At 37.3% G+C, this 57,204-nt stretch overlaps 1 protein-coding gene and 1 long non-coding RNA gene across 3 annotated transcripts; both read right to left on the bottom strand.

Annotated features, from left to right (window-relative positions):
- Window positions 1-3,326: 3,326 nt before the first annotated feature.
- LOC143271944 (putative selection and upkeep of intraepithelial T-cells protein 1 homolog) lies at window positions 3,327-52,087 on the bottom strand. 2 transcript variants are annotated; one of them, XM_076564779.1, is made up of 8 exons: window positions 51,779-52,087; window positions 25,135-25,218; window positions 19,543-19,890; window positions 18,808-19,089; window positions 15,501-15,608; window positions 10,269-10,376; window positions 6,892-7,002; window positions 3,327-3,573 (listed from the first exon to the last, which is right to left on the bottom strand). In XM_076564779.1, the coding sequence occupies exons 2-8, from the start codon at window positions 25,211-25,213 to the stop codon at window positions 3,542-3,544; spliced, it is 1,068 nt and encodes a 355-aa protein (XP_076420894.1). In that variant the 5' UTR covers window positions 25,214-25,218; window positions 51,779-52,087; the 3' UTR covers window positions 3,327-3,541. The 2 variants fall into 2 exon arrangements, with proteins under 2 accessions (XP_076420894.1, XP_076420896.1); XM_076564781.1 differs by lacking the exon at window positions 10,269-10,376.
- On the bottom strand, window positions 46,351-48,948 carry LOC143271685 (uncharacterized). The gene is made up of 3 exons (XR_013048881.1): window positions 48,655-48,948; window positions 47,971-48,069; window positions 46,351-47,453 (listed from the first exon to the last, which is right to left on the bottom strand). It is a non-coding gene; the product is annotated as an uncharacterized LOC143271685 (long non-coding RNA).
- Window positions 52,088-57,204: the final 5,117 nt, after the last annotated feature.

The following is a 57,204-nucleotide window of genomic DNA, read 5'->3' as shown; positions in this document are numbered from 1 at the left end:
ATAAAAAAAAACAGGTATCTATTTGTACTATATCTAAATGCTGCAATGACATTTCCTCTGCAAAAGTAATTAGTTCACCAGTAGTCTATTGATAAAATGTCAACAAATTCTTTGTCAGAATGTAACATGAATTCTCTCTTATCCATTTATTAAAAAAGTTCTTGTTCTCCTCTGAGAACTCATGAGCTCAGTTTTACTACCCCTATTGCAATAAGAATTTATTCTTTTATTCCAATGTCCCACCTGAATCACCCTAGAAATGTTTTAAAGATTCTTGAACCTGTACCTCCAAACTTTTCCAGGTTGTACTCACAAATCACTTTCAAAGAATGCCACACAGCTCATAGACATTGTTGACACAACAATGATCTTGCTTGTCTGTTTAAATTTTCTGTTAGTGGGCTTTTCATCATTATAAAAAAATACCCAAGTTAATCAAGTTAAAGGAGAAAAACTTAGCCGGGCGGTGGTGGCGCACGCCTTTAATCCCAGCACTCGGGAGGCAGAGCCAGGCGGATCTCTGTGAGTTCGAGGCCAGCCTGGGCTACCAAGTGAGCTCCAGGAAAGGCGCAAAGCTACACAGAGAAACCCTGTCTCGAAAAAACCAAAAAAAAAAAAAAAAAAAAAGGAGAAAAACTTTTTATAGATTGTTGAAGCCCATGCTAGAGAAACAGAAAGCAGTTTGGAACTCATGGAAAACAGCCCAGCAGTTAGCATAACCATGTTGGGTGAGCCTTGGAGAGACAGAGAACAAGGACTAATATTGTGAGGACCTCCTGTTGTTATTGAGCATAGCTCTGCTTGTTGTCCTTGAGGTCACCACATTTCTCACAATCTATGAGTTGGATGAAAACTCTAAGGGGGTTTCTAGCCCCTCACTGGGCAATGTCACTGGTATTTACAATAATAGTGATTGACTTTTTCTAAGCATTGCTGCTTGAGCAGATTAATGATTCAACCACCACCATTTGAAAGAATTTAGAGATGTAGATTATTAGTAAAGTTAGGTTAAGATGTCTTTGTTAATGGCTTTGATGTAGACAATCTTAGGGAACAATTTAAAGTTAGGAAGGCACACTGTTAATTATTGAACAAGTAATTCTTTGAGATCAAGGAACAAGAACAAAGACAGCCTAGTTATTACTAGCTGATGTGCTTTTCTTGCTAAAGATGGGTTGGTGACCAAAGGTGATGATCAATTTTTTTGTATTCATTTTTACCCTTGGCTTCCTGGTGTGATTTAATAAAAAATGTTGGTGAGTGGATGTGTACTCTGAGGATCTAAAGTAGAAATAACTGATTGTTTGTATATTTAAAAGTTTAGATTTGTGATTCTTTTAAGATCTCTTGTAAGATTACTTTTTGAGGTAAATAATAAAATGATTGATCCTTTCTTTGTAACCATAAAAAGCTGCCTGTCAGTACAAAGTAACTGGCTGAAATATCCTTGGCTTTTTAAAAACTTTGTTAATCATTTTATAAAAGAATCATTGCCTTGGGGTGAAAATTCTATGGTGGGAAAATTAATACAAAGAAAAATATTTAACTACTTGTGGGCTTCTAAGAAAAACATGTTACTTGTGATCATAATGTGATTTCTTCCTGTGTAAAGATTTCAATTTGTTTCTGGAAAATATGTAACTTGTGGTTGAGAGATTTTCTTGTGTAGAAATTTTTTTTCTTAGGTGGTATAAATGGGATAAGAAAAAATAAGAAGTAGAAGGAAAACATCAAGGAAGATGGAGGAGAACATCTGGGAAGATGGAGGAGAAGGACATCAGGGAAGGAGGAGAAGGAAAACAACTGGGAAGAGGAAGGAAAACAATAGAGAAAGAACAGTAGGAGCAGCAGAAAGAGAAAAATAAAATGAATATCTAAGGTTTGATCCTCAGATAAAGTTCCCATGTATGTCTCTGCATTTGTCCACAGTTCCTTGACTCCACACCTCCTCTTCAGTATCTGATCTGCTGAGGGCTGGTTCCCTCGACAATAATAATTTCAGAGAGTTTAAATCATTGTTATCTGGATTTGTTGTTTGGGTGAGGTTAGGGTTTTCACATCCTGCCTAGGGAGAGAGAGAAAGGTATAGAGTGAGTGAGGGAGACAGAGAAAGAAAGAAGGAGGGGAAGACAAGGAAGGGAGAGGAAAAGAGGAGGAGAAAGAAGATGCAGAAGTCAGTGGTAAATGCATAGCACATATGAATATTCCTTCAGTGATTTATATCCTTCATCTAGGCTCCACCACCTGATATTTCTACCACACCCTAAAACTACAAGACAAGGAGCAATGCTGTACTGCAGGAGCTTTTAGGAGATATCATACACCAAACCATTTAATGTAAAATTCAAAGTCTAATAAATGACTCAGGGCAACAAGTATCTCTATCTTCTAGTCTTTCATCATTTGGATGTGTTGGGGTATTTGAATTGTATCTAGAAATTTTTGGAACTGTCATATTTTTTTTTAAACAGCATAACATAAATTTATAATTATGTGCCTATGAGTCATAGAGAAGACAATCCACCAGCAAGGCCCAGGGTTGGTCTTGACACTGTATAGACTGTGGTAGGAAACTCCAGGTTTCACAGCTCTTCAGCTCCATAACTGAAACTAAGAACTGGTCCTGTGAGCATCTTGTCTCCTCCTCTGTGAATAGCAGGTGTCTTAGTCCCTGTCCTATTGCTCTGAGGAGACGCCATCACTGCGGTAACTCTTATAAGAGAAAACATTTAACTGGGGGCTTGCTTACAGTTTTGAAAGCTTAGAACATTATTATCATGGTGGGACATGGCAGCAGGCATGGCAGGCGTGGTGCTGGAGCTGAGAGTTAAGTTACATCCTGAACTATTCAGAGGGCCTGATCCAGTTGGGGGCCCCTCAGCCTTTGGTTCATAGTTCATGTGTTTCCATTCATTTGGCTATTTGTTCCTGGAAGAAAACAATAAAGTCCTGGAAGAAAATAATAAAGTACTGAAAGTTTTTTTTTAATGTAGCTACTTTACTATGTTCTAGAAGAACCAAAAGTAATTTTACTTCATATCTTGGGACATTCCATTGTGCCTTTATTCATAAATCCTCTCCAGGACCTTCCCTATCTCCAGTGACTATTAATTCATTCTGTTCTATCAGACTGGCAGCAAATTTTCAGAAATAAGTGAGAACATATAGCATGTGCCTTTTTTTAGCTTAATAATTATGATCAATGAATTAAGATGCGTAATCACTACAAATATTTATTATTACTTAGAGTAATTAAACACAAATGCAATGTTTAATTGTTAATAAAAATTCTTTTTATTTTCTGAAAATTACCACCATTTGGATTATTGGTTTTTATCCTTTTTATTACTCTACCACCTGCTCTGATTTATTTCCAACTTTTAGTAGGTTACTGTTCATAGGAGCCACAAATATTTGAACTTGAATAGCCAGATACATCTTCACACCCATAATGTCAAATACTTGGTCATATTCAAAATTCTGTGATCATATAGTTATTTTCTTCTGTGATAAAATAGCACATAGTTGCACTGTAGATTCTCTATCCTTGGTGCTGTGTGTGGTCCTGTGCTCCTGTAAGAAGAATAGTTAAAGAAATATAATTTAATGGTTATTGTGATTTCACCTCTTACTAAAGGCAAGAGGTTTAGTTGAGATGGGAACACTATTGAGAATACATTAATTTCCTTTGAGATGCTGTGATATTATTGAAAAAGCATTATGAAGAAAAACATTAATTTACAAATTGGTTAACTTGAATTATCCAGTTTAAATTAATGAGAGTATAAAGTGTGCTGGGAGGATCCTTGCAAGGAAAAAAATCACTCCAGAAGATAGACTAAATTACTCTACACAGAGCATCTTTATAACTGAAATATGGATTGTAATTTTAATAAAAGATATTTTTGACTTCTGAATAAAATGGTGGATAACAAATTATCTATGAATGTTCTTATAAATAAGAAATACCAGGATGTTCTGAAGAAAAAGAGGAGGAATAAATAAAGAATTGATAGGACAGAGGAAAAGCACAGAGACACAAAAAGGGAATCCAGAATAAAAGATGGGAAAGAGGAAATAGTCCAAAACTCTAGACTCAACTCTCTCACATCAGTGAAAGACAAAGCCACACCCACAGGTTAAGTCACACATTCCTGGGGATATATGCCAATCAAAACTGCCAATCAAACTCACAAATCAAGCCAACCTTTCTCAAAGTCTTAATTCCAGTGGGGACATTTAAATTTGACAGTGAATCGCTATAATGCCTTAGAATTGGAGAAGTCCATTGCATTATTCTCCAGATCTTGGAGAGTTACAGACAAGCAGCATCTCAAGGGAGATGTTTATTGCTTCCTCTTTGTGTCTTTGTATTTTATTTTCTGTGATCACTGGTGATTCAGCAGTTGATTTTAACATATTTAAATACATTTTGTATTCCTTTTATTTGGTTTAGTTTGGCCATTGTTGTTGTTACATGATTTATTTTTTTCTCACTGAGTGATACTAGGGATTGAGCCTTCAAGAGAAGCCCCTTGTAAGAAAATCCTGAAGTAAATGGTGAGAGCTATCCAACAGATATGCAAGTCATAACAGAGTAACACAAGAAATAGAAAAAAGGCGACATTTCAGTGTCAACTGCCTAATCATAAGATGAAAATATACTAAAGCAGTTGAAATGTCAAATGAAGAATTTCGAAGTCTAGCAATAACAAAAAGAATGAACTCAAGGGGGATAAAGCATGTCATTGAGTGAAGTATGGACAAACTAGGCATAGGATGAAATTCACAGTATGAGACATAATAGAGCACATTTGGTGACAAGTAGAATGGTTCGTTCTTTGATACTTTGTCTAATCTGTTGGTCAAATCAGTTAATATATTATTTTCACAGAGTTTTGTGAAAATGAAAAATATAAATTAATAAAATATTTAAATAGCTGAATCAGCTCTGTGGTTGTTCTTCATGGGACACAGAGAAGCAATAGCTATAAACAATCTTCAGTTCCATGTAGCTGAAAGGAGAGTTCATGTTTGCTTCACTGAGAGACAGTAATACTTCCTGCCTTCAACCCTGTTGTTAATACCGTCAGGTTAACAGGTAAATGGCACTTGCACTAAAAAATATTTGCTCAGGCACTGAACTACTTTTTATCTATAATTAACCCATCCTGGTGACTGTAAAAAATGACTAGGTTGTTTTTCGTGGTGGCAGAAACTAAGCACAGATAGCACAAGTATCAAGCAAGATACAAACACTGTGATGAGATGAGAGAAGTCTGGATTCTGACCAGTATTCTAGATGTGACGTTTATGTCCCATGAGGAAATTCCAAAGGTTTTGCCCATATGTTGTGAAAGTTATACTCCCCATGCCATTCTTGATGTAAAGATATTGCCTTAACATATCTTGAGTAAAAAAAGTTCAGACGCTCAGGCAGCAATGTTCCTTTGTGTATCTGGTTCAAGAGCCTCCTTTTGGAACCTCTTTCTTTAGTGCCTCAGCTAGTAATCTGAAAGATCCGATTACTTCTGCTGTATTTTTTAATGTGAGGGAGCCTCCAACTATAGTGTTCTTCTACAAGCAGAATCAGTGCATTTCTAATCCTATGCCTTCCCTGTGTCCTCTTTCCTTTTTACTCTATAAAGTTCTGACAGAACTTTGGGTGATGAGATAATTTCCTTAACTTGAGCCACATTTCATCTGATCATTTCTCAAGTATTGTTCCATGACAAAATTGGAACAGTGTGAAGCTAGACACAATTTTCCTCGTGGCTCTTGTTATCTACTGTAGTAAATGAATAAAAGCTTGATAGGTGCTTGTGTATGGGTTTGTCTTACAGAATCACTCGATACTTAGCAGTTTTCAATAGAAGGTCTAGGGAAAGCCAAGAGAAAGTACACTGATGAAGGAGCAATACACACTGTTCTTTTCTGAGTCTAAGTTATATACTGTTTTGCTTAAGAAAAAAATCACCAGTCTGGAGAGATTGCTCAATGGTTAGGAGCACTGGTTGCTTTTCTAGAGGATCTGAGTTAGATTCTTAGCACCTTCATGACAGCATGCAGCCAACTGTAACTATAATCTTAGGGAATACAGTGCCCTCTTCTAGCCCCTGTGGACACTATCTATATACACATCATATATAGACATACATGTATGCAAAACACCCATACACATAAAGTAAAATAAAATAGATTGTCCATAGTAACTCACCAGAAATTTGTATGTTAGGGAGAAAATGTACTGTTAATAAAAAGGTATATATTGGGTTAATCATAAACAGTTTTAGATAGGTCTTAAGGTTTGTCAGATTATAGAATATTGGTAAAGTATAATAACCAAGCATTAAATTTTCTTTCCTGGGTTACTACTCTATAATCCCTTCATTTTTTTTCACTTGGAATTTACATTTGTTAAACAAAACAAGAACTTTTAACCTTGAGTACAATGCTAGCAGATGCTTCAGTGATATTCCATTGAATAAAGATTCAGAAGTATTTCTAGTTGAAACTCCTGTGAATACATATGTGCTTCTGGTAGAGTAGCTCAAACTTTGAAATCAAATATGGAGAAATTATGTAAATATGGCAAATAGGCCAGTATTTATAAGCTTTAGAGAATTTCTAGATGAAACATAGTGGGCTTCCCATGTTGACTAGGACAGTTGTCAGAAGGTGCAGTCAGATCTGAGGCTGTCATTGGCATTGAAAGCATTAACACTGGTGCCAATAGAGGCTCTAGGAATCCCAAGAAGGTTATGTGTTAGAAGTCTTTAGATAACTGTTTTCTTTATTAACCCAGGTATTAAAACACAAGGAACAGAAAGTCAACTTTCTGGATGTCTGCACATCCATCATTTGAGTTTCCACCTTCCCCATACGGTTTACCTCTTAGTATGAAGAAAATAAAAGTAATGAGCATGACCACGAACACCATCAGCATGCTCAGGATCATAGTCATGTCATCCAGCCACATACCATCCAAGTCTAATTGTGCATCTGAAACAAAGATTGGGCAAAGATACAAAAATTAGGGTATTCAAAGCATGGAAAGGAAGGCTTCATTAAGATTTCTCATAGATTCATCTTTCTGCTTCCAATTGTTCCATATTTCTGGATATATGAGGTTGGGGAAGAAATAGTTTGGGTCATATGGATGAATCTAAAAATGAGTATGTTTGGCATAATCTTGGAAGAAGCTGTGAGAAAACAGATATACATTGTCCTATTCAAAGGAGCATGACACATGCTCTAAAGGACTCATGTGTATATATTACACCTTTATCTCCTTTATGAAGTGATGAGAGGCCTCAAGGATCCAGGGTTTCTTTCTAAGGGGTATGGTGAAATAGAGTGCTCTTAGGATAAATAGACTCTCTGAACTTGATATCTTACATGTTTCAAAAGTAGTGTGCTAATGTATAGCATAAACAGCCATTAAAAGTGTATTTCCTAGGTGAAGTAGAAAACATTTTCAGATCTTCATTGTCAACATACTAGGGGTACTTGTTTCAGTACTACATAATTATGTTGATTAGAAACTACTTTCCTAAATTAACTGTAGTTATTAAGATATCTAATGGCATGATAGTTACTCTAAATAAAAGTATTCAGAAGATTCAAATTTTACATTTTTAATAATTAATAATTAATAAATCCACCGAAGAGTTGAAAGTGGGATCTAGAATAGATATTTGTATGTCTATGTTCATAGTAGCATTATATGTAGCACCTAAAAAATATAGGTATCACAAGTGCCCGTCACTGGGTGCATGGATAAGCAAAATGTCTAATATCAATACAATGGGTTTTTTCAAACTTGTGTAGGAAAGAAATTCTGCATCAGGTTATATCATGAATAAACTTTTGAAATCATCATATTGAATTAAAGAAATTAGTTCCAAAAATACAACTATTATAAGAGTCCACCTATATAAATCACTTAGTCTAATTAAGAGTATACAGGCAGAAAATAGGATGGTAGTTTCCAGGGACTGGAGGTAGGCATAGTCACTGTCAGGGAGTTACTAAAGGTTTGGGGAGACCAAAGTATTTTGAAAAATAGATGGTGATGATGTTTGAGCAGAAATAAAAATATACTAAATGTCATGGAAAGATAATGCTAAAATTATTAAGATGGTAAATTTTATGTTGTGTATATTTAATTTGAATAAAATAGGTTTTTTTCTCTTCAAGACTAATTGTTATGAAAATTCAACAGCTTCCAAAGAATGGAAAATTATTTATAAAATGTATGTTGACATACGATTTGATTCTGCCCTACAAATATAAGAATGTGTGCTCTGACCACTTCTTATCACAGAGGTACAAACAGACAGACTCATGACCTTCTGTTAAAAAAAACTTGTACCACCTCCCCATTGAAATGGTCACAATGGATGGAAGCTGCTACCCTTTTTTCTCTCTTCATCACACAAAAGTATGTGATACTGACATGAAGATAGACATAGGGGCCAGATGAATGGCTCAGAGAACCTATATATCACAGAACAAAAATAATTTTTAAGGGTATTAATATCTTTCAACAAGTAATGAAAAATATTTTCAAGAAACAGTGCAGGAAAATTGAATACCCATACATGTCCATACATAACACAATGCCCAAATGGTTTGATTATTATAAGACTTGGAGGCAAACTTAGGGGGAACATTTCGCATTTATTTTGGCATTGATTTCTTGGATTTAACATCAAGGACACAGACAACAAAAGAAACAGGAGAAAAACTGGACTGTATTCTTTTAAATTGTGTATCTAAAGGCATAACTGACAAAATAAAAAGGCAACCTATGGAATGGGTAACAAGGATTAATAGCTATTGATAAAACAGAATTTCTGAAACTCACCAGTCAAACCAATCAACACTAACTAATTATGAGCAAATGACTTGAATAAACATTTCTTCAAAAAAGATATATGAATGGACAATATGCACACAAAAATGCCCAATATCACCAGGAAAAATCCCTATAATGAGCTACTGTTCATTTGGACATCTGATACATAAATAGGTTAAGAACCATTAAACATGTACAAATAGAGGTATTATAGGATGCTGAAGTTCCTCTTTTTAGTGTACACTTTTGAAGAATTAAAATCAGAGTCTGGAAGAAATACTTGTATTCTCATGGTCACAGTAGCATTATGCATAATGTTAGTGTGAAACATGCACTACAACCTCTCAGGGCCATGTTCCATTAATATAAATACACAATTCTTTCACAAAATAGTAGAAAAGATAACAGATGCTTAATATTGTGCTAATTATTTTTAATTTCCCCATTTGAATAGTGAATGTGTTTACACTTTTGTATAACCACTAGTACCATCGATTTCCCGAATGGCTTTTTTATCTTACAAGCTGAAATTTTAATTCATCAAACAATTTCCCCTACTTGCAACTCCAGAAGTCATAACTCTATTTTAGGCCTGCATGGTGTTCACTACTAGAAGTGCCTGATATAAATGGAATGGGAGAGCATTTGTCTTTTTATGACTAACTAGTTTATCATGATGTCTTAAATGTTTGCCTATGTGTGTACATAGCAGACCATAGTGTAGGATAATTTCAAAATCCTTTCTTTCAACTTAAGGCCATTTGTGTCTTCCATCCAACTAATCAATATAAAAAGTCTTCTAATTTAAGAATTCTGCATTGTGTCTTTTAATGTATAGTTGTACTTATTTTAATTAATTACTTTATCTTGTAGATTAAAGATAAAGTAGAGGACACATTTTAAATACGTTACATTCAGCTAACCCTGAACTTTCACAATTACTATTTCAATTTTTTTTCTCAAAGAGAAGAAGAATGCATTGCGGATGTTTATATCCATCATAAAATTGAGGAAAAAATTCTGTGGTGCGGATAATTTTGAGAAGCAGGTCATCTTTTGGACATCAATTGCAAGAAATCTGTCACTTAAGACGTGTAAGGTCTATCTGATTATTATCTCCTCTAGCCTAAAGATATGGGATAAGTGAATTAACTGATTAAGTGATGATGTAAAAATAACATTACCAAACTGAAGAAAACTGTTTAGGAGCAGATATATCATCACTTTATATCTTTAAACCCATAAAACCCCAGAGGCTGGAATCCAAACACTATGTGTTCCAAAGCTTATTGTTCCTGAAATGCAAACTGATAACACTCCCTATTGGCTAAGATGTGACTGAGTATTTGGAACAAGAGAGATTTATAGAAATTTTATAGAAATATAGCATCTTCTTTACATCACATACCTCTATTTTTTCTGTACAAACAGAAGATGAGTAATATGAGTATAACAATAGAAATAATGGTTATCATCAAGGCCACAAGCAAAGGAGATCTACATATGCAGGGGTGACCTAAAGAAAAGGTGTTAAAATCACTGGTTATTTGTTGGTAGAAACATTGAATTAACAGAAAAGGGTAAGGTCTACATTTTAATGTCATCTCTCTGCATTTCAAACAGTGCTAAAGCAAAAAGTAAAAGATCAGAGAACTGTTGGACACAAGAACAAAAACAAACAAACAAAAGAAACAAAAACAAAAACAAAGAAAAAAACAGCTGATTTTAGGATGGGAATGGTCTGAGGTTGAGGACAAACATATTTATAAAAGACAGATGTTGGTCTTTCTCTCACCCATCAATCAGTGGGGTAATTAGCTATCAGGATATAATGCTCATGATTGTCATTGTCATTTTATCAGTGCCTGAAAGATGCTGGGAATAGATTAATTCTGATGACGTCTGAACTGCTTGAGACTCTATGCTGTTTGGATATAAGAATTTAATCAGGAGGACTTTAGATGATTGATGCCATTCAGGCACAGTCAGCCAGGCTTTCCAGGAGATAATCTGGGGAAAACAGAAAAACTGCGATCTGAAGGGTGCTGGATACATTTGGACAATAAGGCCACACCCATGGAGACAACAGCAACAGAGAAGTGAGAAAACGTTCTCCACTTGGCACAGGATGCTTGCCACTGGCAAACAATACAGCAGAAGTAAGAAGCCACTTCAAAAAGACTTTTGTTTATCATGGTAGCTCAGTAGCTCATGACCCTAGGTGAACTAGTCTAATTGATATAGAACTATACACTAAAACCCATAAACAGAACACCATGAAATTATAAAAACAAACAAACAAACCATGAATCAGCCCTGAATAGTATTCATTAAGCTGAAAACCTGGTGAGAGGAAATCTTTACACAGATTCCATGCAAAGTTAAGGACATTGGCAAGAACCATAGCATAAAGATGAGGCTAATGTTCACAATTGAATTCAGAAGAAATTTGCACAGGTATGACCAGATCTGAAATTCTACCTGTGAAGCATTCTGAACATAGTCCTAGGAAAGTGTTAGTAATCCAGTCAACCAAATAAAGAGGCAGCAATGAGAATAGGACTGCCCATAGCAGAGGAATTCCCAGCAGTGGGGGAAGACCATGAGCAAGTCTGGATGAAAGCCAGCATCAGGTCAATCAATTTTCAGATTCTGCTTGTTTTTGTTTAATACATCAGGGTCCTTTGAGCAGGACATCTCAGCCTTGTTCTGCTCTGCTCTTGTCAATATTATTTTTTTTCTCTTTCCCATTTTTAGTACTTTATTATTTTTGTTTGTTTTTTCTCATCCTAAAAACACAATATGGTGTGCTTTGCATTGTCTCGGTGTCTCATCTTATTGAAAGATAAGGTTGTTTTATGTGGTCTGACAGCATATTTTAACTCTGTCTCTTCATAACATTAGCCACGCAGAATATAATCAATCAACAAATGGACCTAGGAAACCAAAAAGCTTCTGTATAGCAAAGAAACCTTTCAATCATATGAAGAGGCAGCCTAGAGAATGGGAGAAAGTCTTCACCATCTATAAACCTGACAGAAAACTAGTATTTGGAATACATAAATAACAAAAAACCCACAAACACCAAGAAAACTAACTATCTAGTAAAAATGGGTTATGGAGAAATGACTCAGTTGTTAAGAACATTTGTGACTCCTGCAGAGGAGCCAGGGTTGGTTCCTAGCACCTATATAGTCAACCACAACTACCAGTCACTCTAGTTCCAAAGGGGATCTGATATTCTCTCCTGACCTCCATGGCCACCAGGTATGTACATGGTGCACATACATCCATGCAGGCAAAATAAGCATGCATATAATATAAATAAAATGTCTAAAATTTTTAAAAAGTAAATTGTGGGATTGAATAGACAGTTCTCAAAAGAAGTATATAAATGACTGGTAAATATATTTATATAGTTTGAATGAAGGTATTCTTCATAGATAAATAATGCTGTTCCCACAGTCCATAGGTTATTAAATTAAAATCCTTATGCCCATATGGGATATCTCCCTATGTGTTGCTGGTTAGGGAGGTCCCAGAACTCCTCAAAATTATACATGCTTATAGCCATGCTCTCAGTTCTTCACCAATAATAATAATAAGACACCACTACTGAGGATACCACACATTTTCATTGCAAGACACAGAGAAAGCAAGCTGAAATTGATCTGGAAGCTTCTTAAACATTGGATAGCTTTCCTAGTGTTGGAAATTGCTTTTCAGGCTGCTGGGAGGAAAAAGCCATTGGTGGTCTTACTTACCTGAGAATCCTATGGGCTACAATACCAACCTTCCAGGTAGGTTGTGGTCACCAGTGAAATAGTGGCATGACTCTTATGGTGGCAACCAACTACTTTCTGATTGGATTCTGGTCTGTTCCACAGGAAGGAACTCAGGCTTGGTAATGTAAACCTGACCAAAAGCCCAAGATTTGGAAATTCACAGACCCAAGTTGGGAACATACTCCTTTAGTTTTTGTAAATGTGGATGTTGTCAAAGTAATATTTGTATTTAAACTCATAGGGTAGTGTTGATCTCATCCTTGGTTAGAGAAAGAGAATTCTGTTTGCAGTGGGTGATGGTTAATGTAGAGACTCATAACTTGTTAAAGTGTGGATAATAAGTGACTGTTGGATGCTCAGCCATAAATAGAATACATACAATCCCACCCAGGTTTCAAGAAGCATGGCAGAAGCAGGTTTATGATTATGACAGAAGACCAGATTATGATTTTTAGACATAGTATGGCTGTTATGTTTATGAACTCATTGCAGCTGTGTTTTCCTGTGCAAGGTGGACTTGTATTTATTCTATCACTGATGTATGAGGGATTTATGAGACCTCGCCCCTCCCCCCCAGGAGCTACTGTCATTTGGTAGTTGCCAGAGAAGGGTAAATTATTTTCTTCAGTGATGTAGCAACTGTTAAGTTTCCCATGCTTCAGTAAATAACCTCTCATACAGTTAAAGTTAATGGATTACAAAACCCAATAAAACAAAACAAACAAGTAATATAAAAGTAGCTGGGGTATTTCCCGTGAAGAAGATATTCTGTAGGATTGTGAGGGATATTAAAAGAGTTAATGAGAGAGTGAAAATGTCCAAAAATTACAATATATAATCTAGTATCTTGTAAAAGGTAAATTTAAATAAAGAAGAATTTTTATTGATGAAAGGACCTTTAAAATATTTTTTAGTGCAGAACATAGTGGAAGAATTTGGCTGTGTCTTCTCTCCATGAAAGTGCTCCATAATGTATTTTCTACCTTAAGTATTATTCATTCCTCTGCTAGGGAATTATAGGCACAGTCAAACTTAATAGGTATAGTGTAAGATATGAGTATTTGTGTGACTTGTATTGTCTTTTCTCCTACCACTAGTGTCTATGCGATTTAGGTTCAATATTTAATCTTGCTATTTTAATATTTAATATGAGCAAATATGAAATTTTTACATAATTTTAATAGATAAGTATTTAGTTATATTATTTAATTAAATATATACAACACAGGTTATGAGCCTTACTAACTATAAGACTTTTCGAATAAGGTTTGCCAGTAGCAAAGCCTCAGTAAGTGCTAGCATCTTAAGATGATATGATAATTCCTACTATAAGATCAACTCTGCTTCTTTTAGAATGATTTAGAAGTGCTGTGGATATCACTCTATATAAATAAAACACTGATGGCCAGTGACCAGGCAGGAAGTATAGGCAGGACAAGGAGAGAGGAGAATTGGGGAAACAGGAAGAAGGAGGTAGAGACACTGCCAGCCACCACCAGGACAAGCAGCATGTAAAGATGCCGGTAAGCCATGAGCCACGTGGCAAGATATAGATTTATAGAAATGGGTTAATTTAAGATATAAGAACAGTCAGCAAGAAGCCTGCCATGGCCATACTGTTTATAAGTAATATAAGCATCTGAGCGATTATTTTATATGTGGATTGTGGGACTGTGGGGCTTGGTCGAACCTGGAGAGAAGCCCTCCAGCAACATAGAAGTACTTTGAAGACAAGATGAGTAAAATGTTACCAGCTCAAAGTGCACCATAGATAAAGACTTAATAATTGGAGGGGATTTGGGTGACAAAGTTCTACTTAGAAAAATCTCTAACTACAAGTCTCTCAGGAAGGATCTGAGATTCTGAAGAAGGAAATGCATTCAATGATTCAGCGATAAAGAGAAACAGCAACAAAGATCCACTTCTTATAAAACAAACAAACAAACAAACTAGGTTGTAACAAGAAGTGAACAAGGTAAATATGAGTTTACTTTTGCAAAAGAGCAATAAACAAGAATAAATGTAGTGAGTCTGGGGCTTTCTGCTGTGTGGTTTAGATGCAGTTTTTGAGAATGGTACCTGTTTTAATTCAGATAATAGAACTCAGGCAAGGAGTTCAGCTGGGAATAAAAGGGGGAGTCAAGAATAAGTGAGAAACACATAAGTTCTGATACCCAAATCCTTACCCAACAACTAAGCTGCACATGGAAGAATTTTCAATGGCCTTGAATACGTACTGGAAAGATAGAGTTTCATATGATGGAATCTGTTAGTTCAAGGTTATTAAAATTAGCACACCCTTAAAACCTGAACAGATATGTATTTGTCTTTTAGTTTTTCTTGTGACCCTTCAAGTTCACTTCCTCCCAATATAGCAATGTTAAAAAGGAATGCCTTTTTCCTCCTAGGAAATTAAACCTTCTGATAGTCCAACTGGTATACCTCTCCCAGTAGGCTCAGTTTTTCTGGTATTACACTGAATGGATACTATACAGTCATTACTGCAATGTGCAGTTTAGAACTTTATTTTCTGGCCACAATGAGCCTATTGGATCCTTGAAGCTGAGAGAGGGGTGTACAAATGTTGGATGTTAAGAAGCTTTCCAATTTTTTTTTATTTATCACCACAGGAAAAGGAACTTTCATTTTGACTAATGCAAACAAAGCAAGGCTTTCACAAAGAACAATGCCAGCAGCTCCATCAGCAAGAGAGAGACTTTTGTGGATAAAGTTACATGTCTAATGTATGACCCATAATAATATCCTTGCAGACAGGCTTCCAGATGAAGTGTAAGGCAGTACTAGGTCCTTCTCCCTCTCCCACTTTGCTTCTTCCATCCTGAAAATGTACTTACCTTCTAGAATATGTAGTTTAATACTGGGTATTATTATGAAGAGTGCCATCATAGTCAGAATCACAGCCACAATCATCGTCCAAATAAAATTCCAAGAAAACATTTCGACTGAAATAGAAAGCCACAAATTTTACCACCTAGAAATGTTTGGACCAACCCAATTAGGAGTGGCATGGCATATCCAATTCTTCTTTCTCCATTCCTACCACCCTTGATGGTAACTTTAGGCCAGTTTTAGAGAGGCCGATATGAACTGTGTGAAAAGTAGCATAGGTGTAAATTAGTATGTGGTTGGTGCAAAGAATAAAGGCTGCTCTTTCCACCATTTCTGTCTCATGAACTCCCTGACTGTAACAGAAGATGAAAAGTCAATTTGTCATCTCCCCTGTCAAGAAACACAAATTTCTGCCAGTTCCAAATCAGTGCTTCAGTTCTGTCTAAACTCTTAGGGCACATGCAATGCCAAATATTCTTACTGAATGATGGTAAAACTATGGACCCAGAGAGTAGAAGCAATAAAAAGGCAAGTGTGCTAGTTAGTTTTGTGTCAGTTTGACACCAACTACACTGATCTTGGAAGGAAGAATATTGTTTGAGGAATTGCCTTCATCAGATCAGCCCATGGGCCTATCTCTGGGACCTTTTCTTAATGATTGATGCTGGAGAGAGAAAATGATTGATGTGGGAGGACCCCTCCCACTTTTAGGCAGTGCCAACTCTGGGTAGATAGTCCTGGTTTGAATAAAGAAAAAAAATATCTGCCCAGCATTCAGGAAGCAGAGGCAGAGGCAGGTGGATCTCTGTGAGTAGAGGACAGTCTGGTCTATGGAGTGAGTTCCAGGACAGATAGGGCTACACAGAGAAACCCTATCTCAAAAAAGAAATGAAGAAAGAAAGAAAGGAAAAAAGAAAAAAGAAAGAAAGAAAAAAGCTAGAAAGAAAAAAGAAGACAAACTGATCAAGCCATGAAGATCAATCCAGTGATCAGGTTTCCTATATGGTTCCTGCCTCTATTCCTACTTGTCCTGACTTCCCTTATTGATGGACTGTGAACTGGAAGTGTAAGCCAAATCAAACTTTCATCCCAAGTTGCTTTTGGTCATGGTGTTTATCACAGTCATAGAAATCTAAGACAGCATGGATACTTATATTTGACCAGGGAGATTCAAGCAAATCTTATGAGCATTAAGAACACCTTTTTATAGCTATTAAAATATATTTTATTATATATTGATAAAGGGAACTGTGAATCAAGAAGATATAACTGTTACAGATTGTAGTGGGTAGCTGTTCCAGCTTTGACCTGGAAGAACTACCCCCACTGAGGTTTCTGGTAACTGTCACGCCTACCTATGGCCTGCCCCTGAGGCGGGCCAAGACTGGAGCCCTTAAGACCCAAGATCTGGATGTGCCAGCTATATTGGTTCCTGTTAATCCTGGGTGTTGGATGGTAGACCGAGCAGAGTTCTCCAGAGAACATTGCTGGGCCGTACTTCACCTCTCCCAGACTCTGTAACCTATTCCTTTACTAGTTGTAAGTAAAACCCCCAAATAAACCTCCCTTTTAACTACGTGGAGTTGCTGTAATACTTCCATCAGTAACAGATGTATGTGCACAATATATTTATGTATTTAATTTCTTTTTAAAATTGGTATATATTCTTGGCATTCATAGATTCAGGTTTCATAATTTGACAATTTCATAATCACATGCTTTATATTTCCCTTCTCTTCCTTTTTTCCTCACCATTCCTTTCAATAGTCTTAGTCCTTTCTCTATCCTCCTTTCTGCTTTTGTGTGTGTGTGTGTGTGTGTGTGTGTGTGTGTGTGTGTGTGTGTGTATGTGTGTGTCCACAAATGACAGCAAACGTGATATTTGTCCTTCTGAATTGGCCTTATTCCACTTTATGTTATCACTAACTGCATACATTTTCCAGCAAATGATGCAGCTTCATTCTTCTTTATGGCTGAATAAAATTACATGCCACATTTGCTTACAGACTTATGTGTTTACAGCTTGGCTATTATGATAAATGATGGAATAAACATAGGTGTGTGAGTACTTCTAGAGTCCTTTGTTGTATATGTATAAATGGTACATCTGGATTATAACTCATATATGATATTTCTATTTGTAGAGTTTTTAAATGACTTTTAAAAAGACTTATTTATTTCATTTTATGAGTGCTTTGCTTACATGTATGTATATGAACCATGTGCATGTGTGGTACTCCTGAAGGTAAGAAGAGGATACCAGAATCCTTGGAAAAGGAGTTAAAGATAGTTGTGAGGCACAATGTGGATGCTAGGAACTGAACATGGGTCCCTTTCTGGAGCAATAAGTGCTCTTCACCACTGATCCATCACTCTAGCAACCTATTGCAGCTTTTTTAAAACCTCAACCACTATTCCCATAGTGGTTAGAACAGTTTACATTCCCACCATCACCATTAAGTGTGGCTTTTTCTTCACATCAGGATTTGTGGTTGGTTGTATATGCTCAATGTATTACAGTATCTGACCTCAAATTTTACTATAGAACCTTAGTAACAAAAGCAGCTTTGTTTCATTTTTATTAATAGCTGAATGTTTCATTGTGTAAATGCACTATATTTTCAATATCCATTCATCACTTGATAGAAATATTGGTTGTTTCCATTCCTAGCTATTATTGTAGATAACAGCAATGAATATGGGCAATGAAGTATCTCTATAATAAGACGTAGAGTATTGAGGGTATATGCCCATGAGTGGATCATTGGGTAAATCTAGTTTTAGGTCTTGAGGAATCTCTCCACTGATTTCCATAGTCGCTTTACCAGGTCCATTCCTACTACCAGTAATTAAGCAACCTCCTTTCCCATATACCCTTGCTAGCATTTGTCATTCTTTTCTTTAACCTTAGCATTCTGACTGGGATGAGATCTCAAAGTTATAGTCTACATTTACTTGGTGGCTAAGGATGTTGAGTATTTTCTTAAGGATTTCTCAGCTTTTTATATTCTTTACAATGAATAATGTTGATAAAACATTTTAAGAAATAAGTAGCAATTTAGCCAAACATCAAACAACACTTTACTCTAGGAAAAACAAAACAAAACAGCATCTTATGTACAAAAATTTCCAGTATTAGGAAAATGATGAAAGAAATGAATCTAGCAAAGGGAATCAATCAGAAAACAGATGAGATGATGAATAAAATGAAGGGAAAGTAATGGCCCATAGCCAAGTGAAAAAGGCACATGAGTTTTGTGTCAAGTATAAATTATATAATACTTATTTCAAGAGTGAATACACGAATTTCACCTGGTAGAACAATGCTTGTGCTTTCCTCTTGGCCTGTTAGACGGTTCCAAATGCAACAAGTGACATTCCTGAGGGAGCTGTCTCTAAGGAGAAGTGTCATCTTCATATCAAACAATTTGTCTTCATTCCGTGAATGGGATTTTGATGCAGCTGGAATGACCCCTCCTCTGCTGTCTCTCCATTCCAAGTGAGGTTGTGGGAACCAACCTCTGGAATGACATTCCACTATCACACCTTTGGTAGTAGGAGGATGAACAAGAATCTGAACCCGGGAGCTCACAGCTGGTTATAAACAAGGGAGAATTAGTAGTGTATAGTAGATGGAAAGAAGAAAAGAACACAAAAAGAAAACCACTCCTCCTCTATATTAACCCCACTGTCTGTACATATAAGGATAGTCAAAACTCTATGGGGATCTAACTGACATAGTAAATCAATTAAAAGAGATGGCACCAGATGGAAAGTTGGAGAAGACATAACACACAATTAGCATCTATTATACTAATAAGCAGACTTACTGTTCTAAATAAGTCTGGTGATGAAACGCCTCTTTGTTTCATTTAGTTTTCCTTTCAGTAAAATATTTACTGTTTAATAAATCAAAACAACTGAGGTAAGTTTTAGATTATAAAAAGCAACAAAACCATGCAAGATTCAATTCTTTTTAGAATTTATAAGTAGACATTTTTCTTATATGTGAATCACTGTATTAGTTTCAGAGGAAGCCATGCTTACCTATGACCTTGACTTCTGTGATGTGCTCTTCATAGAACTTGCCATCTTTGAAGATGCAATGGTAGTGCCCATCATCATCAGGATTGACATTAAAGATCCTGAGGGTCACTTTCCCTTCTCCAATGGCATCTTTCAGGAGCTCTGTTCTCTCCACATACTTGGGGATAATTTTCCCAAACAGGTCTTTGCCATCCTCGTATAGGTTAATAGGTTGTGTATAGTGGGTCCTGAACCAGCGGATCTCCATGTGCTGGGCATTTTGTGGTGGAGAAAGCTGACAACTGAGCTCAAGTACTGCACCAAATGGAGCCAAGACTGGCTTCTCTAATCCAGTCACTGTAAATCGTTCTGGGAAGAGAAACAAGAACCAAAATGTGAATGCCTTAATCAAGGAAACCCACTAAGTCACCCCTTCCTCAAAACACACAAACACATTTTTACTGTGGGTCATTTTTTCCCCCAGCATACTGTTAAGAAAAAAATCTTAATTTTACATGAGTTCAATGGTGCCTCACCAAAATATTCCCCTTATGAAATGTGTATAATTTCCATTGTTGCTAAATGGCTTCCTAAGATAATTGCTATCAGCCCAGTAGTTGTCTCTTCTTTCATTCTATTTCATTCTTTCTCTGAATGATTCTACTATTCATTATTCTTTTTTATTTATTCTTTTTAGTTATTATTATTATTTTTTAATTTTATAATTTAATTTAATTTTACATATCAGACACAGATTGCCCTGTCCTCCATCCTCCCGCCCCCAACCCCAACCCCCCCCTTCCCATTTCCTCCAGGGCAAGGACTCCCCTGGGCATTCAGTTCAGGCTGGTAGATTCAGTTGAGGCAGGTCCAGTCCCTTCCTCCCTTCACCCAGGGTGAGCAAAGTGTCCCAGCATAGGCCCCAAGCTCCAAAAGCCCAACTCATGCACTAAGGACAGGTACCCATCCCACTGCCTGGGGGCCTCCCAAACAGTTCTTATCGACTGTCTCACTTATCCAGAGGGCCTGATCCAGTTAATTGTAATGAGCTGTTGTATATATTTGCTTTTATGCTTAAGCTTCTTGGATTACTCTTAACTTTCTTTAATTTGAAACACTTTTATTCATTGCATGTTTAAATTTGTCTTCAAGAACCTATTACTGCCATTCTCCTAAACTAATGTAATTTCTAACTGCATTCTAAGATATATCCTCATATCTACATATAAATGTAGCTTTCCCCATTACCAAAAACTTCTTTTTGTGGCAAGAATTTTACTGACTGAGCCATCTCTGCTTGACTTTTTAGAGAGAGAGAAGAAGGGGCGGGGGAACAAGAGAATGATGTAGGCAGGTAAAGGATGTATGGGGATTTGGGAGGAGTAGGGAGAGGGGAAATAATATGATCAAAATATATTGTATGAAAAAAAAACTTGTTTTGAAGCATGTGGAAATGACTACAGAAATTCTCAATTTGTCAAAATGCAGAGAACAATTAACGGTGGGGTGCACAGCTGCAACTAATACATCTACAAAATAGCATCCACAGATTAAGGAACATCACAGAAAATAGGTGGTATAACTGTAGGAACCAGAGAACCAGGATTCACCTGTGTGAGATAATATTTCCCATATGAGAAGGCAGCTGCACCCATGAAGCCTCAACAATGTGGTCATTTAAACAGGCCCTGTCAACACAGGTTGACATGCTGATGTGGGAGGGGGAAATCTCACTAGGTTTCAATCACCCTTAGATGAAGAAGTACAGCAATTAATGGTGGCCAAGAAAGAGGAGAATCAGTCTTCTCCATGAATCAGCCCCCTCATAAATTATCCATTCACAAGTGGTCAGTCTTAAATACTCATATATATGAGCAACACTAAATGGACTCAGTAGGGTGTGTGTGTGTGTGTGTGTGTGTGTGTGTGTGTGTGTGTGTGTGTGTATGTGTGTGTGTGTAATATAGAATAAGCTGTGGGTCTGAGAAGGATTGTGTGTGTGGGAGAAGCTGGACCAGGAGAGGGAGTGGTGGAAGTGATATAAATACAGTATGTATATACGAAAAATTTAAAAAAAATTTCCTTTATCCTCTATTTTTTTATTACAGAAATCTATTTTATTTATTTTTAGTTTTACCAGAAATACAGAATAAAGTACTAAAACCTACTCTTCCAAATGTCCTCATGCTAAGACAAGTTATTTGTTTTGTTTTTCCTTTGAATATAACTAGACCACTGCAGATGATCATGTGGAGTTTAGAGTCAAAACTTTCAAATGCAATTCTAGATTTTCCTACAGTTGACCAGTACTTGGCTTAACACATATTTGAGTTTATAAAAATCTTAAAGGAAGGAAAGAAAGAAACCTTCTCAAAGGTGCACTGGAAATTTTAAACCATATGGCAAAACCACATATCAATGCATCAATGTAAAGAAACATATACACACACGGCATATCAATGAACTTTTTAGAGAAATTACTTCTTTAATCCCCAACCCTGCTGTGTTTAGCATATCTCTACAAGATTTTAAAATTCACTGCATATATTCAATGAATGTTCTTATAATCTCAAATTAGTCCATAAGAAGAGATCTCAATGGGACAGTTTAGAGATGCAAACACTTAGGGAAATTTTGCTTGTGACAAGGATGACTTCTGGGGTCTGTGGAGAAAAGACAATTCTGTCTGGTTTAAACTTTCACACACATAAATTCACAGTAGCTGTGACTGCATGCACAAGTTTAAGCTTACCCAAATCCCAAGATGAATGGAGGAGATCCCACCTCTAGCTGAGAAGCTATTGGCATCTGATGGCTGGTACAGGAAGAAGAGTAAGATTCTCTTATGGATGCAGTCCCTCAAAGGCTACCCTTGTTCTAATGGATGTTAACACACCTGTATAGAGGCTCTTTCTTTATATCACTAGCTGTCGAATAATGGCATGGAGACTTTTAATTAATCATGAAACCTTGCCTTAGCTTAGGCTTGTTCTCAAATACCTCTTAAAACTTAAATTAACCCATTTATATTAATCTATGTTCTGCCACATGGCTTGTTACCTCTCCTCAGCACCTTACCTCTAACTCTGTCTAGCTGGTGAATCTCCCACATCTCAGATTTTTTCCCAGAGTTCCTATCTCTGCCTGTAAATTCCACCAATTCTCTCCTGCCTGGCTATTGGCTGTTCAGCTTTTTATTAAACCAATCAGAAGGTGCCTTATGCAGTTGAGGAAGAGCAGAGACACATCTTCGTACTTCCTTCCTTCCCCTTTTCCCTCCCTTTCTCTTTTTCTCTCTCTCTTTCTCTTTTTTTAACCAAATTAACCATAGTATTGAGTGAGCCTCCATACTTCATATGCCTAGATATGACATAAAGGATTTGAAAAATAGATCCATGCAAAATGTTTATAGCATCACTACTAATACATGTTCAAATTTGGATGAATTTGAACATTCTTCAACAGAATGTTTGTTCAACATTCTGAACAAACAAAATGTGGCACATTTATACAATGGAATATTGTCTATTATTAAAGCTTGTATGGTTTCAAGTGTGTGGCCTTCTAGAAAAAGCAAAGCTGTAGAGTACAAAAGATGGTTGATGGGGTTCTTAAGGGGAGAGAAAAGAGAGGAGTAGGTGTATCATATGACATTTCAAGAGTGGTGAAATTCTGTGTCACACCAGGTGCAGCCATGAGGATTTCTGAGTTTAAAATTTCAGGATCTGATAGCTGGAACAACCTAAAACCACCAGGTGGCAGTAGCACACAACAGCCTTCTATTTGAGTAACCATTTCAGGGTTGCAAAGTAGGAAGCCACAGAGAAAGACTTTGCAGAGACACAGAGGACCATCATTTAGAAAAGGATGGTAGACATGGAACTCTCAAGATTGGCAGCGCTCTTATATATCTAAGTGGAACCACTCCATAGCAAAATAGGGAGTGTCAGGGCCATAGACTTGCAAAAGGCATCAGCAGCTCACTTTAAAAATCACTGTATGGTAGTTTCTTTTCTGTTTTTTTTTTTTTTAATTTGTATACATCCATTATATATAGGTGGTGGTATCTTAGGGACATTTTCTTTTAAGTGTATAATATACTTTCGCTAAGTCCCACGCCCCCAACAAGCCATTAATACTTTCCTTTCTCTTCTCCTTTTCCTGCTGTCATCTTTAATCCCTTAGTTTGACTTCTACTTTCATGCTATATACACAAGCAAACTTTTATGCATTTATTTAAAATACAGGACTCACAAATTAAAGAAGACATGCAGTATTTGTCTTTCTTTGTCTAACTAATTTGCTTAATGTATTAATCTGCATTAATGTATTGAATCCACTTTCTTTCAAGTGAAATTTTGTTCTACTATAGAGTTGAATATTATTGTATTTATGTATTTTTCTATTGATGGATACAAAGGTTAACTCCATAGCTACTGTGGGTTATGGTGCAATAAACATGTATGTACAAGTAACAGTGTGGTATGTTGGCTTAGAATCCTTCAATAAATAACCAAGGGTGGTATAGCTGGATAATATGATGAACTTTAGTTTTGTTTTGTTTTGCTTGTTTTGGATCCTACATATTGATATCAGTGGTGGCTAAACTAATCCAGATTGTGACCAATAGTGTACAACACACTTCTTTCAGCACACTTGCCAACATTCATTTATTTTCTTAATGATTGTCATTCTAACCACGGTAGATGAAATCATAATGTAATTTAATTTTCTTTTCTCTGATAATTAATCGTGTCAAACTTTTTTCATATGTTTATTGGTTGTTTGTACTTCATCTTTAAGAACTCTTTATTTAACTAGACTCTTTATTGATTAGATTGTTGGATTTTTTGGTATTTAGTTTTATGAGTTCTTTATATATTCTACATATTAGTCCTCTGTCAGAGGTAGTGTTGGTAAATATTTTTCTCTTATACTGTATGTCATTCATTCAATTATCTGCTTTCTTTCCTGTACAGAGATATTTTAATATCATGCAATCCCATTTGTCTGTTTTTGGCATTATTTATTGAATGTTTGGAGTTCTATTCAGAAAGTCCTTGCCTATGTTTATGTCTTAAAATGTTTTCTCATATTTTCCCTCTGTTTCAGAACTTAAGATTTTAAATTAAAATCTTTCTATATATTGAACTGGTTACATGACCAGGATGGGCTATAGTTTTAACATTCTACACATGTATATTGGTTTTCTCAGCACCATTTGTTGAACGGCCATTTTTTCCTCCATCTTGTAAAAAGTCACTTGTCTTTATTTGTGAGAATTTATCTTTATAGTCTATTCCATTGATCCACATGCTGGCTTTTGCATTGTATTCACAACCAGCAAGTAGAGAGGAGTGACTAGTTGTACTCAGACCACTTTCTCCTTTTCATACAGTCCAGGATCTCATCCTGGGGAATTGAGCCATCCACAGTTGATGGGTCTTCCTATCTCAGCTTACCTATTTAATATGGTCTCCTATGGGTGTGCCCAGATGCTTGTTGCCCAGATAATTCTAGATTTCCTCAAGTTGGCAACAGAGCCATTGACACTTTCTTTCTTTGCAAAGTTGTTATGGACAAAGTTCATGAGGGAAAGTGAGAAATTCATACCTGCCCTCAGTGTTACCATATGAAGGAGGCACATGGCAACAATACCGAGTCTGTAAACAAGTAGTTTTCCATCATCCATCACACCTGCAAAAAGAAAGCAAATTCATAACCAATGAAAACATGAGAAAGAAGTTGCAGAAATCAGATGAATCCACAACTGCCTGAAGCACTGTCTTCCAGCTGTGGCTGTCATCACCTTTTAATCCCAGGTAAACAACAAATTCATGTCAGGAGATTCATTTTCTTTGTGTTATTTAGCATTCTGAAATTTTATTAGCAAATATGACACTTATGATAAGAAGGCTCAATAAAATGACTATATCTTCCCAGAAATTTACTTATTTTTACAGGATTGTCTTCTCCAAGGCTTGAATGGATATTATTTTCTGTTTGTTTTTTTTTTTTTGAAAACTCCATGAGCCTGCTTTCTTCCCCAAAGTTGATGGAAATGGGGAACATGTCCAGATTTCGAAAGCTAATGGAATCATTTGATATATTTATTAATTGCTATACAGAAAAAAAAATAAAGTCATATTTATCTTAATTTATGGTAGAAAGTAATTAATCATTTTATATAGAGGAAATAATTTTCTTCTATGACACTTTAAGAAGCCCATTAATTTTTCTGTTAATTGAGACATTGCCTAACTTAGTTAGAGTTTCAGTTGCTGTGAAGAGACACCATGACCACAGCAACTCTTATAAAGGAAAACATTTAACTAGGCCTGGCTTACAGTTTCAAAGTTCTAGTCAATTATTGTTGTAGTGGCAAACATGGTGGCATGCAGGCAGAAGGTTTTGGAGAGGGAGCTGAGATTTCTACATCTTCATCTGCAGGCAGTGGAAGTCTAGCCACACTAGGCCTAGCTTGAGCATCTGAGACCTCAAAGTACACCCCACAGTGACACACTTCCCCCAACAAGGCCAGATGTACTCCACCAAGGGCATACCTCCTAATAATGCCACTCCCTATGGGTCAAGCATTCAAACACGTGAGTCTATGGGGGCATGCTTATTCAAACCACCACAAACATATTTGTGGTCCTTACTCTAAAGTTCAAGGTCAAGGGAAGATGAAGTTATATTTTTCAGATAAATACAAAGGATTATTTAAAAAGTTCTACCTGATATGTAGCTCTGGAAACAGATGTAGGACTTCCTATTTCTGTACTCCAAGAGACACTTACCAAGTACTGGTATTATAGAAAAACAGAGAGTTAAATAGTAACAACAATATAAAAACACTATAATACCTTGTTTAAACAGACAAATTTAGTAGTAATCCTGGACTTACCTAGATTCTCACATTACTAAAATGGTATATCTACATTGTGAATAATGACCTGTATTTCTTAAAAATCATAAAGGCAATAAAGACATTTATCAGATGCCAAATGTAGAATTGCTATTGAGCAATGGTAAGTTGAGGAAAACATAGTAATACTAAGGAGTGAAGCAGAGGGAAATTAATAAAGCCTTCATATACTGTATTAACATAGATCTTACCTTAAGATGGGCAAACTATAAAGAGAATAAGTGATAGCATGCATTGTAGCTAACTCAGGATCTCATATTAATATCACATAAATTGAAATCCTGGCTTTACCATTTAGCTGAATAGGCCTAGGCAAGTTACAAGAACTCTATCACTTCAGGTTTTTCAGCTATAGGAGATATTTTCTTCATCATTGTATTTATTATTAGAATTAGTGGTGGTTTGAATAAAAATGGCCCCCATAGGCTCATAGGGAGTGGCACTATAGGAGGTATGGCCTGGTTGGAAAACATATGGCCTTTGGGAGGAGGTGTTCCACTAGGGGGTGGGCTTCAAGGGCTCAGAAACTCAAGCCTGGCTAACATGTCATGGTCACTTCTGCTGCTTGCAGATCAAGATTCAGCTGCTTTTACAGTACCAAGTTTGTCTTCATGTCACCATGCTTCCCATCATGATGATAATGCTCTTAAACCTCTGAACTATAAGCTATCCTCAACAAAATGTTTTCCTTTATAAGTGTTGCCATGGTCATGGTGTCTCTTCATAGCAATAGACATCATAACTAAGACAGAAGTTTGTACAAGGGACCGAGGAATTGCTCTGATAGGACTGACCATGGTTTTGTTTAGAGGTGTGGACTTTGGATTTGAAAAACAGCTGAATGCTGTAAGTGGGGATTAATGGTCTATATTAGTAGAACCATGGATGACAGTGGTGCTGAAGGTGATTTGAACTATGGGGACCTGGCTTAAGAGAGTTCAGAGGAGAAGAATTTCAGTATGTGACCTAGAGACTGTTCTTGTGATACTTTGACAAAGAATGTGGCTACTTTTTGTCCTTGCCCAAAATGTCTGCCTGAGGCTAAAGTGAAGAGTTTTGCATTATTTGCATTAGCAAAGTGTGGTAGTTTGGATGTAATTGGTCCCTATTAGTTCACAGAGAATGGCATAATTAGGAGGTGAGGCTTTGTTGGAGTAAGTATGGCCTTGTTGGAGGAAGTATGTCACTATGGAGGTGGGCTTTGAAGTCTCATATATGCTCAAGCCACACCGACTGTCTCAGACCACTTCCTGTTGCCTGCAAATCAAGATGTAGGACACTCAGCTACTTCCACTGCATCATGTCTGCCTGCATGTCACCATGTTGCACTATAATGATAATGGACTAAACCTCTGAAAATGTAAGCCACCCCAATTAAATGTTTTTCCTCTATAAGAGCTGCTGTGGTCATAGTGTTTCCTCACAGAAATAGAAACAGTAACTAAGACAGGAATTGGTACCAGGGATTGGGATATTGCCATCATAGGCCTGACTATGTTTTTTGTTTAGAGGAATTTGAACTTTGGTACTTTGGGTTAGGAAAGCAGTGGAATGCTTCAAGTATTGCTTAATGAGCTGTACTAGTACAATCATGGAAGACAATGGTGCTGAGAATGATTTTAACTGTAGGGGGCTTGCTTAGGAGGTTTCAGAGGAGAATAATTTTAGTATGTTGCCTAGAGATAGTTCTTGTGGTATTTTGGTGAAGAATGTCACTGCCTTGTGCTCTTGTCCAAAGAGTCTGCCTGATGCTAAAGTGAAGCGATTTGGAATTCCATGGGAAGAGAAAAATCTCAAAGCAGTCTCAAAACCATAGACTCTGTCATGTGGTTACCAATGTTTATGTTTATAAAGATTTATAATTAAAAGGAGCAAGATTGGGAGAAAACAAAAACCAGGAAATGGAATGGAGCTAAGTCTTGTGTTTAAGGAGATAAACAGATTAAGAAATGTAATAAAAGGAGTTATATCCTCAGAAGAAGATCCCACTCACCTAAGTTTCCAACTTGTGAAAAGGAATTAAGGAAAAGCTTAGAGTTAGGTGTGGTGGTACATAACTATAATCCCAGCACTCCAGAGGCAGAGACTGGTGGATCTCTGAGTTTGAGGCCAATCTGGTCTGTGGAGAATGTTTCAGGATAGCCAAGCTTAAGTAATGAAGGAAACTATTGAAAACAGAAAGCTGGTGAAGATGTAATTGAATGAGTGGGACATGTTCCAGCCCCAGCAAGCAGTAAAACTTGGCAGATTTGGCAACATGGTTCTGACTTTAGAATCAAGGATAGAAGAACAGGGTAATAAAATCTCCTTCCACAATCAAGGAAAACCACTGAGGCCAGATGTGTGACAGTGGTATCCCTGCATGGAGGTCTAGAGATGTCATTGTGTAAAGCTGTTAAGATGAAGCCTGGTTTACCTTGGAGACCCCAAAATGGTGGAGAAGTCAGAGCTTTGGGATACCTGTCAAGAAGAGCTGCTAACAGGGAGCAGAGCCAGCCCAAGAGAAAGAAGTGTGTTATAATCAACAAATCTGTAAGGAGTTTGAGAGCTGAAGAGGGCTTTGATATCAGACATAGAGATGCAGAGTTTGAAGTTGCCCAGCTGGCTTTCTGTCTTGCTTTGGTCCAGTATTTCCTCATTATGCTCCATTTTGGAACAGTAATATACATCCCATGCCACTGTATGTTGGAAGTATGTGATCTACTTTTCATTTTGATTTTATGATGATTTACAGTTAGGAGATTGCCATGAGTCTCTGTATAGTCTTCAGACTTTGACATTTAAACAAGTTTGAGAATGTTGTAGACTATGGTGACTTTTGAAGTTGGACTAATACATTTTGCATTATGATAAGGCTATGAGCCTTTGGGGGACAGGGAGTGGAATGTAGTGGTTTGAATAAAAATGGCCTCTATAGGCCCATAGAGATTGGCACTATTAGGAGATATGGCCTTTTGGAAGATGTGTGACCTTATTAGAGGAGGTGGGCCACTAGGAGGTGGGCTTTGAGGTCTCAGAAGCTCAAGCTTGGCTAGTGTGTCACAGTCACTTCTGCTGCCTGCAAATCAAGATGTACAACTCTCAGTTCCTTCTCTAGTACCATGTCTGCCTGCACTGCACCATGTTTCCTGATATAACAATAATGGACTAAACCTCTGAATTGTAAGCAAGCCCTAATTAAATGTGTTCCTTTATAAGAGTGTTCATGGTCCTAGTGTCTCTTCACAGAAATAGAAATCCTAACTAAGATAGAGACCTATGGGAGGGTTCATATAAAGCAAATCAAACAATAAAAAGAGCACAGGAAAGGTGAAAGATAAAAAAGAAGATACATCCACCTCAACATATGTTTAAAATACAACAAAGAATATTAAACAACTCAACGTGACATATTCACAACCTCACAACTCCTGAACAGTGGAAATAAAAGTAACTAAGAAGGCTGAAATGGCAGAGAAAAATTTCAGAGTCCTATTTGTGAGAAAGATGAATGACCACATAGAGAACTCAAACACATAGATGAATGAACTAAGGAAATAAATCCAGAACCTATAGAGGGCAGGTACCAATGCAAACAAAATAGTATAGTATATAATGAACAGAGTTTCAGCTCAGGAGGGTGAAAAATGACTGGATATGGATGAGAGTGATAGTTGCACAATAATATGAATGCTTATAAAGCAACAGAACCATAAATTATTTTAAAAAACAAAAATGGCTTTTAGAATATAACATTAAAATTTTACTTTTGTCAGTACACTTATTGACTTACTGTAGCTGGAGTTGTCTCCAGTCCCGACCAGGCCCATAGCCTCTCAGACCCAAATAAACACATAGAGGCTTGTATTAATTAAAACTGTATGGCCTAATGGCTCAGGCTTCTTGCTAGCCAGATCTTACCTCTTAAATTAACCCATTTCTATAAATCTATACTTTACCATGTGGCTCATTGCTTACTGGTATCTTTGCATCTTGCTTCCTCTGTGTTTGGCTGGCAACTCCTGACTCAGCTGTAGTGGGTAGCCATTCCAGCTTTTACCTGGATGCTCCAACCCCCATTGAGGCTTCCTTAACGGTCACGCCTACAAGGTGGGGCTGAGAGAGGATGCTGAAGACCCGGGTTCCAGATGCACATGCTCTCTTAGTTCCTGGACCCTGGTTGCTGGAGGTAGACCAAGAAGAGTTCTCCAGAGAACACCACCGGACTGCACCATGCCTTTCCCAGACTCTGTAAACTATCCATTCATTTGTAATTTACCCCACAAAATAAACCTCCCTTTTAACTACGTGGAGTGGCCTCAATAATTTCACCAATGCTCAGCCTTCCTGTTCCCATAATTCTCTTCTCTCTTTATCCCACCTATACTTCCTGCCTGGCTACTGGGAAATTAGCACTTTATTTATTAACCAATCAGAGCAACACTTTAACAGCATACAGAGCTATTTACACAGCAACTTACATGTGCAGAAGACAGGAGTCATGTCATCATCTTAATGAATACATAAAAAGGCTTTGACAAAATCCAACATGATTTCATGATAAAAGCTCTAGAAAAAGTAGGACTAGAAGAAACATATCTCAAAATGTTAAGGGCTATATATGACAAAGCCACAGCTGCAGCATGAGTCCTAATTGGTCTTAATAAAAACCCAGAGTCAGATATCAGGGTGAAAGGTGAAAGATCAGAGAAGCAGAGCAGCCAGCTAGACTTCTTTCCTGTACCGAATCTTCAGCCTGAAAGGGCCTGGGTTCCTGTCTCCTTCTGACTTATATTTCTTTCTCTGCCCAACCATATCACTTCTGGTCTCAACCTCCCTAGTGCTGGGATTAAAGACATGTGTTCCACACTGCCTGGCTCTGTTTCTCTTTTAGATTGGATCAATCTTTTATAGCCCATGGTGGCCTTGAACTCACAGAGATCTGCTTCTGCCTCCTGAGTGCTGGGATTAAAGGTGTGTGCCACCATTGCCTGACCTCTATGACTAACTAGTGACTCAGCTCTGCACTCTGATCTCTAGGCAAGATTAAATTGTTAAAACAAACAAATTATCAACATACACAACCAACATGAATCTAAAACGAGAAAACTTAAAGCAATCCCATTGAAAGCAAAAATGAGACAGGGCTGCTCACTATCCCCATTCCTTTCCAATATAGTGCTTGAAGCAATAAGGCAAGAGGAGGAAATTGAGGGGATACAAATAGTAAAGGAGAAGTCAAATTATCCCTATTTGCAGATTATATGATATTATATGTAAGAGGCAACCAAAATTCCACCAGAAAACTTCTCAAAATTCAACAAAGTGGCAGGATACAAAAATCAACTTACAAAAATTAGCCTTCCTATATACAAATAACAAGCATGCTAAGAAAGAGATCATAAGCACACTCATTTACAATCACCTCAAAACAATATGCTGGAATAAATGTAACCAAGGAAATACAGAGCTATTTGAAGATTTCTGAGGAAAGAGATTAAGGAAGACATCAGAAAATGAAAAGACCTCCCACACTCATAGATTGGTAGATTTAATATTATGAAAATGAGCATTATACTAAAAGAAGTTGGTAGATTTAACACAATCCCAACTAAAATTCTCATGAGTTTTTTCACAGAAATATCCTACAATTGGTATGGAACCACAAAATACCAAGGATAGCCAAAGCAATCTTGGAAAAAACCAACAATACTGGAGAGATTATCACTTGAAATTTCTAAATAGATTATAGAGGTATTGCAATAAAAACAGTATGATACTGGCACACACACACACACACACAACTTATAGAAACACAAAAGAAGACACCAACATAAATACACCTAACTGTAGCCAACTGGTAATTGACAAAGTTGCCAAAATTATATACTTGAGGAATGACAGCATCTCTAACAAATGGCGCTGAGAAAACTGGATGTCCTCAAGTAAAAGAATGAATATTCATATCTACCACTTTCCATCAAAATTAAATCCAGAAGATCAGTGACCCCAATTTGAAACCTGGAATGCTGAAACTATCCAAAGACAACATGGTCAGCATCCTACAAGATGTAGGTGTAGGAAAGGGCTTTCTAAATAGGACTCTGTTTGCCAAGTAATTAAGGCCAACAATTAACAAGTGGGAACTCAGAAAACTAAAACTCTTCTGTACAGCTAAGGGAACAATCACTCAAGTCAAGGGGAAACTTACATAGTAGGAGAGAATCTTTGCTAACTATATATCTTTCAGAGGACTAATACTCTGAATGTTTAAAGAACTGAAAAAACAAGAGTCAAGAAACAATCCAACTGAAAAGTAGGCTCTATATCTGAAGAGAGAGTTTTCAAAAGAAAAGTCAAAATGGGTAAGATGTGCCTCAAAGAGTGTTCCTCTTTAGAAATTAGGGAAATGCAAATTGAAACAGCTTTGAGATTTCATCTCACACCAGTTAGAGTAGCTAAGATCAAGAAAATAAGCTATAACAAATGCTGGTGAGGAAACTGGAACCCTCATTCACTCTTGGTGGAACTGAAAACTGGTGCAGTCTGGAAATCAGTGTGGAGAATTCTTAAAAAACTAATGGATGGATCTAGAAAATATCATCCTGAGTGAGGTAACCCAAACCCAGAAAGACAGTTATGGTATGTACTCACTCATAGGTGGATTCTAGATATAAAATAAAGAACAATCAGACCACAACCCATAGAACCATAGAGGCTATATATATAGCATGGAGGTCCCTAGGACGACTGTGGCTTATAATAAATTTCAGTTTTACTCAATTATTGAAAAAAATAGCCAAATGAATGGAAACACATGAACTATGAACCAAAGGCTGAGGGGCCCCCAGCTGGATCAGGCCCTCTGAATAGGTGAGACAGATGATTGGCTTGATCAGTTTGGGAGGCAACTAGGCAGTGGGACCAAGTCCTGTGCTCATTGCATGAGTTGGCTGTTTGAAACCTGGAGCTTATGCAGGGACACTTGGTTCAGTCTGGGAGGAAGGGACTGGACCTGCCTGGACTGAGTCTACCAGGTTGATCGCAGTCCTGGGGGGGGGAGGACTTGTCCTGGAAGAGGTGGGAATGGAGGGAAGGCTGGGGGTAAGGGGAGGGAGTGGGAGGGGGGAGAATAGGGGAACCCATGGCTGATATGTAGAACAGAATGGAATTATAAAATAAAATAAAATATATATATATATATATATATATATATATATATATATATATATATATATATATACTAAAAATAAATCTAACATATGACCAAGCTTTACCAGTCGTTGGCATATGCTCAAAGAACTTGACAATGTATAGCACAGGCAATATTCATTTCCACCCTATTCACAATATCTAGGAAATGGAAACAATCTCAATGTCCTTCAACTATTAATGGATAATGAAAATATGGTATATATACACTACAGAATGTTATTCAGATGTAAAGAAAAGTTAAATCATGACTTTCAAGTAGATGGATGGAACTAGAAAGTATTATACCGAGGGAGGTTATACAGACACAGAAAGACAAATGCCACATGCACTCAATCATGTGTGGTTCCTAGCTGCAAGTCTTTAGATGTAAGTATATAACCTTGAGTAACAGAAACCAGGAAAAAATGAGCATGGAAGGGTAATAGAAGTACACAAGTGATGTAGTGGGTAGCCATTCCAGCTTGGATCTGGAAGCTCCAACCCCCATTGAGACTCTGGCAACTGTCACGCCTACGAGGCGGGGCGAGGGGAGGTGCTGGAAACCTGAGAGCTGGATGGGCAAGCTCTCGCTCTGGGCGTGCTCTCTGCGCCTGGACCCTGGATGGTGGAGATTGATTGTGCAGAGCTCCAGAGAACACCGCTGGATTGCTATATGCCTTCCCCAGACCCCCGCGACCTATCCATTCCTTCATTTGTAAGTCATCCACTAAATAAATCTTCCTTTTAACTACGTGGAGTGGCCTTTATAATTTACCCCAATATCTGGCGCCCACATGGGTCAAATTCCAAAGGTCTGGGCGGCTCCTGCCCTCAGCCTGTTCCCCGGCTGGCGGGTACCTAAACCCGCCTGCAAAGTTCCATATAATCAGTCCATTCCCGAAAAGGGGAGCAGCTAGTCTGGTCTCAGCTCCCTAGCTTAGCCCCGAGACCAGTGAAAAACCGCTGCGAGTGAGGTATCCGCACCCCGGCCCTCCCGCCATCTGCCTCCAGCTGCCGCCAGCCAAGGTCGCCAGCAGGCCCTGCTTTGGAGCTGTACCAGCACCGCCTGCTGGTTGAAAAGCGCTACTACACCCCCCATACCACAGAAAGGTAAGATAAGCAAACCAGCATTTTATTTCAAGTAAAAGTACTTGATAATTTTACATCTTAAAATTGACTAACAAATTTTGAGTAATTCTTGTAATATGGCTGACAACATTACCTCACAAGAATTTAAAAACCTTTTTGCCTGTATGATGAATGACATTCTCCTGGAAATATATGACCTTCCTCAGGCATATTTGGCCTGTACCATTTTGGCATTCATCGTAATAATTCACACAGTGTTCAAACACTGCTTTAATAATAAGAACAAAGATGAGTCATTATTGGGACTGATACAGGCTTTAAAAGATAGCAATGAAGACTTACAGAAAAAGAATCTCTTTCTGGAATCTGCTTTAAAAGATAGCAATGAAGACTTACAGAAAAAGAATCTCTTTCTGGAATCTGCTTTAAAAGATAGCAATGAAGGCTTACAAAAAAGGATTCTCTTTCTGGAATCTGCTTTAAAAGATAGCAATGAAGACTTACAGAAAAAGAATCTCTTTCTGGAATCTGCTTTCAAAGATAGCAATGAAGGCTTACAGAAAAAGATTCTCTTTCTGGAATCTGCTTTAAAAGATAGCAATGAAGGCTTACAGAAAAAGAATCTCTTTCTGGAATCTGCCTTCAAAGATAGCAATGAGGGCTTACAGAAAAAGATTCTCTTCCTGGAATCTGCCTTCAAAGATAGCAATGAAGGCTTACAGAAAGAGATTCTCTTTTTGGAATCTGCTTTAAAAGATAGCAATGAAGACTTACAGAAAAAGAGTCTCTTTCTGGAATCTGCCTTCAAAGATAGCAGTGAGGGCTTACAGAGAAAGATTCTCTTTCTGGAATCTGCTTTAAGAGATGGCAATGAAGACTTACAGAAGAAGAATCTCTTTCTGGAATCTGCCTTCAAAGATAGCAGTGAGGGCTTACAGAGAAAGATTCTCTTTGTGGAATCTGCTTTAAGAGATGGCAAGGAAGACTTACAGAAAGAGATTCTCTTTCTGGAATCTGCTTTCAAAGATAGCAATGAAGGCTTACAGAAAAAGATTCTCTTTCTGGAATCTGCTTTAAGAGATAGCAATGAAGACTTACAGAGAAAGAATCTCTTTCTAGAATCTGCTTTCAAAGATAGCAATGAAGGCTTACAGAAAAAGATTCTCTTTCTGGAATCTGCTTTAAAAGATAGTAATGAAGGCTTACAGGAAAAGATTCTTTCTCTAGAATCTGCTAATCAGGATTTACAAAACAGGCTTGTACCCAAAATTGATTTTATTGATAATAAATATGAATATCTAATGGATAGAACACTAACTCTCCAGAGTGAAGTTATGGCTACTCAGACATTGCATAAGGAAGAAAGATTATCATTAATTGATAAGATAAGGTCCATGGAATCATGTGCTTCTGAGGAAAATAAAAATGTCTATGATTCCATGAGAAATCTGGAGTCCCTTGCAAGAGAGGAGGTTCACTCCCTAGAACAGACCCTAGGTGCTCGTTTGCAAGCCCTAGAAGAAACTCTCAGTAAACGTGACAAGGGAACTAATAAGCAGAAGGTCAAGACCATAGAGGTTGTAACATCTCCAAACAGCTCTCATACAATGGCTTATCCTGTTATCGTCCATGAGAAGCCAGCAGATGACACACACCCCGAGCCATATATGACATATACATTACAACCAATTTCAACAAGGGACTTTAAAAATATAAAGGAAGCAGTAGTTACGTATGGGATACATTCCACATACGTAAAACAGATGTTAAATTCATGGTCTACCTCACATAGAATCATCCCAGATGACTGGCATCAGTTAATTTCAGCTGTTCTAGAATATAGCCAGCAGCTACAGTGGAAGAGCTGGTTGAGAGAAGAGGCAAAAAATTTAGAACAACAAGGTAAACTCAGAGGTTTTGTGATCTCCCAAGATCAAATACTTGGTGAGGGATGTTTTGCTGACAGGAATGTACAAGCCACTTATGATGAGCATACAATATCCCTATGCCGTACAGCAGCTCTAAATGCTTGGGAAAAAATTCCAGAACCTGGAAAACCAACTGAGGTATACACAAAGATATTTCAGGGACCACATGAATATTTCACTGATTTTTTACAAAGGCTGAACACAGCTATAACAAAAGCTATATCAGATAAAGAATTAAGAAAAGTATTAACTGAGTCCTTGGCATTCGACAATGCTAATGCAGAATGCAGAAGAATACTTACACCACTAAAGATCAGATCAACTCCTTTGGAATAATGGATTCAGTACACTAATGGTGTTCAGTCTCTTAACTACAGTAATGAGGCTTGGATAGGAGAGACAAATCCCAGAGGTGAAAGAAGGCCCCGTGTTACCAAATGTTTTAAGTGTGGTACACCAGGTCATATAAGTAAAAACTGTACTGGGGTACTCCTAGAAGTAATACTCCTTCTAGGAATAGCCTAAACAGGAGACCCCAACCACCTCCTGGATTATGTAGAAGGTGTGGCAAAGGCCAACATTGGACCAATGAGTGCAGATCAAAAATAGATATACGAGGCAACCCTTTACTGGCGGGAAACGCCTCAGGAGGCCTCTTGCAGGCCCCCAAATCAAATGTAGTACGAACATTCCCAGCCACTGTGGAAGAAATTCCTCTCCAGGACAACTGAATAAACCAATGCCTAACGTAAAAACCGATACTGCAATGGATGATAAAACAGCTTTGATAGATGGATCACAGTTTACAAAGAACACTGTAAAACAAATATTTTGGCAGACTTCCATAAATGAACAAAGACCAAAGCTTAAAATTCGAATTAATGGCCTGGTTCTGGAGGGCCTGGTAGACACAGGTGCAGATGTGACTATAATTACACCAAAATCATGGCATCCGAATTGGCCTCTTCAAGAGGTAGATGTCCAACTGTTAGGGATTGGCACCCTATCTCAGATAAAACAGAGTTCGAGATGGGTTGAATGCATAGGGCCAGAAGGACAGAGAGGAAGGCTGAAGCCTTATGTAGCAAATGTAGCAGTAAATCTTTGGGGCCGAGATCTGTTACAACAGTGGAATACCCAGATTAAAATTCCTACACTTTCAGAAAAGGAATACAGACCAATGCATGTTTCTAGGAATAATATCATAACATGCTATAAAAATCAGTCACCAACCATTCAGGCTGTTCACAAACATAGCACGACTGTTGTTGAACTCTCAGAAGTACCAACTGCCTTACCTTTAAAATGGCTAACTAATAAACCTGTCTGGGTTGGACAATGGCCTTTGACAAAAGAGAAGCTACAAGCTTTAGAACAGCTGGTTCAAGAGCAGTTAAATGCTCAACACATTGAAGAATCTACCAGCCCTTGGAATTCTCCTGTATTTGTTATTAAAAAAAATCTGGTAATTGGAGAATGCTGACAGATCTGAGAGCTATTAATAAAGTAATTCAGCCAATGGGCTCCCTACAGACTGGGATCCCCTTGCCCTCTATGCTACCAAAAGAATGGCCTATAATAGTTATTGACTTAAAAGACTGTTTCTTTACCATACCCTTACAGGAAAATGATAGAGAAAAATTTGCCTTCACAGTACCTAATTATAATAATTCTCAGCCAGTCAAGAGATATCAATGGAAGGTCCTCCCACAGGGAATGTTAAACAGCCCTACTTTGTGTCAATACTTTGTGCAGAAACCATTAGAGATAATTCGTGTAAAGTTTCCACAATCCATAATTTATCACTATATGGATGATATCCTATTAGCTGATCCAAAGTTAGATACATTGGAAAGCATGTTTGAAGAAGTAAAAAAAGTTTTGCCTCACTGGGGACTGCAAATTGCTTCTGAAAAAATACAAAGAGGAGATTCTATTAATTACTTAGGATATAAGATAGAGCTACAAAAAATTAGACCCCAAATGGTACAACTAAGAAGAGATAGATTGAAGACTCTTAATGATTTTCAAAAGTTATTAGGAAGCATTTCCAACTTACTGGGTATCATGGGAATACCCAAAGATGGACTACAAAATTTGGCTAATACTCTAGAAGGGGACAAAGAATTAAATAGTCCAAGAGAATTATCAGCCGAAGCTGAGAAGGAATTGGCTCTAGTAGAAAAGACAATTCGAGAAGCACATGTGGATCGTGTGGATCCAGAACTTAAATGCATTCTTGTCATATTCCCCTCCAGATATTCCCCAACAGGTATTTTGATGCAGAGGGAAGATATTATATTGGAATGGATATTCCTACCACGTAAACCAAATAAAAAATTAAAGACTTATATAGAAAAGATCTCTGATTTGATTCAAAAGGGTAAATTAAGACTTCGCCAGTTGACAGGAATGGACCCAGCAGAAATTGTAGTACCATTAACTAATGAGGAAATTTCATCACTATGGAAAGATAATGAATACTGGCAGAGAGCCTGCAGTAACTTTTTGGGAAAGATTAACAACCACTATCCCAAAAGCAAGAGAATAGAATTCATAAAGAAGACTGAATGGGTCCTTCCTCACACTGTACGACAAAAGCCAATTTCTGGAGTCCTCACATTCTATACTGATGCAAATAAATCAGGGAAAGCAGGATATAAATCAGGAGACTTAAGTAAAGTGGTGCAAAGTCCATATAGCTCTGTACAAAAGGCAGAACTGTATGCCATTCTTATGGTACTGATGGACTTCACAGAACCCCTCAATATAGTCACTGACTCTCAATATGCAGAGAGAGTTGTTTTACATATTGAAACTGCTGAATTTACTCCTGATAATACAGAATTAACTTCATTATTCATACAATTGCAGGAAATCATCAGAAAAAGGGAACATCCTATATATATAACACATATCAGATCCCATACAGGTCTGCCAGGACCTTTAGCACAAGGTAATGATGAGATTGATCAGTTACTAATAGGTAATGTGCTAGAAGCTTCAGAATATCATAAGAAACACCATATAAATAGCAAAGGTTTGAAGAAGGATTTCTCCATCACTTGGCAACAGGCTAAGGATATTGTGAAAAAATGTCCTACTTGTTCCATCTATAACCAAACTCCATTACCTTCAGGGAGTAATCCAAAAGGTATACAAAGAAATGAAATTTGGCAGATGGATGTGTTTCATTTTGCAGAATTTGGAAGATTAAAGTATGTACATCATACCATTGACACCTATTCAGGATTTTTCAATGGGCAACTCCTATGAGTTCTGAAAAGGCTGATTCTGTGATTACACACCTATTAGAAGTTATGGCCATCATGGGAATACCTGTACAAATTAAGACAGACAATGCCCCAGCATATGTCTCCAATAAAATGAGACAGTTCTTTGCTTATTATAATATAAAGCATGTTACAGGTATACCACACAATCCCACAGGCCAAGCAGTCATAGAGAGATCCAATCGAACTTTAAAGGATATGCTAAATAAACAGCAACAGGTAACAATGAGTCCTAGAAATAGACTGCATAGTGCTTTATTAACCTTGAATTTTCTCAATGCTAATGAGAAAGGAACAACAGCTGCGGAGAGACATTGGACGACAGACAAAACTCCTGAGCTAAATCAACCAGTTTATTTCAAGGATGTGCTGACCTCAGAATGGAAACCTGGATATGTTCTACGTTGGGGAAGGGGTTTTGCCTTTGTTTCTGCAGGAGAAGAAAAGCTATGGATACCAACAAAATTAATAAAAATTCAATTCGAACAGGAAAAACCCCTTGATGAAGAGAAATAAAAGATCATCCACCAATGTGACATCTCTACAAGTTGTAAGAAAAATTTAACAATCAAAGGGTGGGGTAGGGTTCTGTTTTTGTCTTTCCAGGATAATGGAAATACCCATCTTCCAAAACTCATAAGGCCTTGGATCCGGATGTTTACAGCAGAAAGGAAGAATCTATTGGTACCAATATACACATGGTAAAATCTCACTGTCTAACATCTTTCTCTCTATCAATCTAGAAAAGTTGTGGTTCCAATTCAATTATAGCCAAGCTGGCTTTGGAGATGGAATTGGCTCACTCCTCTAAACCCAAGCATATTGCTAAAAAAAAAGTTTAAGAGATTCTTCAGTCCCATATCAGAAGAGCCCTCTGGTGTGAGACAGAAGGAAACCAATAAAAAGGGACCATTGTCTTCTAAATTCTAATTCTCTCCATGCTTACTCTTGATTTCTCAGAATCCTTTCTTACATGCTATGTCCTCTTTAAATCCAAACCTCCCATTTTTGATAACAAATAAGTTTTTCCAATAGCAATCTCAGAAGTCACCAGAAGGAAGATGGGGCCCCAACAACAACAACTCTACCCAATCCAGAATGATGCCATGGTAATCATCATCATACTACACTTCTTGCCAGAATTTCAGACAATCTTACCCATTACTCTAAAACTTGCTGCAGAACCTACAGTTAGTCTAACTGAGATTTAACTATCTGAGTTTTCTCACAGTACCAAACAGAGATAAGATCACCCCCTAAACGGCAGGAAGCAATTCTAAGAAAACGACGCCCCTTCTCCCTTAGGTTTCATAATTCTCAGGGTTATGGATGACGGTTGTAGGGTTGGGGGTGGAAGAAAATATTAACTCAGTATTGTAAAAAAAAAGGTGGGGGGCGGAAGAAATGGAACGGATAGGTATAAGATATGATGGTAAATCATTGTATATACTAGTAAACAAACTTGGTAAAATAGCAACCTTAGACAATTTGCACTGTAATTTGTACTGTTATAGATTCTTATATGTTGATACAAATGTAAACTATTTTTATACTCCTGTTTAAGATAATTTGTATATTGATACAAATACAGAACTATATTTGTTATAATGTACATATATTTCTACTCTTATTTGAAACATTTTTATATTGATACAAATGTAAATTTATATCTGTCATACTTTATATATGTTCTACTTCTGTTAGGATATATGGTATATTGATATATATTTAAGATTATTGTCATATTGCATATCGCACTATATATTCCTACCTCTGTTATAAATATCTTGTGTATTGTCACAATTTTGAAGTCATTGTTCTTCACCATACATTTGCTTATAGACTGTTTACCTTATTTACGTGAAGCCTTAGTCCTTAGGTTATTTCGGTAGATAAGATTTATAGATTTATAGTCACCTATGCCTGTCATCTCTATAGTTACGTTAGTTAGGTTATCCAGATTTACAGATACATAGGTCAGATGGACAGGTAATCTTCAAACACTTCATAGACCTAGAGAATATGGCATTTAAATAACTTAGAATTCTGTTGACGTGAGGCACAATTGCTCCTGGCTGCACCAATTGATCCCGAGAGAATGTTGGGCTTCTAAGACATTTCCATTTGGAAGTTTGTCTTTTTGGCACAAAATGGCCTACTGGGCAAAGAACTGCCCTTGCCTTGATGGCTGACAGTACAAATGCAATGCTGTCCTTTCTGGACAAGTGGGACACAAGGAAAGTGACCACTGTACTCTGCCAAGACAGGGTAAGATGGTCTTTCAGAAATCCTGCTTCTGAAAATGGTCTGTCAGATACTCTAGGCCTGTAGCCAATTTGAATGCACCAACAATGCTGAGAAACATTAGGTGACTGTCCAGTCTGCCAGCTGTCTTGGTCTACTCTTGCAAGACTCCCGAAGTTGCTTGCATCCCTCTACCATTTCTCAAGTACCATTATGTTCCTTCTCAGGTCTTTGATGGGATTGAAGACTAGCAGTTATAGTTACAACTTAGTATATATAATATCTTAGATAGAACATATTAAGTATTAGATTCAGGTTCTTTAGGATAGGACACCTTTGAATGATCTTTATAACATGCCGTTTACCTATGCTCTGTACTTCTCTGGATTTTAGAAAGTGTTTCTTGCTTGATATTGTTTGCATTGGTTGTAGTTACATCTTATCTAGGTCATTATCCCTCATTATTTCTGGACAATATTTGATAACCATTCCTTTGTATATAGTCTTGTATTAGTTTAGAACCTTCTTATTTAGACAAAAAGGGGGAGATGTAGTGGGTAGCCATTCCAGCTTGGATCTGGAAGCTCCAACCCCCATTGAGACTCTGGCAACTGTCACGCCTACGAGGCGGGGCGAGGGGAGGTGCTGGAAACCTGAGAGCTGGATGGGCAAGCGCTCGCTCTGGGCATGCTCTCTGCGCGTGGACCCTGGATGGTGGAGATTGATTGTGCAGAGCTCCAGAGAACACCGCTGGATTGCTATACGCCTTCCCCAGACCCCCGCAACCTATCCATTCCTTCATTTGTAAGTCATCCACTAAATAAATCTTCCTTTTAACTACGTGGAGTGGCCTTTATAATTTTCCCCAATAAAGTGATATGAAGGGGAAAATGGGAAAATGGGGAAATGGGGATGGGCATTTAAAATAGGGAAGGGAGAGAGTGGTCAATAAAAAAGAATGGGGAGAAAGAATTAATAACAATAAAGATATTTGAAAAAGCCTTGAGGAATTATACTACTTTATATTTACCTAAAAATTACAAACAATATATTTGTGTATGTATATCTATATTTTAATGAAGATATGCCACATGAATTGACAATGCTTTCCCAGAGAGTCATAGGGCAGCTAAGAAAAACCCCAGCACCTGGTATGAGAAACCTCATTTTAAGTTGTTATTCAGGGGAACCTAGGAGACTCCCAAAACAATACAGGCTACTGCTGTTTCCCATGGTTGTCTCCCAGAAGTGAAGGAAAGTCCCTATTGCTGAAGATATTGTGTACTTATGAACATGTGATTCAGAAGATTTGAGCTGGGTCCAACTTGAAAGCCTCCTCCCTGAGGACTAACTTTGAGAGTGGCAGAAGATGCCATGCAAGGTGCCAAAGGAGAAAACAATCAATATTCCCATCCAGCTATGATATCAGTGAATTATAATCATGACCAACATGGAAAAATATTTCAAAATGTGCAATAGCAATATTCATATCTTAGCAGCAATCAACAGCTCTCTAATTGGATTTAAGACCCACACACCAAGAGGAATATCATACCTGGTACTGGAAATAGAGCCAACTGCCCAGGGCTAGTGAGGTTATGAATCTTAGAGGAGAAATTACCACTGCCAATTTACTAGACCAACATAATTCCTAACTGTAGAAATAAGTGTAGCACTCACCATTCATCAGAGAATCTTTTCTTTATTGCCTAGGGAAACCAATATAGTAAACCACAACTGGTCAAAATACATAGAACAACTGATCATGGGATACATCTACAACACAATCTCTGTACACAAGGATCAATGTACATTGTAGAACACAGGGTGGGAAGATTGTAAGAGCCAGAGGATTTGTTGTTGTAAAATTGTGTCTCCTAGAAATGATAGAGAAGCTATACCATTGAACCCACGACAATATGGCTGCCTAAGCAAGACCAGAGCAATGACAACACTAATAGACATGCTGTCATGGAAGGGGAAATCTCACAAGGCCCCACATCTAGACAGAGAACTACAGGTAACTAATGACTACCGAGAAAAGAATTAGTCTTCTTTGGGAATGAGCTCCCTAATTGGTTACCCAATGCCAAGTGGTCAGCCCTCAAGTCATATACATCCAATCAACAATAAATGAACTCAACGGATCATATTTTTATATCTATTCACACATACACACACACACACACACACACACACACACACACACACACACACATCATGAATTTGAGAAGGAGTAAGAGGTGGGACAAAGCAGGGATTGGAAGGTGGAACAGGGAGAGAGGAAACTGTAATTATGATTTAGTTTTAAAAAATCTTTTATATAAAGTTTTAATCAAAATTTATTGTGGGATATTTTGATCACACTCTGACATGCCTAAGACTGACAATAAAGTTCACCTTAAGTCAGAGGGTAGAGCTAACAGACAAGCTCGGCCACCTGTACGGTAAAAGGGCCAGCCAAAAAAAAACCCACCGTGGCCCTGAAACAAGAGCCTATGAAAGAAACATACCCTGGTCCTGAAAGCGTAACCAAGGAAATATACCCTGACCCAGAAAACAGACTTTGGTACTGGAATCAGAGCCAGTGAAAGAAATATACCCTGGCCCTGAAACTAGACTCAAAAAGCTAAAAGGGCCAGTGAAAGAAACACACTTTGGCCCTGAAACCAGAGCCAAATCTGCCTCTGACCAACTGAACATGAAACCAACCAATCGTTGAGCATGAAAACCAACCAATCCCTGAGCAGAAAATATAGCCATTCCATCCCGAGCTTGTCCAAGCTCAAGGAGATAGAAGAAACCTGATCAATTATCTCCCTGAAAATCTTCTCCCTGGAAAAAGTCTACCCATAAAAAGCCCTGTATAATCAATCCCCTCTGCCTGTTCACTTGGCAACTGTCCTTCTCCACTCTGGCAGAAGCAGCCACTCTCCTGGATTCCTCCTTCCCAAATAAATCTCTTGAAAGAGTTTTGGGTGAAGATCTTCTCTTGCTGGCAAGGAGCAGATTGTTTGCTGGGAAGTTCCCTTAAGGAAGCAGAGCAGAAGTAACAACTTCACCGGAGCTGGAACCGGTTGCTACATTTCTGCAGGGAGTTCTGCTTACCAGAGTAAAGCAGAAGTAACAACTTGGGCCGGAGCAGAGAAGAAATGGATACCTCTCCTGGAAAACTCCCTTGGGAGCAGAGCAGAGCTCAGCTGTAGTAGCTCTCTCTCTCTCAGAGAGCATCAGGATTGCCACATCCTGTGGGGAGAACATCCTCCTTCAGACCCCAGCTTCAGGTATAGCCTGACATCCTGATAAGTCAGGACACTTTTCTCATTAAAGCTATAGGTATCCAGGATACCTTCCCTTCACACTTGCAGGTTTAGCCTGACTTTCCAACAAGTCAGGATACCTTTCCCTCCAGAACTGACACAGCTGGTTACCCGCACACAGTTCCCCCTTTTCTGCCATCTTTAGCAGATCTGGTGAATTCTTAAAGGGGCAGTTAGGGTTAAAAATAAAAGAGAAAAATGTTTGCCACATTAAGAATCAGAAATATCACAATGCAGGGAGTTAGGACCCTCTTTAGTGCTACTATGTATGGCTTGCAAATGGAAAAAAATAAACGTGATAAATGACTACAATTGGACTTTCCTTTGGACCACCAGCTCACAAATAATGACACAGAGACTTATTTTTAATTATGAAAGCTTCATCTTAGCTTAGACTTGTCCCCCCAGCTCTTATAACTTAAATAAACCCATTTATTTTAATCTACACTTTGTCTCATGGCTAATCACCTCATTTCTCCATGCGGTTCATGCTGCTTCCTCTGTGTCTGGTTGGTGACTTTGCCATCTTCCCAGAGTTCTCTCTTTCTCTCCACCCTAAAGTCTCGATTATACCTCCTGCCTAGCTATTGGTTGTTCAGCTTTTTATTACACCAATCACAGCAATACATATTCACACAGTATACAAATATACTACAACAAACCACTTAGCTAGGATTGACATAATACTGATTGTAACTACTATTAGTTTGGTAATTCCTATTTTATTCTTAAGAAAGTAGTTTAATAGCTGTCAAATATGATATTGATAAGATATAAGCTTTAGAAAGACTTATTACTGATAATATACAAGCCTTATTAAGGCTTTTCAATGAAAATAATAAAAATTTGACAGATAAGATACAAGCCTTAGAAAGACCTACTAATGAAAATAGGAAAAATATTCAGACACAGAGGAATTTAGAGCACAATGTGCTGAACCACTGAATTATGAAATTGAAGAGGAACAGCCAAAGATTATTAGATAACCAACCTCAGTTTATCCAGTTACCATTCAAGAACAACTAACAGATGATATGCACCTCCAAGGCTATGCAGAAGTTGGCTGGAATCCTGTAGAAGTTTTTGATTTGAAGAGATTTAAAGAGATAGTTGTTTCATATGCTATGCATTCATCCTGTGTGAAGCAGATGTTAAATTCATGGGCAACTCGATAGAATTATACTTTAAGACTAGAAAGATTTAACTACAACTATGTTGGAACCTGGCCCTCAGTTACAATGGAGAACATGTTGGAAAAAGGGACCTAGGGTCATAGAACAATGAGGTATAGCTCAAGGTATGGAAATTTCCCAAGATTAGCTATCCAATGAGGGTCAGTATGCTGATTTGAAAAGATAGTATAGATTTTGTGACCATACTTTGGTGCTATATTGTTTAGCAGCTTTCAATGCTTGGGACAGGTTAAAGAATCAGGATAGAGGTTTAAATCCTTTACTAAAACTATACAAGGCCCCAAAGAAGTCTTCACTGATATTTATGTATGTATGTATGTATGTATGTATGTATGTATCTATCTATCTATCTATCTATCTATCTATCTATCTATCTATCTATCTATTGGTTTTTCGAGACAGGGTTTCTCTCTGTAGTTTTGGTGCCTGTCCTGGATCTCACTCTGTAGACCAGGCTGGCTTCAAACTCACAGAGGTCCACCTGGCTCTGCCTTCCAAGTGCTGGGATTAAAGGCGTGCACCACCACTACCTGGCTTCACTGATTAATTTTTACAAAGATTGATTTCAGCTGTAAATAGAAGGATATAATATCCAGAAGTTAGACAAATATTAATTGAATCTTTGGCTTTTGAAAATGTTAATTCAGAATGCAAAAGGGTGATTAGTTCTTTAAAGGCATGATTGGCACCAATAGATGAATAAATTAGAAATATGCCTGATATTGTATATCACACTTATGATGCTGCTTGGGTAGAAGTAATTTCTAGAAATTTAAGAAAAAGGGAATGTCAGATGTTTTAATGGTAAATAAGGTCATTTGAAAAGGGAGTGTAGGCAAGATGTCCTTAGAAATAACTTTTTTTCTAGAGATAATTCAAACAGAAGGACCCAGCCTTCTCTAGTAAACAGAAGGCATGGCAAAGGTTGGCATTGGACTAATGAAAGCAGATCAACAAGGGACAGGCAAGGTAACCCTTTGCCATCAGGAAACATCCTGAGGGGCCTCACACAGGCTCTAATATCAAATTTGGCTCAATCATTCTCAGTCAGCATTGGAGAAACTCATCCACAGATCAATTAAAAGACTTAATACATGTTGTTAAAAACAACACAGCTCTGGATATGATGAAAGACAAAAACTTCTATACAACAAAAAGTTCAGGAGAGACCAGAAAACAGGTATTTTGGCAAACTTCTATAAATGATCAGTGATCAAAGCTAAAAATAGAAACAAATGGCATTGAAATTAAGGGTTTGGTAAGGTAAAGATGTAATAATACTTTCACCAAAATCTTGGCATCCAGATTGGCCTCTTCAGGAGGCAAATGTTTCAGCTTCTTGGGACTGGAACTTTATCTCAGGTAAAACAAAGTGCAAGACTGTATAGGGAGAGAGGGACAGATAGGAAAATTAAAAACACATGTGGCTTATTGGTGAAATTATTTTGGCCACTCCACGTAGTTAAAAGGATATTTATTTAATGGCGTAACTCGCAAATTAAGTAATAGGTAGGTCGCTGGGTCTGGGGAAGGTGTATCGCAGTCCAGCGGTGTTCTCTGGAGCTCTGTTCAGTCAATCTCCACCGTTCAGCATCCTGGCACAGAGAGCGCACAGAGCAAGCGCTGGTCCATCCAGCTCTCTGGTCTCCAGGCGCCTCCCCTAGCCCCGCCTTGTAGGTGTGACAGTTGCCAGAGTCTCAATGGGGGTTGGAACTTCCAGATCCAAGTTGGAATGGCTACCCACTACAGTGGCTAACATGGCAATGAATTTATGGGAATGTGATTTGTTGCAGTAATGGAAACCACATATTAGCTTTCCTCCAGTCTCAGAAACAAACCATAAAATAAATAATGATTATGAGAGAAATATTAAAAAGTATTGTCAAGAACAGTGACAGACCATTCAGATTGTACATAAGCAGGGCACAACAGCTGGTGTTCTTTCAAGGGTATCAACAACCCTACCTTTACAATGTGGTTAATAGAAAAACCTGTGTTGGTGGGAAAATGGCTGTTGACATAAAATAAAATTACAGGCACTAGAACAGCTGGTACAGGAGCAGTTAGACGTTTAACACATTGAAGAATCGACCAGTCTTTGAAATTCTCTTATATTTGTCATTTAAAAGATATCTGAAAAATGGAAAAAGTTAACAGATTTAAGAACCATAAATAAGGTGATTCAGCCAAAATTCTCTTTAGAGCCTGGAATTCCATTGCCTTCTTTATTACCTAAATGATGGTTTATTATAGTGATTGATTTAAAAGACTGGATTTTTTTAACTTTGCTTTTGCAAGAAGAGGATGGATAAAAAATTGCCTTTACAGTGCCTACTTAAAATAATTCTGAGTCTGAAGCCGGGCGTGGTGGCGCACGCCTTTAATCCCAGCACTCGGGAGGCAGAGGCAGGCGGATCTTTGTGAGTTCGAGGCCAGCCTGGGCTACCAAGTGAGCTCCAGGAAAGGCGCAAAGCTACACAGAGAAACCCTGTCTCGAAAAAACCAAAAAAAAAAAAAAAAAAAAAAAAAAAAAAAAAAAAAAAGAAAAATAATTCTGAGTCTGTAAAAAGGTATAAGTGAAAAGTTCTTCTATAAGGGATCTTAAACAGTCCCACCCTCTATCAATAGTTTGTACAGCAGCCATTGTTAATAATTCATAATCAGTTTCCTAAATACACAATTTACCATTGTATGAATGATATCTTACTAGCTTATTCAGACTCAGATATCTTAGAAAAAAAAAGTTTGAAGAGGTAAAGAAAATTTTACCTCTCTGGGGATTACAAATTGCTCTGGAAGAAAACACAAAGAGGAAATTCTATTAATTGCCTGGGATATAAGAGAAGTTTACAAAAATTCAACCACAGAATGTACAATTCAGGAGAGATTATTTATGAACTTTTAATGATTTTCAAATCTGCTGGGAAGCCAGGCAGTGGTGGCACATGGCTTTAATCCCAGCACTTGGGAGGCAGAGGCAGGCAGATCTTTGTGAGTTCAAGAGCAGCCTGGGCTACCAAGTGAGTTCGAGGAAAGGTGCAAAGCTACACAGAGAAACCCTGTCTCGAAAAACAAGAACAAAAACAAAAACAAAAACAAAAACAAAAACAAAAAAAACTGCTGAGAAATATTTGATGACTATGTCCCACAACTGGATTTACAACTCAAGAATGAAGCAATTTATTTCAAACCTTTCAAGGTGATAAGGACTTAATAGACCATGAGAATTATCAGTTGTGGCTGGGAGAGAACTGGCTTTGGTAGAAAAGAAATCACAAGACGTACATATAGATCATTTAGATCCAGAGCTTGATTGTATTCTGATTATTTTACATTCTATAAATTCTACCACAGAAATTCTTATGGAGAGAAAATATGACATCTTAGAATGGATGTTTTTACCATACAAACAAAGTAAAAAATTAAAGACCTATATAGAAAATGTTTTTGGAATGATTCTTAAAGAAAATTGTGACTCCATCAATTAGCAAGAATAGACCAAACAGAAATTGTGGTACCTTTTATAAATGCTGAAATTGCCTCATTGTAGATGGAAAATAAAAATTGCAAAGCTCTTCCAGTGTTTTTTTTTTTTTGGGTGGGGGGAAAGATTAGCAAAAAAATCCCCAAAGAAAGAGACTTGAGTTTATAAAGAGAACTAATTAGATCCTTCTTCACATCACACAGAGAACACTAATTTCTAGAGTCCCTAGGGTCTATATTCATGCAAATAAATCAGGAAAGGCAGGTTATAAGTCAGTAAAAATAAGTAAAGTGGCTCAAAGCTCTTATAATTCAGTTAAAAATCAGAATTATATGCTATTCTCATTCTATTATTAGATTTCCAGAACCTCTTAAAATAGTTAGACTCTTAATATGCAGAAAGAGTTGTTTTACATATTGAAACCACTGAAATTATTTCAGATGATTCATAATTAACTTTATTGTTTATTCAATTACAAGAAATAATCAGAAATAGAAACCATCCCTTATATATAACATATATCAGATCCCATATGGGGCTACCAGGCCCTCTAACACAAGGTAATGATGAAATTGATCAGCTATTTGGTAGGAAATGTGCTAGAAGCATCAGAATTTTATAAGAAACACCATGTTAGTATCAAGGGTTTGAAGAAAGATTTTTCTATCGCCTGGCAACAAGCTAAGGAAATTATAAGCAAATATCCTACTTGTCCTTTCTATAAGCAAACTCCACTACCTGAAGGAAGCAACCCAAAGGGTACTCAAAGAAATGAATTTGACAAATGGATGTGTTTCATTTTGCAGAATTTGAAAAATTAAAGTATGTGCATTATACCATAGATACTCATTCAGGATTTCAATTGCCAACTGCTTTAGTCCAGCAAAGGCTAATTCTGTAATCACATATTTATTAGAAGTTATGGACATCATGGGGGTACCTGTACAAATTAAGAGTGACAGTGCTCCAGCATATGTCTCTAGTAAAATGAAACAGTTTTTTTGCATATTACAATATAAAACATTTTATAGGTATATCACAGAATCCTACATGACAACTAGTTATAGAGAGTTCTAATTGTACTTTAAAATATATGCTTAATAAACAGAAAGGGGTAATAAACAACCCCAGAGATATATTTCACAATGCTTTATTAACTTTGAAGTTTTTTAATTCTAGTGAAAAAGGAATGAGAGCTGTGGAGAGACATTGGATAATAGAAAAAATTGTTGAATTAAATAAGCCTGTGCTATGGGATGTCTTTCTATATACTGTGAATATATTTTATTACCATTATTTAATAAAGAAGCTGTTTTGGTTTATAGCAAGGCAAGATATAGCCAGGAAGAAAATCCAAGCAGAGATACAGGGAGATGGCAGATTCAAAGAAAAGCCAGCGAGTCACCCAAGAAGCAAGAAGTAAAAGTACTGGTAAGGCACCGGCCTCATGGCAATACATAGATTAATAGAACTGGGTTTATTTATGATGTAAGAACTAGCTAATAATAAGAATTTTCCCAGAGGCACAGGCAACAGAAAATGATAGAAGAGACCTTTCATGAGTAGACTACTAGGCACACAACCTTTGTAAGTTCTGATACTTACTTGGGACTGATGGTTGCAAGTCAGCTCTCCACTGTTCCAACAGACAAACTCAGTTGGGTCATCTGAGTTTCTGATAATGGTCAGGTGTTTTTCTGTATCCAGGGAAAGATGATCCAGAGTCAAATCCTAGGTAAAGCTGACCATCAAGCTTCTTCTGTTCTCAAATTCTGGCTGTATGATTCTGCCCACCTGAAAATTTGTTCTCTTTTGCAGAGAAATTCCTAGTGGGCTGGTTTCATCAACAGACAAGTGAAACGTTTGTGCAGCTTTCACTTCATATTGCTTAAGCACTAACAAAGCTTCCATCACCCAGTGAAGGAGCAAAACAAAATCTGACTCATACCTGTCATGCACTGAGTACTGCCCAAAAAAAAGATATGATTAATTTATTTGGCATGGCAGAAGACTCAGTTTATGAAAGTACAAGCAAAAGACTCTCAATGAGAGCACACAATGGCCAGCAAGATTCTTGAAACAAAATAACCAGTTATCCCATGAAGCAAAGAAACCCAGCAATTTTTCCAGGGTAACAGAAAAATCTGATCTTAAAATAAGAATAAAATGTGAAGGATCCAGAACACATATGATACTTTACGATGGCTGGTGCAGGGTAGAGGTTGGGAAGCCATAATAAAAGATGAACTGCTGAAAGTAAAAGGATAAACTTATGAAAATGACAATTTTAAAAGCATATGTGTATATATATACTGTAATAGTTACTTTTCTCATTGCTCTGACAAAATATCTGATAAGAAACTTAAGAGAGTGAGGATTTATTGCATGTAATTTTATAATGCACTTTTAAAAATAATTATGTACACATTTGAATATATTTATAAAAATAATCACATATATTTATACATGTATATTCACATATATGTAAGCATAAGAAAATGAATGTGTCCATATATATATATAATTATAACTATAAACTTAATATATATGTTAGTGATGATACATGCATATGTATATACTTTTGTGTAAACAATGTAGTATCTTTACATAATATGCATGTATTAGTTATTATTCAGGTTGATGTGACCAAATACCCAACCAAAACCATCTGGAAGAAATGATTTGTTTTGGCTTACAGTTCCAAATAAAGTGCATCATGGTGTGGAGGCATCCTGCTGGTCACATTGTGATCAAAGTCATCAAGCAAAGTTGAGTGAATGCTGGTACTCAGTGCTTTTTTCTTCTTTTTAATTTTTTAAAAATCTTTTTAAAATTACATTTTTATTTAGTCTTTGAGAACTGCATGTACTATATTTTGATCATATTCATTCCCCTCCCTCAACTCCTCCTGATCACCTCAGATTTTCCTCTCTCCCACCCAACTTCATGTTCTCTTGTTGAAAAAAAGAAAACAAAGCAAAAACAGAGTCCAGATTGTGTTGACTGACTAAGCCTTGGTTCAAGGCCTGCCCTGGACTATGTTTGATGTACTTAGTGTCATTCCACTAAAGAAAACTGACTTACTCTCTCGCTGCGGCTATCAATTGCTAATATCTCCTTGGGTTTGGGTGGAATTTCATGCCCACTCTTTCATGCTGGAATTTTTTCTGGTTTGAGTTTGTGCAGGATTTACACATTAACATAAGAGTCTCTGTGACTTCATATGTACTTTTACCCTGTTTTGCCTAGAAAACTCTGTTTCTTTAAAGTCATCTATCCTTTCTGTCTCTTACAGTCTTCTTTTCTCCTTTTCTGCATAGATTCCTGAGCAATGATGAGGGAGGTATTATAGATATCTCTTTTAGGGCTGAGTATTCCAAAATTGCTAATTCTCTGCATGTTGACCAGTTTGTGTTTTCTGTGTTAATTACTATCTATTGCAAGAAGTTACTCTGACAAAGGTTAAGCTTTGCGCTGACCTATATGCCAAGAGGAGTCATTTTGTTCCTTTTTCATTTAGCAGATTAATGATAGTAGGCTTTACTCTAAGGCTCATGACCTATGTATCTTTAAGTTTTTGACCTCACTGACAATTCATATATGGGTTCTATCTCATCAAATTGGCTTTAAATCCGTTAAAAATAGTTGATTTTTCCCGTTACGTTAAATATGCATAACTTGCAGGAAGGTCATTGTCTTAGTCACTGTTCTACTGCTATAAAGAGACACCATGCCCAAGGCAACTCTTATAAAGGAAAACATTTAATTAGGGGCTTGCTTACAGTTTCAGAGTTTTAGTCCATTGTTATCATGGTGGGGAACATGGCAGAAGGCATGGCAAGCATGTTGCTGGAGAAGTAACGGAATCGAGAAAGAGCTATCAATCTCTCACTCCTGTCCGTGCAGGCAGAGAAGAGATACTGGGCTCGGCATGGGCTTTTGAAAACTCAAAGCCTAACCCAATGATACACTTCCTCCAACAAGGCCATATCTCCTAGTCTCCAATTATTTCAAACAGTTCTACTTCCTGGTGACTAAGCATTCAAATATGCGTGCCTATAAGGGCCATTCATATTCAAATATGTGAGTCTATAAGGACCATTCATATTCAAACCACCACAGTCATTATAGTTCACAGAGTTCTTAGCTGGATGAAATTGAAGATTACTCTTCTCTTCTGGTAGCATGTAGAGGACCTTCCAACCCTATGAATGCTAGCTGGTAGGGATAAAACTTTTAGTTGAGTATCAGTTAGATTTTTCCATGTTCTATGCCACAAATACAAGATGTCTTCAGCAATAGGGATTACTGTCAAGCTCTAGAGGATAATCAATAGCATTGGCTACAGTCTATAATGTTGGGAAGTCTGTGGGACCTTATTGACCCTTATGAAAAGGACAATTTTAAAAGCATATGTGTGTATATATATTGGAAGATAAGCAACTGGAAGATAAGCAAATGACAGCTATTTAGAGACATGGGATTGAAAGAGGGAAGGCTGAAATAAACCAGCTTAGATATTTTAAGGATGCTTTAACTTTAAAATGAAACTAATAAATGCATTGCTTTAGAGAAAAGTTTTGCTTTTGTTTCCACAGGAAAAATGAGGCTGTGGATTCCATCCAGGCTAATATGGATCAGAATTGATTAGGGGAGAACCTCCTGAGTATGACAGTTAATACATATGTATGTATCAACAAAGGTTACAGCTGGTCTTCACAGGACTTGGCCATTATCTCAATTTTCTCAGGGACCCTAAGATGCCTATGCCCATAGACAGCAGGAAGCACCCTAGAGAAAATGACACCCACATTTCCAAGAAGCAGGTGGGTGGTTGTTGGTTATTTGTTGAATTATGGACGTTTGTTGTCATTTAGGAGAATACAGGAATATAGGATAAAAAGGCAACTATTAATCTCAGATATTTTGCATTGAATGGATTTTGGTATATTGATACAAATTTAAAGTTATTTTTATTTTTATTAAACTGCATAAATGTTTCTATTCTTGTTTGGGGTACTATGTTTATGTAACTCATTTAAAAATGCAATGTAGAATTAAGAAATGAGGTTAGTAGTTAACTCATAGTAATCAAATTTGTAGTCACATTAGGTATGTTTTCAAAGTTAAACAGGTATATTTTAGACAGATAATTTTCAAACACTTCAAGGACCTAGAAAATATAGTATTTAAGATTTTTAATAACCTAAGATTTTCATGACAATGAGATACATCTGCTCCTGGCAGCCAATGCAAGGTGGGATAGTCATTCAAATTTCCTGCTTCACAGTAAAGTCTACCAGATATTCTTGGCCTGTAGGCTGAAGATGGATGCCCCAACTTTGCAGAGGAACTTTGGGTTACAGTACAGGCAACCATATATCTCTGTTGTTAGGTATTATTAGATCCTTCTGGGGACTTTGATGGAGTTAAAGACTAAATAGTTAGAGTTATAGTTTCCTTAGTTATGATAAAAAGTACATTAGATATAAAAGTTTGAATTCACTAAGGTAAGATAGATAATAGAGTATTTTCTCTGAATTTGCTAAATACAAATGGACTGAATATTGTAAATGTGATACTTACTTGAAACTGCTTTTGCTATACATAGTTTGACTATGTTGAAGTTAAATCTTTCATTTTATTTAGACAAGTGGAGGAAATGTGTAATATTAGTTTAAGATTTGTTACATTGATTTATGCTGTGGAATATTTGTTTAATGATGCGAAGATGTCTTGAATTCTTCAATGGTACATTTGTTTAATTCCATAAAGCTGTGTTACTTTGCCTGTCTAAAACACCTGATGGTCTAATAAGAAGCTGAATGGCCAATAGCTAGGCAGGAGAAACAGGTGAGACTGGTGGGCAGAGAGAGTAAAAGAAATCTAGGAAAAGAGATCTAGGGAAGACGGAAGAGCAAGAAAAGGAGGAGAGGAGGAAGCCATGGTCCAGCCACTTAGCCATGCAGTCAGCCATGGAGTAAGAATGAAACATTGATATATTTGATATATAAAGGTAAAATGTCAAGAGGCAAAATGTAAGGATTTGGTCCTTAAGTACGTCCTTAATTACATCATCAGCCTTCGCCGGCTTCCCAGCCTAAAAAGCAGGTGGGCCCTCTGTGGGCTCTCTGTCCCCTCTCCTCTCCACTCCTTCCTCCCGTCGCCCCCCTCTTTCCCTCCCCCTTCTGTGTCTCTCTGTCTCTCTCTGTCTCTGTCTCTGTCTCTCTCCCTCCCCTCCCCCCAATAAAGCTCTAAAAAGGTAACCATGGCTATGATTCTTTTAATCAGCACATTCCTCCACCGGCATGGCCACTGCGGGCGGCGACCAGTCACGAGGGGCCGCGCCGCAGCATAACCAGCATAACCAACACAAAATATAAAGAGAAATGGGATAATTTAACTTAGTAAAGCTGGCTAGAAACAAGCCAAACTAAGGCCAGGTATTCATAAATAAGAATAAGTCTCCATGTATATATTTGGGAGCTGGGTGGTGGGTCCCCAAAGTGTAAAAAAACAAAAACAAAACAACTACAGGTTCCTGGATGATTAAGGGTTGTTCCTGGCAAAAAAGGAAACTTCTTTAGGAGATGTGCTTTTGTGATAAACAGAAACCTTCCTTTAGGCTTCTTTACATGTTATAAATCCTTCTGTTTACTTCTCAATAATCCTTCTGTTTATAACAATATCACCGGCACTGTCATTTTGGTTGGGGGCTTTGAACCTATCACTTGGCACTCTTAGAAGTCGTTTTTCTCTAAGAAAATAACAAAAGGTTTCAAAATGATTAAGATTCCTTTTCTTATGAAATGTTTATACCTCATATTCCTTTCCTAACCTGACCAGTTAATCTTGTTCTTTTGGCATGGTTTTATATCTGACTTTATTAGTGACCCTCCTCTTTTAAAATTCATCTGGAGAACTTGAGAACTACAGTGGCATAGGGTGTGCCATCCTAATCTGTAAAAGGCCTCTAGGGCATTGTATTGTGCAATTTATCTTGAGAGTGATCCATCTATAGATAATTTGCC

The sequence above is a fragment of the Peromyscus maniculatus genome, chromosome 2 (genome assembly GCF_049852395.1).
Source record: "Peromyscus maniculatus bairdii isolate BWxNUB_F1_BW_parent chromosome 2, HU_Pman_BW_mat_3.1, whole genome shotgun sequence".
In the NCBI taxonomy this organism is placed as follows: domain Eukaryota; kingdom Metazoa; phylum Chordata; class Mammalia; order Rodentia; family Cricetidae; genus Peromyscus; species Peromyscus maniculatus.
The sequence above is the reverse complement of the archived record's forward strand: the minus strand, read 5'-3'. Positions and strand labels throughout refer to the sequence as shown.

Coding starts and splice junctions, on each gene's coding strand:
- LOC143271944 (XM_076564779.1), bottom strand. CDS start 25,213: ATGGATGATGGAAAACTACTTGTTTACAGACTCGGTATTGTTGCCATG. Junction 10,377..15,500: donor TAAACTACATATTCTAGAAG/GTAAGTACATTT, acceptor CCTTTTCTTTAG/GTCACCCCTGCATATGTAGA. Junction 3,574..6,891: donor TATTTTCTTCATACTAAGAG/GTAAACCGTATG, acceptor TTCTTCTTACAG/GAGCACAGGACCACACACAG.